The sequence below is a fragment of the Gossypium hirsutum genome, chromosome D11, assembly GCF_007990345.1.
Source record: "Gossypium hirsutum isolate 1008001.06 chromosome D11, Gossypium_hirsutum_v2.1, whole genome shotgun sequence".
NCBI classification, from domain to species: Eukaryota; Viridiplantae; Streptophyta; class Magnoliopsida; order Malvales; family Malvaceae; genus Gossypium; species Gossypium hirsutum.
Window position 1 is genome coordinate 29,266,647 of NC_053447.1, and position 72,089 is coordinate 29,338,735.

The 72,089-nt window shown below is 33.5% G+C and overlaps 3 protein-coding genes across 5 annotated transcripts; 2 read left to right on the forward strand and 1 right to left on the reverse strand.

Annotated features, from left to right (window-relative positions):
• The first annotated feature begins 3,874 nt into the window (after window positions 1–3,874).
• LOC107956219 (chaperone protein DnaJ-like) lies at window positions 3,875–6,850 on the forward strand. Its single transcript, XM_016891941.2, has 7 exons — window positions 3,875–3,929; window positions 4,213–4,284; window positions 4,395–4,448; window positions 4,597–4,638; window positions 5,319–5,545; window positions 6,163–6,323; window positions 6,584–6,850. Exons 1-7 carry the CDS (start codon window positions 3,875–3,877, stop codon window positions 6,732–6,734), a joined length of 762 nt encoding a protein of 253 aa, XP_016747430.1. The 3' UTR covers window positions 6,735–6,850.
• Window positions 6,851–23,020: 16,170 nt separating this feature from the next.
• Window positions 23,021–27,428, reverse strand: LOC107913343 (uncharacterized). Of its 3 annotated transcripts, none has more exons than XR_005920412.1 (7): window positions 27,109–27,418; window positions 26,651–26,920; window positions 26,488–26,566; window positions 26,280–26,376; window positions 26,016–26,067; window positions 24,913–24,998; window positions 23,021–23,262 (listed from the first exon to the last, which is right to left on the reverse strand). XR_005920412.1 is itself a non-coding variant. In XM_041104019.1 (7 exons), the coding sequence occupies exons 2-7, from the start codon at window positions 26,813–26,815 to the stop codon at window positions 23,184–23,186; spliced, it is 402 nt and encodes a 133-aa protein (XP_040959953.1). In that variant the 5' UTR covers window positions 26,816–26,920; window positions 27,109–27,422; the 3' UTR covers window positions 23,021–23,183. The 3 variants fall into 3 exon arrangements, 1 of the variants encoding a protein (XP_040959953.1); XM_041104019.1 differs by having other exon boundaries at window positions 26,807–26,920; window positions 27,109–27,422; XR_001688485.2 differs by having other exon boundaries at window positions 26,016–26,376; window positions 27,109–27,428.
• A 3,786-nt stretch (window positions 27,429–31,214) lies between these two features.
• LOC107913344 (probable pectin methylesterase CGR3) lies at window positions 31,215–35,352 on the forward strand. The gene is made up of 7 exons (XM_016841900.2): window positions 31,215–31,373; window positions 31,528–31,694; window positions 31,800–31,839; window positions 31,954–31,989; window positions 33,642–34,016; window positions 34,541–34,596; window positions 35,054–35,352. The coding sequence occupies exons 2-7, from the start codon at window positions 31,572–31,574 to the stop codon at window positions 35,204–35,206; spliced, it is 783 nt and encodes a 260-aa protein (XP_016697389.1). The 5' UTR covers window positions 31,215–31,373; window positions 31,528–31,571; the 3' UTR covers window positions 35,207–35,352.
• Window positions 35,353–72,089: the final 36,737 nt, after the last annotated feature.

The following is a 72,089-nucleotide window of genomic DNA, read 5'->3' on the forward strand; positions in this document are numbered from 1 at the left end:
CACCCAAATCATTGTTAAATCCAACAATCCACTCTCTGGACTGGTCTCGCACCATACCGCTAGCAGAGGCTAACCTTGTACTCACATTCCTCGCCCCATCAGTATGTAGATAAACAAAGTTACCTGACAATGATTGATCTTGAGTGTCAATACACCTATCAGATGGTTTATCCTTACGTGAAAACAAAAACTGCCCAGCCTAATGTAATGAAACTTTAACAATCTCAGAAGCATTCCAAGACAAACCTTGGAATATGATTAAATTTCTATTTGTTTATAGGCGCCACACAATTAGGCCAAAAAGGCAAGACCAGTTAACATCTGCAGAAATCAAATCCAATCTAGAAGATAAATTAGAAACTAACTATTCAACAAGATTGGTAGAGAAAAAATTGCTACTCTGACTTGCAGGCACCACTTATAACCAAACCTTTTTCGCAGCCGAACAATCTCTAAGGACATGAAGAATGTCTTTTAATTCATAACCGCAAACTGGGCAAAAAGGATCCTATACCACGCCTAACTCGTTCCATGTTAGTGAGCAGACGTTACTTGAAGCCAGGCAACATAAAGAGAGACTCTGTGCGGTCATTGAATTTTCCAAATAGTTTTCCAGAAATCATCACTAGGGATCCAAGAATTCTCCCAGAGCAAGTGATACGCACTTTTAACCAAGAAATATTCGTTAGAATTACGACTCCAAGCTATTCTATCCTGACCCGCAAAAGGCTGAGGAGGCAAGATACTCTCTATGGCCTGAAAAAATCTTCAAACACCTACACACGAAACAAATCTAGATTCCAAACACATTCTTCCGTTACCTTCTCATTAAGTCTGCAATCAAGTTCCAAGAGAGCATGCGAAGGTATGTGTCTTGTCAAAGGGCCTACACTCACAACCTAAGGATTCTTCCAACATCAAATTGATCTACCATCCCCTGCAGAGCACACTAGATTGTCCTTGAGTAATGGCCAAACCTTAGAGAGAGCCATCCAAATAAAAGAGCCCTTACCTCGCGAGATACTTTCCGGCAACTGCTCCTTCATACTAAACTTCGAATGGAGCACACTAACCCATAAGGCATTATCATTCGATACCAAATTGAACCCTAATTTTATCAGGAAAGATTTATTATGATCCTTCAAATAGCGAAACCCAACACCTCCACAAGAACGAGGTTGACAACCTGAATCCCAATTAACTAATGTCAATTTCTTTCTTCCATTCAAAAAACCCAAATAAGCTACCTGACCAAACATTCGATCTCTTCACAGATACCTTCGGGTATCATTAAAGATTGCATAAAATAGTTCGATATGGATAGAAGCACAAATTGTGCTAAGGTGACTCTCCCAGTTAGAGACAACTTCCTGGTATCCTGTTTGAATAACTTACTATGAACCTTATCCACCACAAATCTAAGGGTGTTATTGGTGACTCTCTTGTGAAAAAGAGGAATACCCAGGTAGAACCGATATTTTCCACTCTTTGGAATCCAAGCAAACTATTAATTCCACTCCCTAAAGCTTCATCAACTCCTTTCGAGAAAAAAATATTGGTCTTCAGTGCATTAACATGATGACCAGAAAACTCACAAAAATGATCCAGAATCACCTTAAGAATCTGGGTATGCTTGAAATTCATTTTGCTAAAAATAATCAAATCGTCAATGCAGAAGAGATGTGACAAACCCAGACTTGCTCTAGATAGTTTGATAGGTCACCAATGACCATTCAAAATTGCCGAGTGGAAGCCATGCCCAAGCCAATCCATACACAACAAATAAATATGGGGATAAAGGATATTCTTGACGAATCTCCCTAATCAGCCTAAACTTTTATGTTGGAACACCATTCCAAAGAATCTGCATGGTGGAGTTTGATATTGCAGACATAATAATCTCCATCAGAAAATCTGAAATACCAGTAGCTCTAAGCGAGACATTGATAAAATCCTAGCATATTTGATCATAAGCTTTCTCCAAATTGATTTTAATAGTCGTCCAAGACTTTTTATTATTCTTGCTTCTTATAGAATGAATAACTTCTTATGCAATGAGGATGTTATCCGTTATGTTCCTTTCTGTAATAAAACTCATCTGTTTATACGCAATTATTTTTGGGAAAAATAAACTGGAACCAATTAGAAATAATTTTCATGATCAACTTTTACAACACTGAACATAAGCTGATCGGCTTAAACTGTTAATGACACTCAAGATGTCTAACCTTAAGAATGAGAACAATAAGGGTATTGTTCAACCCTGAATCAATCGAACCACTATTAAACACCCTTTTGACCTATTCACAAATAACGCTTTCTACTACATCCTATTGAATTTGGAAAAATAGAGCATAAAAGTCATCGCTACCTGGGGCCTTCAAAGGGGCCATATCAAAGAAAGCTATATTAATTTCCTCATCCGAAATATCCTTGCCTAGAAAGTCAATATTACTCGAATCAAGGCTTGAAAAAGGATTAGGCGGTAACGATCCCAAGAGACCTGGAATTTCGCCATAAAGGTTTGGAAAAAAACATTATTCCTCGGACTGAAGAACATTTGGATCACAACACCATTCACCTTCTGAAGTCGCAAGTAGAAATGTGGATAAATTTCCTCCTCCAAAGTGTTTGACTATGAAAAAACCTAATAATCTTATCACCCATTTTTAGCCAATCACATTTAGATTTTTACTTCCACAATAACTCTTCATGATACATGGCTGATTCTAACTCATCCCTTACCTCCTTCTCTTGCATAGACAAGTGAATAGAACTAGACCTCTCCATCGCTCTCTGAATGCCAGTCAAACAATTAACAAGATGCCTTTTCCTATAACCAATATGCCTATAAATAACTTTATTCCACTTTTTGATATCTATGGTAAATCTAGAAATAGTATCTGACATGCACCTATCACACCTCCACTCTTTTTTAACAAAGTCCGTGAAATTTGGGTGTTCAGTCCCCCTAGCCAAGAACCAGAAGGGACGCCCCCTATGCGTATTTTAATTTGACCTAAATGAGAGCTAAATAGGTTTATAGTCTGATTTGATCCTCGAAAGATGAGACACCATACAATTAGGGAAAGCAATTGCCCAAGCATCATTACCAATTACAATATCAAGAGTCTCAAAGGTTCGACCTTTTTGCCAGGCGAAAGAAAGGCCCTTAAAACTTATGTCTTGCAAATTTTCTGAGTCAACAAAATCACCAAATATAGGGCACCTTCTACCCTTGGATTTACCACAATTTTTATCATTTTTGGCCAATAATGCATTAAAATCCCCAATAGCTACTCATGGAGTCGAATCATAAAGAATAGATGACTTCAGATCTTCCCAAAGCCTTTTACGCTTCACTTTATTCGGGCTATCATAAACAAAGCCAATAAAAGCACTAGTAGAAAAACTGCTACTAAGAACATGAACCAAAATAAACTGAGGATGGCTTCAAGTAACTTCCACTTGAATCGAATCTTTTTACCCAACTCATATACCTCTAACAAGACCAGTCGCTTACACTCGATAAGAGTACTGCAAACCCAACTTAGCAATAACAACATCTATTTTTGTCCTATATACCTGAGTGTTCCTGATCATTTTGAATCGACTTTCGCAATCATGAATAGTTCTATTGAGATTTCTCCCAAATTTACCATCTCCAACCTTAATCTTAGTAGCCCATCTTTTGGAAACTATAACAGTGTTTCCCCTGACTCTAGAAAGACCAACAACACTTGAAAAAATCGGCGAAGGAATCGAATTCTCTTTGAATGCCACTATCAAATGTTGCCCAAAATCTAGATCTCCCTTCATTAACGGAATTGCTACCTTAATCGCCTCTTCAAAAATCAGATTAAAATGGGAATTTATGCCAGACCGAGTTCTTGTCGGAGAACAAATTCCAGCAGCTACACTGACACTATGTTTGGTTGGGTGTATTGGATATGCCAATACACCCCTAATCGGTGGCCCCACCCAATCCCCCCTCATTCCTATGTTTGGTTCATGGTATTGCTAATATCATTGTAATCTATTACTGATTTAATCGGTGCATTTCACCGATTTGTAATCTGTCCATTTTGCCCAGATTAGGCGCCGCATCGATTTACCATCCCTGTTATACCCTCCCATCGGCTTCCCCTTTGTTTCTCTTTTGTTCCTTCTAGCCTCTGCCGATTTCCTTGTTGGTAAGTTAATCCCCTTCAGATTTCCTTGTTGCTGAAGCCTTAGTTGCAGCTTCTTCAAGCTTTCGAACTGTACTTTCTGATTTCCTTGTTGGTAAGTTAATGGGTTCTTCAAGTTTTATTCTTTTATGATATTATTGGCATAACTGAGTAGTTTTTCCTTATTGGTAAGTTAATCCCCTTTAAATTTCCTTGTTGCTGAAGCCTTAGCTGCAGCCTCTTCAAGCTTTCGAACTGTACTTTCTAATTTCTTTGTTGGTAAGTTAATGGGTTCTTCAAGTTTTCTTCTTTTATGATATTATTGGCATAACTGAGTAGTTTTTCCTTGTTGGTAAGTTAATCTCCTTCAGATTTGTTTCACTCTGCTGATTCTGCATGTAATCGGTTTCTCCTTTTCTGATTACAGGTTCTTCTTCATCGCACTGTGCCTGGATTTGGTCATTTACAGGTTAATTTTCCATAGTTATTTTATTTTTGGGTGAGGAATTGTTTCTTTTAATTCTTTTTCGAGTTGAGAAAATTGATAGTCTCCTTCCTGTTGAAGAGCATTGGGGATTTTTTTCAATTGATTAGTTTTTCTTTATTATTATTACTGGAAATTCCTTTTGAAAATCAAAAGAGTGCAAATATAAGCTCTTTCGTGTTGTGCCTGATCAATATCATAACCATAAAAGTGTATGAATAAAAGGAGAATGAAACAAATAACAAATAATGAGCCCTATAGAGATAAACAAGCATAAAAACATTACTCTTCAACCTTACAACAGTTCAGGGTAGAAAAACATTGTCAACTTGACACAAATAAAATCAATTCAGTGAACGCACTATTTCACATAAAAACCCTACCTTCTTCTATCTATACTTATTTTCCAACATGTTTCAGAACCTAACCAGTACATAACCCTCCTGGTTTCCCATAAAAGGCTAAGCAAGTTTGGCAGTTGGTTCAATTATAAACACTTCAAAATTGAAATTAGAAGATTTAAATCAATCCCAAAGAAAAAGTCAGTAATTATTGTATAATTAAAAGTCAAGGAGTTCACATACAAAAATAAAAATCAAGAACCCCAGAACTAAAGGAGTGATAAAGTCAACAAACATACCCAGAACTTACTGTTGAGTAACTAGGAACTTTTAGCTGCAGAAGTAGGATAAAGGAGGTTGTAGTCTTAGGTCTTAGATATTTTCTTGTTGTTGAGTATAGAAAATGCTCTGGTTTTAACAAGGGCCCTCCAAGAGATCTCTATGCATATCTAGATGTTCAAGAAGTCCCAGAAATTCAAAGAGATGGCATAAATCTTTTGTCAACAGTTTCCATTAGTTACCTTGATGCCATATTGGGGTCTGTTGTCAAGGTAGTTCCTCACTATTTTTTGCGTTATCTTACATTCATGCATTAAATTTTTTATCCTTTAGTTTTCATATTAATTCTTATAAATTTAAGAAATGCATAAAGTTTGAATGAAAAAGCATGTGCATTTTATTACATTACTTGTAAGCCTATTCCTATCTCCCTTATGAAATCACATTCTCAAGGTGTCATCCTAAAATGCACTGCACATAGCTTCAATCAGGGAGACAGCCTGATGCATGCTCAAGTAACTCATTTAGGTTCTGCATCACAGCCATATGCCATTTTATGCCAGAGAGTTTTTGCGAAACACTGCCTTGCACCGTGAAGTGTTTTCTGAGCTATATTTGCTACTTTTTTGTTTTTTAACATGATCCAAATAAAGATACAAATTTGTATTTTTGGTGTCTTATGTTCAATCAACGAGACAGCCATATGGCATTTTATGACCCGCCAAATACATGTAAATTTTTTAAAAATTTTAAACATACCCATGTCGGAGACATGCCTGTATCTGACACACTTGAGTCCCAGGAACATACTTGGTGTAACTTTATTCTTATTTTCCCTTAACCAACATCTCGTACTTCATCAAGTATTTGATTCCTTTCACTTAAACAGGTTAAAACAGTGGAAGGGGTGACTGACCTACAGATCCCACCAGAGACTCAACCAGGGGATGTATTAGTACTTGCAGGGAAAGGCGCACCAAAGCTGAACAAACCATCTATACGTGGTGACCATTTATTCACAATCAAAGTTAACATACCGAATAGAATTAGGTATAAGATAAATTTTTATTAGCATTTAATTATGTGGAAATAGGATAGCTGAACTGCATTCTGAATTAAATATATCATTTGATTCTCTTTTATATTTTCTTTCTAGACCATATGAATTATCTTCAGTTTGGTAAATTAAACTACTTTATAGTGGTGTGGCCTTGCCTGACCTGATCTGTTATTGACCAACCTGTTCCCTCAATGTCTCGGATATTAGTTATTTCAAATAACTTCATACTGTAATTCTTCCTTACATGCAGTGCTAAGGAGCGAGAATTGCTTGAGGAACTTTCCTCTCTAAGTAATACAAATAGCAGTCGCTCTCGAACTCGCCCTAGGACTCAACCCGCAACTGCAAGTAAGCAATTGCTTATGCCTTGTGAAAGTGATGACTTTTTGTTTATTATTTAACTTGCTGAATTCATATGCACTCCACTGTTACATATGGCCTAAACTTTTAGCATTTAATGAGTCAAATATATTGCGATACTAACATATCATCGTCACCATCTGGGCTATATGCAAAAGTTGTATTCTTTCTCGTACGTTCCGCAAGATCATAGTTTATTGCTTGAATTACACAAACTTCTTATAATTTTCCCTCATAGAAAATTATAAATTATTTTTAAATAAAAATATAAAATATAAATAAATATGTATGATTGATACAATCAACTAATTTCGTAAAGTACTATTAAGTGAAAGCATGTTTATAAATAAAATTGGTTCTACTTTCTTTGATAGCAGTGGCACTAATAGTGGTTCAGTTTGTTTTCAAGTGTCGATGTTTTATTGATTGTAGTTTTAGTAATTTTAGTTCTAGTGTTTCCTTTTTCTTTTTTTTAGTTTCATTTTTTAGAAATTTACTGAGGAGATTATGTCATTTAGGGGATTGATTTTGTTAATATAAGGGAGGGCAAGCAGGGATCTAGCTTCCCTTGAATAAAAATTTGTAACAATTAATTTTTATTTGATAATGTGTAATTGCAACTTCAATTCTTTGATAGTGTCTTCTAATTTTAATATGTTGCAGTAATGGCCCGTCTGCCTTTAATTGCACAACGTGAGAGGCGTGAAAGAATTGGTATTGTATTGACACTATGGTTGGAAATCTGTAGAATTGCGATTTGGTTCTTATTTAGAATGGGTGCCAGCCTTAGCCTACAGACTTATAGACCAAGGATTAGGTCCTATACCTTAGATTTTTATGCAAAACGGGATTATGTTAAAAGGCTTGTATATGCTAGTGATGAGACTTGTATTGAACAAGTTAGGATGAATAGAACTGCCTTTTTTAAACTATGTGAGATGTTAGAATCGATAGGGGGATTGAAGTCGTCAAGAAACATGCTTGTTGATGAGCAAGTAGCAATGTTTTTACATATCATATCCCATCACCTGAAAAATCGAGTTTTCAAGCATCACTTTAGAAGGTCCGGGGAAACTGTTAGCAGAGCATTTCATAGTGTTTTAAATGCTGTCATACACTTACAAGATGTGTTATTTAAAAAGCCGGAGCCAATTACACCCGATTCTTCTGACACAAGGTGGAAATGGTTTAAGGTATTATACTGAGTTTTATATATAGCTTGTACAACATTTAGTTGACTTAGATTTAAATTAGTATTCTAAATCAAGGTTTTATATCATGTGATATAGAATTGCTTAGGTGCTCTTGATGGAACCCACATCAAGATTAGGGGGCCAACAGTTGATAAACCTAGATATCGAACGCGAAAAGGTGACATAGCAACAAATATGCTAGGTGTTTGTACACCTGAGATGCAATTTGTTTATGTTCTTCCTGGTTGGGAAGGTTCAGTTGCTGATGGACGGGTGCTTCGAGATGCCATTAGTAGAAAACATGGACTAAAAGTTCCTCATGGTAAAGTGTATAGTTAGAGGAATTTGAATTATTCATTAAGATCAAACTTTGTGTACTGAATTAATCATTTTAAAAAAATTATTTTATAGGTTGTTATTATCTAGTTGATGCTGGATACACAAATTGTGAGGGATTTCTTGCACCATTTAGAGGATAGCGATATCATCTGAACGAGTGGCGTCAGGGTTATCAGCCAAGTTCTCCGCAAGAGTTTTTTAATATGAAACATGCCTTAACACGTAATATTATTGAAAGATGCTTTGGCTTATTAAAACTTAGATGGGGAATACTTAGGAGTCCATCGTTTTATCCTGTAAGGGTGCACAATAGAATTATTATTGCATGTTTCTTACTCCATAATTTTATTCAAACCCATATGAGTATTGATCCCATTGAAGCGGAGGTGGGAGAAGGATTACCTACTAATGTGGTAGATAACGATGAACCGAATATCACAAATATTCATCCATCGGATGCTTGGGCTACTTGGAGGATGGAACTAGCCAACCAAATGTTCGATGAATGGCAAGCATCTAGAAATTAGTTAGGTTTAGGGACAAATTGAGTTTGAATTGATTTGTTGATGTTATTTTATGTATCTAGTTTATGAAACTTTGGTGGTGTTTGATTAAAATTTTGTATTGTACTAAACTTTGTTGAATTATAATTTAATTATCTTTTCATTCAGCATGTGTTATAATTTTAAATTTAGTATTGAGCTTTTGATTCATGATATTGAACTAACGATATAATATTATAAACTGTTCACCTTTTGATTCATGATATTAAAAATAGTAAATAATGTTAATTTGTTTTTTTTCTTAAGATAATTATGTCAGGTGTTCCACAATCACATGCTTCTTCTCAAGCTTCTCGAGGAAGCAAAAGAAAATGGGTTCCAGAAGAAGATGCAGCATTGGTTTCTTGCATGGTGGGTTTGCACAGTGTAGGAACATTTAATGCTGATACCGGGTTCAAAGCTGGTTATTTGAACGAGTTGGAAAAAATGCTAGAAAAGGCTTTACCAAGAGCAATGTTGAAGGCGAAACCAAATATTGAATCTCAGATTAAGTGCCTAAAAAGGGAATGGCCAGTCCTCTATGACACGCTTAATGGCCAAAACAATAGCGGTTTTGGTTGGGACGAGCATAGGCAGCTCATTGTTGCTGAAGATGCAGTTTGGGAATCCTATGTAAAGGTAAAATGTATTTCAAGTATTTATTTGTTTTTTTACAAAACTTATAACTAATATGATTTCCTCATTTTTTTTAGAGTCACAAAGAAGCCGCTCAGTTCAGACATCGTTCTTTCCCTTACTACAACCAGCTTACTGCCATATACGCAAGAGATCGAGCGACTGGGAAAGACGCTCAAACAGCTGCTGATGTTTTTGAAGAAATACATGCTAAGGATGTACCTACTACAGATATGAATGAAGAGAGAACCACATTCTATGACTGCGAAGCTGACGTCTCTTTAGACGACATGGATGTTTCTGGTGTTAGTACAAAACTCCGGTAAGAAAAAAAAACTCGAACACACGATCGGAACTCGAAAAGAAAAAGAAGAAATAGGACAGGCTCCAAGGCGTGTATCAAGCCACTATCTTTAAGGTTATATTCGCCCCCACTTATCTTCAGTGTGCAAACGAGTTCCAAGCAAATTAACCTCGAGGATACAATGAAGCCAATGACTATTTGCGTTTTGCACTGACGAGAATAGTCCACTATGCACTGAGTAATGTATAACAAAAACTCAATTTCTACAAAGGATTTCTGCAGCAATACTTTATAGAATAATCTAATAATATTAGAAAATGAAGGAAGAGAAGAAATAATATTAGAATTTGTTGATATGATTTCCAAATGAAGTCCCATTCCTATTTATAGGAATTTTCATGTCTCTTCATAGAGACATCTTTCAATAGGTGTCTTTATGAATAAATAAATAATAATAATTATTCATTTAATTTTGTAACTATTCAAATAATATTTTTTGAATAGTTATAATTCTTTTTAAAAAAATCAAATGATATAATTTTTGACCAATGATCAAAAGTTTTATCTTTTGATTAATTACACCCATTCATTTATAGTTATTGGGATACTATAAATATTTGAAAATATTCCAACAATCTCCCCCCATTTTCAAAATATTTAGATTTTGATATTCTTGGAAATCAATTTGCATAAATAAAGGTGTCTTACGATTGAACCTTCACTTAGTGAAAACATGTTAAAGTTAATCGAAATTGTATGGTAGACTAAGCTTTGAACCAACTATTCCATTTGATTAACTGAACACATCTCACACAATGATTTCAACATCAGTCAATGCATAGTATCTAGGGACACTATTATAGCCATGTGTCTATGTCCTCTTTTCATGAGTGCTGTCAGAGCCAAGCCCTTAAGCTCCTAGAAGCGGCCACACTTCCACTCACATAGGTAGATCCCATCAAAAGTGTTCCCGTAATTATAACACTCTAACATATTTATGTTATGGGTCCATTAAGAGTACATTACTCATCCTTCCCTTATCATTACGGGTACCTAGCACTTTAATCTTAGGATGGATTTATTTATAGTGCTAACAGTCACATACTAATGATGTACTTTGTCTCATTGAACTCAAGACTTGACGTTATACCAAGCGTTGAGTCGAGTTTCCATCATGGGTGACTCTAATTAATAGGCTTGAGTCCCATCCCTTTTGAGGTCCTTTTTACTGCATCTCTAGCAAGACTTTTTGTCAAAGGATCTGCCAAATTTTCACTTGACCTCACATAATTAATAGTAATCACTCCATCAGAGATTAATTGTCGGACATAACTATGTCTTAATCCAATGTGTCTAGACTTTCCATTATATACTTGGCTATATGCCTTTGCTAGAGTAGCCTCACTATCACAACGGATAGAAATAGGTGAAATTGGCTTAAGCCATAAAGGTACATCATAAAGCAAATTTCTTAACCATTCTGCTTCTTTAGATGCAGCAGCTAATGCAATAAATTCTGCTGCCATGGTGGAATCAGTAATACATGTTTGTTTCTTGGAACCCCAAGAAATGACTCCTCCACCAAGAATGAAGATCCACCCACTAGTAGATGCATGATCTTCCAAACTTGTAATCCAACTAGCATCCGAATACCCTTCTAAAACTGGAGGATATCCATTATAACACAATCCATAGTTAATAGTTTTCTTTAAGTACCTAAGTACTCTATTTAAAGCTTGCCAATGCAAACTACTTGGATTACTTGTGTATCTACTCAATTTTCCAATAGCATATGCAATATTTGGTCTTGTACAAGTCATTATGTACATAAGACAACCAATTAGACTTGCATATTTCAATTGATCAATTTTCCTACCAGCATTAGATACTAATTTTAATTGAGGATCCATGGGTGTAGATGCTGGTATACAGTTGAAAAGATCAAACTTTTTAAGCACATTTTAATGTAATGTGATTGTGATAAAGCTATAGTGCTTTCATCTCGGGTTATTTTAATCCCAAGAATAACATCTGCTACACCCATATCCTTCATAGCAAAGTTGTTTGACAAGAATTTCTTTGTGTTTTCTATTTGTTCCAAATCCGTGCCAAAAATGAGCATGTCATCTACATATAAGCAAATTATAACACCCTTTCCATTATCAAATTTACTATATATGCACTTATCGGATTCATTTATTTTATAGCCATTAGCTAAAACAACCTTGTCAAACTTTTGGTGCCATTGTTTTGGTGCTTGTTTAAGCCCATATAAAGATTTAACAAGCTTACATACCTTATGCTCTTGTCCTGGAACAACAAATCCTTCTGGTTGCTCCATGTACACTTCCTCTTCCAATTCACCATTTAAAAATGCAGTTTTAACATCCATTTGGTGAACAACCAAATTATATATAGAGGTAAGTGATATTAATAGTCTAATTGTAGCAATTCTTGCTACTGGAGCATAGGTATCAAAGTAATCAATACCTTGTCTTTGTGTAAAACCTTTTGCTACCAACCTTGCTTTAAATTTATCAATGGTTCCATCGACCTTCATTTTCTTTTTGAAGATCCATTTACAACCTATTGGTTTGGAACCTGGTGGAAGATCAACTAAGATCCAAGTTTGATTTCCCATTATTGAATCCATTTCATCATTTATTGCTTCTTTCCAAAAAGTAGAGTCTTGAGATTTCACTGCTTCTTCAAATGTAATAGGATCAGATTCGGTATTATAACAATAAGGTATCTTATTGCATATACTTTCACCTTTTCCTTCTACAAGAAACATAATGAAATCTGGTCCAAAATCTTTTACCTTTTTAATCCTCTTACTTCTTCTTAATTCTTGACAAGATTCATCATTATTATCAATTTGTTTCAATGGAATCTCATTCTCATTTGAAGAATGAATCAATTGTTGTGGTTGTAATTGTCTTGATATAGAATTAAATCTATTTTCATCAAAAATAGCATCTCTTGATTCAATAACCGTATTAATTGAAATTGAATCATTTGGTTCAATTACTATGAACCTATATGCCTTGCTATTATGTGCATAACCTATAAATATGCATTCAATTCCTCTTTCACCTAACTTTTTACGTTTAGGTCTTGGAACTTTTACAATAGCTCTACAACCCCAAACCTTTAAATAATTAAGGTTTGGTTTCCTTTTCTTCCATTGTTCATAGGGGGTTATTTTAGTTTCCTTATTAGGAACTCTATTCAATATATGACAAGCTGTTAGAATAACTTCTCCCCAAAAACCCTGTCCAAGCCCTGAATATGATAACATTGAATTTACCATTTCAATCAAGACTCTATTTTTCCTTTCAGCTACACCATTTTGTTGTGGTGTGTAAGGGGCTGAAACTTGATGGACAATTCTAGTGAGTTCAAAATGACTTGGATTATAGTATTCTCCACCTCTATCCGATCTTAAGCACTTGATAAATGATTCACACTGAAGTTCAACTTCAGATTTATAAACTTTAAATTTATCAAGCGCTTCATCTTTTGAATGCAATAAATATACATAACAATATCTAGAACAATCATCAATAAAAGTAACAAAATATTTCTTTCCACCTAATGTAGGAGTATTATGCAAGTCACATAAATCACTATGTATCAAATCAAGCAATTTTGTTTTCCTTTTAACCTTAGGGAAAGGATTTCTTGTAATTTTAGTCAACATACAGGTATTGCATTTTTCAAGATTATTATTAAAAACAGAAATTAAATCTAATTTATACATGTCATTCAATTTTCTATAATTCAAAAGACCTAATCTATAATGCCACAAACAAAATGATTCAACCATATAAGCAGAAATAGTATTTTTATTCTTATTAATAATATTAAGTTTGAACATGCTTTCATACATATACCCTTTTCCCACAAAAATTTCTCCCTTAGACAAAATAAACTTATCTGCCTCAAAAACAAGTTTGAAACCAAACTTATTCAACAGACTTCCAGACACTAAATTTTTCCTAACTTCTGGTACATAATATACATCATTTAAGGTTAAAACCTTTCCAGAAGTGAATTGTAGTTCAACAGACCCTTTGCCTTTAATTGTTGCGGTGGAAGAATTTCCCATGTACAAGACATTGTCATTTTCACATTGTGTGAACTTTGTGAACATGTTTTTGTCTTTGCACACATGTTTGGTTGCTCCGGTATCAATCCACAATGTATTATCATCTTGTGCCATATTAATTTTAAATATCATTGCAACGAACTTTTCGTTATTATCAGCCTTAGAAGATGATTTCTTCTTTAAAAATCGACATTCATTCTTGAAATGTCCCGGCTTTCCACAATGATAGCATCAGCCCTTTTGTTTCTTTTTGAACTTAGGTGCTCTATCAGTCTGATTGAACTTTCTCTTGAATGGTTTAGTAGTCTGTACTTCCTCCGTAACATGTACTTTGGCATTTTCAGAATTTAGGTTCTGATCTTGTTTTCGATACTCTTCTTCAATACGAAGATGATTTGCCAAAGCCTCAAGAGATATTTCCTCTTTCTTATGTTTTAGACTTCTTTTAAAGTCTTTCCAAGATGGAGGAAGTTTGTCTATTATGGAGGATACCACAATCATTTCATCCATTTTCATATCATATTGCTTAAATTGATTCAGCATCTTTTCAATATCACGAAATTGTTCCATAACAGAACGACCATCAACCATTTGATAATTATTGAAACGACTGACAAGAAATTTCTTACTTGTAACATCTTCGGTCATGTATCTTGCCTCCAATTTGTCCCATAATTCTTTAGCGGTGACGTCGTTTTGGTAGGTGTCGAACAAACCATCAGATAAACCATTCAATATGTGGCCCATGCACATGTAATCAGCATTGTCCCATTTTTGTCTTTCTCGGGTTGCAGCAACAGATTCATTTTCATTCTCTTCAGGTCTTGGAGTATCCAAAACATAAGCAATCTTCAAAGTTGATAACAAAAAGTGCATCTTTTTCTGCCATCGTCGAAAATTGCCACCATCAAAACGATCAAGTTTAACAAAGTTGGAAGCTAACTCCCTTAGTGTTCCACTTTCATGTGTTGTGGTAGTCATCATGAAATATAACCTTAAAATTGTTAGTACAAAACTCTGGTAAGAAAAAAAAACTCGAACACACGATCGGAACTCGAAAAGAAAAAGAAGAAATAGGACAGGCTCCAAGGCGTGTATCAAGCCACTATCTTTAAGGTTATATTCGCCCCCACTTATCTTCAGTGTGCAAACGAGTTCCAAGCAAATTAACCTCGAGGATACAATGAAGCCAATGACTATTTGCGTTTTGCACTGACGAGAATAGTCCACTATGCACTGAGTAATGTATAACAAAAACTCAATTTCTACAAAGGATTTCTGCAGCAATACTTTATAGAATAATCTAATAATATTAGAAAATGAAGGAAGAGAAGAAATAATATTAGAATTTGTTGATATGATTTCCAAATGAAATCCTATTCCTATTTATAGGAATTTTCATGTCTCTTCATAGAGACATCTTTCAATAGGTGTCTTTATGAATAAATAAATAATAATAATTATTCATTTAATTTTGTAACTATTCAAATAATATTTTTTGAATAGTTATAATTCTTTTTTTAAAAAATCAAATGATATAACTTTTGACCAATGACCAAAAGTTTTATCTTTTGATTAATTACACCCATTCATTTATAGTTATTGGGATACTATAAATATTTGAAAATATTCCAACATCTGGTACGGATCCGCAAGGAGATAGAGACCAAGGGGGTTCCTCATCTTCAAACAAGAGAAAGAAGAAATCTGATACTCGTGATAATGTGTATTCTTCATTTGATGAGGCTGCCACTTTGTTGGCCGAAAACATCAAGGCCGTTGGCGATCAAATCAGTAGGAGTATTGCCTCCGAGGTGGTAGTTCAGCAGAAGTCAGAAGAATATCAAAAGATGGAAGAGAAAGTTTCAAATTTATATTCAACCTTATGGGAAATTGAAGGTTTATCCGACGATCAGCGGTATGAAGCTTTGTGTAAAATTCCAGATCATCCAACTCAAATGATCGTTTTCTTTAGTTTACCTTCTGTTGCGCGATTAGAATGGGTCAGAAGATTTCTTTCTCACCATTAAAAATCAATGTTTAAACTTTTTGATGTTGTAAAACTATATAACATATGGATTATGATGTAGAATTTCATTTTCATCTAACCCTTTCTTAATATAAGTTAATTATGTTTATGCAGAAAGTAATTCTCAAGTTATATTTTGATTTTAGTAAATTCATATAAGAACATTTTATTATTAAGAATTTTATGAAATTATATATCATTATTAAATTATATTTAATATTAATTATTTTAAATTGTATAAATTCATATAAGAAAAATTATTATCAATAATTTTATGAAATTATATATTATTAAATTATATGTAATAATAATTATTTTAAATTATACAAATTCATATAAGATAATTTATTAGTTATAATTATTTTAAATTTTATTAAATCATATATTTTAATTAAAATATATTTAATATTAATCATTTCAAATTATCTTTTATAGTATCATATATTATGATTTGAGTAAATTCATATAAGAATATTGATTATTAAGAATTTTATTAAATTATATATTTTAATTATAATATATTTAATAATAATTATGTTTAAATATGATTAAATTATTTATTATTGATAATAATAATCTTATTAAAATTTAAATAACAATAACAATAATCATTTACCATTATAAATTTATGCTAAGGGTATTCTAGTCATTTTAGTTTTTTCCATTATGCTATTACACCTATATTCCATTCAACCAAACACAATATTACTATTACGCCTCTATTCCGTTACATTCAACCAAACAGTTGATTTGCTATTACACCTCTATTCCATTACACCTCTAATCCAATACAGCGAACCAAACGTGCCCTGAATGAACATGGAACAACAACAATGTCAAGATTAGGCCCTAGATGCTTTGACCTTGACCCGACCTCTACTAAGCCACCAAAATGTGCACCGAAAACTTTGAGGCCTCTAAAGCCCGATTAGAAGGAGATTCCTTTAACAACCCGTCTGATTTCACTAGATTAATAAAACCCAAATCACTAGGTTGGGCATTTGTCTTTTCTTGGCCCTTTAAGCTAGCTTCCCCCAAATAAAAATGATCCACTGTCACCCGTGCTCCCTTCCTTGACTCTACTAACCCATTCATTCCTTCTTGATCCACCTTATTACACAGCCCAACTCTGTCCCGAGAAGATCCAACACCCACCTTTCCGTTATTCCTCTTAACCCCTTCCAAAAAAGCTTTGTCATTGCTTTTGGTAATTGAAAAATTAGCATTTCCCTCCTCTTTTCTGCCCTCCTTTCCATCTACGAGAGTCAACGCATTAAACCTTGAGTCAAAAATTTTCTCTCCCTGATATCTAATCTATGATTTTTGGGAATTCCTTAATTTCCTCATTGCTTTTCTTTCAACTATCATCCATGGTCCATAAGCTTCAGGCTTTCTGCAATATCATCTTCCACCATCATTGAATCATCTGACGAAACTTTCTCACCAGAAGATAAGACTTTGTTGTATGCTTTTGAACAGGGTACTGATTTTGGAAAAACCTCCTTTGCATGACCATAACGTCTGCAAGAAAAACAAACCACCGGTAAATATTCATACTCAATTCGTTGAAGAGCACCATTAATTAAAACCTGAAAGATTAATGGTTTATCCAGATTTACGTAGACCGCCATTCTAGTAAACCGCTCTCGTGCTCTATTATCAGTATTGAAATATAATTTTGCAACCTTTCCCCCCATCTCACCAATTTCCCATAAAATTTTTTGCTTATACATATACCCCAAGAGTCTTGGAAAACAAATCTAGACCATTACCATGCTCGGGTAAGGTTGAGCAAAATTGAAATCTATTTATCATGGTTGCACTGTCAATTATTTCCTGTAAATGACCCAAGCTTCTTGAAAAAACACCTTCTCAAAATCTTCATTGTTCTAGAACTTAGCCAAGTAATATCCATCAGTTTGAATGGCATAGAGGGCTTTCAAAAATTGTACACCCTATTTTGGAGAGTAGCAAAGCCTATGTTTCGACCTAAGAGTTTAATCATACAGTAGTAGCCATATCTTTTACAAACAACTGATGAACCCTCTCCGAGAAAACCATCAAAGAAATACCATTAACAGTTGATCTCATGATATCCCCTTCCACGAAATCAAAATTATCATCCACTTCCAAATTTGCTGAAATGTTTTCCCTTCTCAATCAAATGGGTCCTTTTCCCACCAATCTTTCTTTCCAAAATAACTAAGGTTCAAGTGTGAAATCTACAACCATAACTATGTCAGAAGCAATGTACTGATCCTTGAGACGCATTTTCTTGGTTGAGTGATCTTCTACATATTATTTTTAATTATCAATATATGTTAGTATGAATAGTAATTAAAATATTTTTTTGATAAAAAGAAAATTTTAATGTAATTCTAAAAAAAAATGTGTCTATCTATTGACACGCTTTGGTCTGTCTCTCTGGCATTTACTTTTCGTTTTATTTTTTATTTTCAAAATTTTTCATATTCACTTTTTTATCTTGTTCTGGTTTTGGAGTGTTACTGGTTTCACCGTGACTTTGTGTGAGTAACTAGTTTCTATGGAAAAGGGGTATGGAGAATTTGCGGATCAAAGATGACGAAGAAGTGAAATGGGATAATAATGGGGAACAGAATACACATGGATCTATCTATGAGTTCTGCCTAGTAGGATGTTGCTTAACTGCTAGTGTAGTTTAATTCCCAGCACTGAGGATGACAATGATGAATCTATGGCATCCTTTTGGGGGGACCAAATCTCAGACTTAGGGTATAAACGCTATTTGTTTAAATTTTTCAACAAAATGGATATTGAATGGGTAGAAAACGGGTCACCGTGGACTTTCAATAACCATTTATTAATTTTACACCGATTACGAGATGATGAAGATCCATTGTTAACCCCATTAATTTTCTCTAATTTTTGGGTTCAAGTGCATGATTTACACCTAGGATTTTTCTCTAAAAGAATGGCAAGGTAGTTCAGGGATTTTATTAGTTTATTTGTTGAATAGATACAAAGTAAGGTTCTGGTGTGGAGAGAAAATTATGCGAATTAGAGTCCAAATTGATATTCGTAAGTCGCTAAAAAGAAAGAAGAAGCTAATAATCTCTCCCAATCGCTCTACTTATGCCATCTTTAAGTATGAAAAACTATCCTTATTTTGTTTTGTTTGTGGCATTTTAGGGCATGGAAACAACTTTTGCCTAGTTCGACTTAGTAATGGGGGAGAAGAGATCCCGTTAGGATGAGATTTGTCTCTTTAGGCGCTACCAAGGAGAGCTTCAGTGGATAATAGCGTTTGGTTACGGAAAGATAGGGATGACAGATTATTTGACACAAATAAGAAAATGAGAGTTTGTGAGTGATTCTAGGAGAGAAGGGTGGAAAGACAACTATCAGTAAATTAATCATATCTTGGGATTTAATTTAGAAGGACTTTCCTTAAAGAATGAGTTGCCGGAAAAAAGATTTGAATATTAGGTTAGGTTTACAAACAGTGAGTCATGACTTAGAGAATGACCCTATTCAAGTAGGGGTAACTTTTCCCAGATTTTTGCTTGAGGTATCTTCCTCACTCATTTTCTGACCATTGCCTATTGCTAATTAGAACTTATCAAGAAGAGTCGGCGCATCGCCGAAGGTCTTGTAAGTTTGAATCTTGGTGGTGTATGGAGGAATCGTGTGAGGTCGAAATTTAAAGATTGTGGACGTTACATGTTGTGCCTTTATCAAAAAAAATTAAGATCTGCTATGATGTGCCTTTAAAAGTGGGCAAATACAATTTGGTATAAATAGAGTGCCTTAACAAAGAGGTTGAGTCAACGTCTTGAGGAATTAAATCAAAAGGATCAAACTGATGAGGTGTTGGCTGAGATTATCAATGCCAAAATAGATTTTAACTTTGAAGTGAAAAAAGAAGAATGCTTTTGGGAGTAGAGAGCTAAGGCCAATTGGTTAAAATCAGGTGACAAAAACACATTTTTTATCCCATAAATTTACTTCTAATAGGCATCATTTCAATAAAATTAGAGGCTTACAAGATGTTGATCGGCGCATTGTTTCTCATTCTGTTGATATAGAGAGAGTGGCCAGGAATTATTTTAATGATTTATTCTCCTCTAAGGGTACCGGTGACACAACCCATTTACTATTTGGTGTTAATAGGCGTGTTACCGTTGAAATGAATAACGGGTTGACAGTAGAGTTCAAAATGGAGGAGGTTCAAAAGGCTCTTAAGTTTATAGGCCCAACAAAGTCTTCGGGGGAGAATGGCTTCCTTGCGCTCTTTTATCAGAATCATTGGCACATTATTAGGGGATAGGTCAACAATTTTTGCTTAGATATTGATCGGTTGTTTAACGTTACAGCAATAATGTGCAAGTGTAAACTGTCGATGCAATTATAATAGACAGATGTGAGTCTGTTGGATATCGATCTCACAGGGATGAGTGTCTTTTGTCTATTAATATCGGTGCAATAACTTGATAATAATGAGATAAATTGTTAGGATAGTTGCCGATGCAATAACTTGAGAACAATGAAATAAAATATGATAATGATAAACTGAGATCCCTAACATGAATCTTCAGTAGAATACTAAGTGCTCACAAGGTATAAAAGTATAGGTGATTGTCGATGTAATAAAATTCAATGTATATCTTACTCAGTGTTACTCTTCTATTTAATCTCAGACTTAACCATGCATATTAACCTCACCTTTCGATGATGGCAGTATGGCACTATTAAGAATAAGTGGACTAAATTCCTCTAATCCTTACTCAACATCCATTGTAATGCTTGTTAGCTTAAACTGTCACTGCACTTTCCAGTGTTAGTGACTACAATAACACTTCCGTGTTAAAAAACATTCAAGCCCCAAGATTAAATAATAAAAGCAAGATTAAATAAGAAAAAAATTCACCAAGAATTCATCAGTAGTTCCATACAATCAGAAATTAGAGAGCAATCACTAGCATTTAGAAAGAAATAAGAAAGAATCGAATGGAGAATACTATCCCTAGACAACTCGAATGAATCTCTTTATTCCATCTTGTCGCGCACTTAGGTCTCCTCGTCAGGAGTTAGTCTGCATCTGGTTTTTACGTTGGCTCACCCGTGAGAGGTTTAAGTTTCCATGGCCGTAAGCTCCAAGGTCAGATGATAGAGAGAAAAAAAATTCAAAAATGCCATTTTTCTTCTCATGTCCACCTTTTATGTCCTCCCCCACAGTACATGTGTCATTTCCTTAAAATTATTCTGTCCTTGTTCGTACAAGTTGGTTGTACCAGACTGGACAGCTCACACAATTTTGGTTCTTATCTAGACAGCTGTCAGGTGCGGCGACAATTTTGAACGCAATCTGGAATTAACCCATGTAGCGACATTGCAAACATTTGTCAGGTGCGGAAATAATTCTGGACGTAATCTGGAATTAACCCATGCAGTGACATTAATGCAATTTACTAAACTAAAAATACTAAAATGTATGCTAAGGATAACTAAATGGGAACAATTTAACCAATAAGTAGGGGGAAAACCTATGTTCTTTCTAGTGCTATCAGATATTCTTAATAAAGGATCATTGATGGAAGTCATTAATAAGATGAATATTGTTTTGATACCGAAGATTGGCAGCCCCACCAACTTGAAAAATTTTAGGCCAATTAGCCTTTGTACGATGCTTTACAAGATTATTGCAAAAACAACAGCAAATCATTTGCAAAAGATGTTGCAATCGTGTATAGATGAGGTGCAAAGTGCCTTTGTACTTGGGCATCTCATTACAGATAATGTTCTTCTAACCTATGAGGTACTTCATATGCTTAAAAACAAGAGAATTGGAAGGAAATGGCAGATGACTTTGAAGCTTGATATGAGCAAAGCCTACGATCTAGTAGAATGGCCTTTCATTGAGCTAATGGTGAGAGTAGTGGGTTTTGCCGATTCTTACGTGAATTTCATAATGAGATGTATTAACTCGATATCCTATTCTGTTATTCTTAATGGGCAGGCTGGTGGAATTTTTAAACCGAAAAAGGGATTGAAACAAGGTGACCTTTTGAGTCCTTATTTATTCTTGTTTTACAGAAAAAAGGCTTTTTATGCTAATGAAACTTGCAAATCAGGAAGGATTGATAGGGTTGTGAAGGTTTGTAGAAGGGGGCCACAGATTACTAACTTAATGTTTGCAGACGATTGCTTACTATTTGGGGAAGTGACACGTGCGGGTGATAATGTTCTAAAATGAATCTTAAGGGAGTATGAAGACATTTCTGGGCAGTGCATCAATTTTGAGAAATTCATAGCTTTTTTTAGCTCAAACACTACAAACGCGAGTAAGAAAGTGGCTTCCTAAATGATAAACATACGGATTTCTACTGTACTAGAGAAGTATTTAGGCCTACCAAACAATGTCAAAGGTGGTAAAAGAAAAGCTTTTCATAGTCTCAAGGACAGGGTGCGAGCAAAAATTTCTGAATGGAGTATTCGACATCTCTCAGAGGAAGGCAAAGAGGTATTTATAAAAATCAGTCCTCCAAGCTCTCCCTACCTATTCTATGTTATGTTTTTTTATTACCAAAAACGTTTTGTTATAAATTAGAAAGCAATATTAGTTAATTTTGGTTGCGTCGAATTAGTAATAAACGTGGTATTCATTGTTGTACATGGAACTGATTATGTGAATTGAAAAGTTACAGTGTCCTAGGTTTTTTCTCTTTATCTCAATTTAATTTAGCCCTACTTGCCAAACAAGGATGGAGGTTGCTTAGTTATCCAGATTCATTATTAGCACGTATTCTAAAAGCAAAATATTTTCCAAATACTAATTTTATGGAGTCTAGTTTAGGACAACTACCTTCCTATACTTGGAGAAGCATATGGGCCACCAAGGGCATTTTGGAGGCTGAAATGTGCTGAAGAATTGGTTTGGGTACTGAAGTCTCGGTGAGGGCAGATGCATGGATACTTGGAAATCAAAATCAATGAATTCAAAATCCTATACAAGATGATTCTATTTAAAAAGTGGAAGTGTAGCACCCCTACCCCGTATCCGTCACTGAATTTGGGGTTAAGAGGCATTACTAATCAAACATAACTCAAAACAGATATCCGGTATAGTTTAATAATATTTAGAAAATTATTATTAAATATAATAAGCAAAGTCTAATATTAAAATAAGTATAATATATAAATTCTACTTTGCTCATTTTAAACATAACATAAGATTTGAATCCAGTTAAACTATAAGAAAATAAGCCATATTCGTATGGCTATTAACTACATATATTGTACATCAAGTACGACTTTCAAAATATTATCCAGTCTATACATGCCATAAGTTAAAAATTTAAACATTTAATACCGAGACTGTAGATAGAGTGATGATCTTGCTGACGATCCCCGAGCCTGAAACTTGCTCTTTAAATCTATAAAACAGAGAGACGTAAACAAACAAAGTAAGCTTTTATAGCTTAGTAAAATTGTTAAGATCACAAATATCCAATATAATTACTGTTCAAACACTAATATCTTAAGTCATTTTGTTGATATCTAAAAGAATTTATATTTAACTAATACATATAAACGAACATATGTATATACGTTATATGCATATAACCATGTTATTAACATTCTCATTAATTTCATATTTTATTACTAGTGTACTTATCACTTGCACTTCTTTGAATGCATATATATATTATTCAAATACATATGCCAAAAGCAAATAATTATACTTATCAACCACATGTGCTGAATGCACATATATATATACTTATAATTCACATATGCCGAATGCATACATATATATATCCAACAATTTCATGATAACCAATATATATATATACTCACCAAACACAAAGATTCGAGCTTTTATATGCTCATCAAAAACATAGAAACAGATGTTCATATATTTATTCAATACAAATAACCAAATCATATACATATATACCCAATGTATATAATCACTTAATTAAAACAGATTCACCGGCACTTAGCCTGCTAGGTTTTAAACCTGAATTGATTCACTGGCAATATACCTGCTGGGCGCTGAGCCTGAATATGCAATTCACATCAGATATAATTCATTTTCGAACTATATTTGTATACAAAGTCCATGCATAAAGATTTAGCTTAAAATTCATAACTTATATCATTGATACACATGGTTATATAAAGTTCAATCACCAATTCCAAACTTGATAATTCAATGATTTAACCGAATACATTTATATATAAATATATCTTTCTACTATAGATTCAACTACTACTATCATAATATTTAACTTCTATTATACTTAAATAATATACATTTCACATTTGAACATATTAAAATAATCTAAGCTAACAATTTCATACTTTTGATTCAATGCAAATCCTAAACATATATATACATATACATTCGACCATATATATCAATATATAATTCCATACCTAATTTCAATACAAGAAATTATACCTGTACTTATATATATATACATATTCGAATTTATCATGTACTTATGTAAATTCATACTTAATTTCATAACAAGAATTTATACATGTATAATGCATAATCAAACCTCACACATTTAAATAATAACATATCTAAATTCAATACAAAAAAAACATACGGATGTATATTTACATGCTTAATCGAATTTATTATATATATTTAAAACATACATATTATAAATCAAATCCAAAAGTTTGCCATGTATATACTTATAATTCATTCGACCCTTTCATATATATTTATTTTATTCAAACTTTTGATTAAATCAATAATTTATACATGAATATACATACATGAACTTGAATCTTGTATATACATACAAAACTCTCATACTTCAATCATGATCAAGAACATTTATAAATATATATGCTTATATATTTTTCATACTTTAACTGTTTGCAAAAATTTATATAAGTATAAACTTATATGTTCAAACATTAGAAATACACACACACACATATATAAATCATTCATTCTTTAAATATATTAAATAGATATACTTTAAATTATAGTTCTGCAAAAATACAATACATATACATGTATATATATTAATTTAATAACATTTAATAGCTAATAGACTTACCTTGGACGGTGAAAAGTCAAAATCGGACTATTAATTGACAACTTTAGCTTTTCCCCGATCCAACTCTGATTTCTTCGGTTCTTGATCTAAATATATTCAAAATGAGCTAGTTTAAATATAATTACATTCAATTTAGTCCAAAAGCACATAAATGGGAAAATTACTATTTTGCCCCTGACATTTACACTTTTTGCAATTTAATCCCTATTGCATAAAACACAAAATACACAAAATTTGCCCACATTATATAAGGGCCGAATATCCCTAATGCTCATACAAGTCCACACATTTAATTTATTTCACATTTTAGTCCCTCAAAAATTTAATTTCACAATTTAGCCCTAATTACTCAATTTCACCAAAAACTCAAAGACAAAACATGTTAATCTTCCACATATCTTCCATATTTCATCATCAAATATTACAAATCTCAAGCATTCATCAATGGCATATCACAGAATCAACATCAAATTCAAAAATTAAAGCATGGGTCTTGTAGTACACAGAGCAACGATCTCAAAAAAGTAAAAATTATCAAAAACCGAAACAAAATCATACCTTAATCAAGTTTGTTTTGTGCTGAAACCTAGCTTGGTTTTTCTTTCTTTTCTTTTGTTAATATTCGACCATGGAAGAAGATGATAGCTAGTTTAAATTTCATGTATTTTTAATTACATATAATGTAATAATAAGCTATTTACCTTACTAACCTTATTTACTAAATAATATATATTTAAACATTAAGGTTAGTCTTGTCCATAACCATCCACTATCTATATAGTAGGTTTATTTCACTTTTAAGCCTCCTAATTAATAAGACATCAACAAATAGATGCTTTTAAATTAGATCCCTAAGTTTTCATTTTACACGATTAAGCCCTTTTTATCAAATTGAGCACTCAAACAATCAAATTTTTATATGAAATTTTCACACACTAAAATTCACATACTATAAACACTAAAAATATTTTTAAAATATTTTTCTGACTCAGATTTGTGGTCCCAAAACCACTTTTTCTGAATAGGGTCAAAATCGAGCTGTTACAGGCAGATTTAATAGATCAGCAAACAAATAATTAGAAGGAGGATTTAATCAATTCTACCTCTGCTGTTGATAATGCTCGATAGATTCTAGCCATTCCTTTACCCCTTGTTCTACAGAAGGATGTTCACGGTTAGAGTGGTGAAGCTATGGGGGAATATACGGTCTGAAGTGCTTATAAATGGTTAATACATAACCATTATGGAATTTCTACTGATGGAAATTTCTACCCCTACTCCAACTTATACAAAAGGCTTTGGAATATTGATCTACCCTCCAAAATAAAAATTACAACATGGAGGATTATGAACAACTTTGTGCCTACTTATGCAAACTTATACTATAGGGGGTTGATGAACTCTGCGAACTGTCCTCGCTGCCACAATGGTGTGGAAATAGTTGAACATGTTTTTCAAGAATGTCTGCACACAAAGGAGATTTGGCAACAGTTAGGGTTCACACAATGTACGCAGATGCATATGACTCAAATGGCAGAATGGGTAAACATTTTTTTTGAAAATAGTTCCATGTACCTTTGTCGATTGTTTTGCTGTGGGTTGTGGGCAATCTAGATTGCACGTAACAAATTGGTACATGAAGGGCAAAGTGCGACTGCAAGGGAGACAATATATTTCATCAAGAAGTATTTGGGTGAAATTATGGAGGATAAGAGCAAAACTGCAGAGCTAATCGTACCTGTTGGTGTGTTGAAGGTGTCTCAGAACCCTTTTGTCAAAATAAATTTTGATACAAGATTTTGCAAGGAAGATAATAGATCTTGTTTTGGGATTATTATTAGAAATGACATAGGTAGTATTCTCTGTTCAAAAACTGTTTTGCATGCCAACATACCTTCACCATTTTGCAGCAGAGGTGATAGCTTGCTTCTAGAAGGTTTTGACAAGAGCTCAAATGGGTTTTCTAAATGTAGAAGTCGAAGGAGATTGCTTGTACGTGATTCGTAATCTGAAAGAAAATAAAAGGGAACAATCAGTAATTGGAGCATATATTCATAATATCCGCAAGTCATGTGTGTTTTTCCAAAAATGTGTTTTCCATCATGTACAAAAGCATATAAACGGTGCTACTCATGCTTTGGCTACAAGGGATCTTAAAAGAAATGAAGTAACTTATCTTGTGGGCGATGTTCCTACCTATGCACTTGATGCTGTTGAAGTAGATCGGCGATAACCACATCGTACAAGCCACATTTGATATTGGTTCCCCGTTTTGGAACAGAGGAAGGAAATAATTAGAAAAGGAATTTTTGGGGCTTTTTAGATGAAAGAGTGCCAAGATTTTAAAAAGGCGCAATGGTTTTTGAAAGAACACCTTCCAGTATATTATTGAAGCAGATTGATAGGATTGATGGGATAATACTCTGATAGGTTGCTGAAAGGTTTTGCTTTTCAGATGCTTTGGAATTGAACAATCTGTTTGGGTGGTTGGGATCATTTATGTTAATTTTAATGCCTTGTCGATTTTCTTTTCTTCTATCAGAACTAATTTCCTTTATGTTTAGTCTATTCATTGGGTTAGTCTTATTTATTTTGGGTTGCAATTTTTGTTATGTTTTGTTGGGCCTATCTTTATACGCTCCTATTTTAATAAAATCCCAACCATTCTATTTCAAAAAAATAAAAATAAAACAACCGAATGCATAATCTTTATTTTAATTGTCAATATGCTCTTTTTTTTCAATCTTATTAGCTACTTATTTCATAAATAATTTAATTAAAATTTAATTGAGTTAGAGAGAAGTTTATATATAAATGTATGTATAATAAATTTTTGTGTTTAAAAAAGGATGATATAGAAATGATTTTTTTTAGGATAATATAAGTGGGCAATTTACCAATAAAAGCCCTTTTTTTCAAAAATTACCGAAATGGGCCCATTTTTTAATTATTTACCGGAATGGTACTTTTTCCGGAAAATCGCGTCCACGACAGCGCGATGTCAGGGCTCGCTCTGAAGTGGACGCGATTTTGGCCCGCGCGTAACAGTATCCAATGATCAAAAAAATAAATACCGGGCCCATTTCGATTAATTTTAAAAATATAGGGCTTTTTTGGTATTTTGAAAAAATAAATTTTGAATCTTTTTGTACTTGTATTTATTTTTTTAATCAATTAACTCTTCAATATTACATCAATAGCAACAAGTACAAAAAAGATTCAAAATTGTTACTGTCGAAACCGCTTTTTTGAAAACAAAAATTTTGGTTATCGACTTTAAAAAACAAAACTGGAGTCGCCACCGATCCTTTATTAAAGTGTGATCGACCCACCTTAAAAATAATTTTGGTCTGCGAAATTTGAGAAAACAGGTTCGGGAGTCAGTTACGCACGAGGAAGGATTAGCACCCTCGTAACGCCCAAAATTGGTACCAAATTGATTTTTTTAATGCCTTGGTGTCGAAAATTTGAAAAAATTTTAAAATGAAACTTTTTTATTTCACGAATGGATTAAAATAATAAGACAATTCTTATTTCAAAGAAATAAAACACCACACCTAGTGAGTTGGGGCACAATGTTTTTAAATCTTCAAAATACCCGAATATTGCCTTTTGTTCTTGAAAATTCTTATTTCGAGAAGTCAAAAATATCAGGACCAGTAAGTTAGGACCCAACATTTTGAATCCCCGAGAATAAGCTTCATTTGAAATTTGTGAATTTATTGCAAAACAAATACTTGGCTCTCTAAATTCATCGAAAAATAATCGTGATCCAGTAAGTTAGGACACGATCTTTCACGAGAATCATGAATGCCAAATATCTTGGAATTTATAAAATAGGATGATTTAAATACTTTGAGAAAATCAAAATATATATTTTTAAAATGGATGCTAAAAAGGGTTAAGGTACAACATGGAACAAACACTTTAATTTAAAATGTATATGTAAATTGTAAAAATAAAATAAAAGTATAAAGATATGCATATGTGTATATATTTTCAGAAATAAAAAATGTATAAGTATATATATGTAGGTAAACCATGAAAATATGTGCACATTTAAATGCTTATGTATATATGTACAATATGTATATATAAAATGATAAAAAATATTTACAATGATTTTAAAGAAAAATGTGTACATAAATATATTATAGAAAATGTATGTGTATTTTAAATGTGGGAGCGGTGAAGATAAAATAATAATAAATAAAATATAAAAAAATATGTACATGTGAATCAATAAAATAAAAATATAAAATTATATATACATATATATTTACAAAATAAAGAATGTGTAAGTATGTATAAAATATGAGCATGTGAAAGAAAAATAAAAACTATAAAAAAGAAATTTTAAAAATGTGCGAACGAAATGCATGCATGCATGCATGTATGTATGTTATACATAAAATATGAGTATGTATGAATGAAATAATAACAATAATAATGTTAATAATAATAACAATAAATAAAATAAAATAAAATAAGGGTATAGCATAATTATGATAAGAAACTAAAATGGATTAAATTGAATTAAAAACGAAAAAATGGGGCAGATTTAGAATAAATTTAAAAAGAAAGGACCCACTTGAACGCGCGCGCGACAACGGAGGACCAAAAGGGGAATTATCCCATCCTTCCAAAACGCAGCGCAACGGGGGACCCAATTGAAACAAAAATAAAATATGCGGCCCAATTTCTAAAATAAGTAAAAAGGATTTAATTGAAAAGCGTTGCAAAAAAGGAAGGGCCAATTGCGCAAATAGACCATGTGACGCCAGAGCGCGCGGATCCTCCCCTTCGGGTTGGGTCACCGCGCGGGTATGGCCACCTAAACGGCGCCGTTTTGCTAATACAATTTAAAACAATTTTTTTTAAAATTTCATTTGTAGCATAAAGGAAAGAAAAAAAAACGAAAAAAAAGAAAGCCAAAAGCTCTGCTAGGGTTTTCAACCCCTTCTCCACGCCGCCGCCGTTCTCAACCAACCTACCGATTCAAATCCCGGCCATTCCAGTCCCGATTCAGGCGAAGCAGGCTCGGGTTTCAACGGCGTATCCTTGAAGGTGATATTACCTTTTTATTTTTTTGTTTAATATACAAAAATTCAGAAAATAAATAAAACAAACAAAGAAATAAAAAAAAAACTAAGATGAAATTCACCTTTTTTGATTTTATTTCACTGTTTTTCCTTCAATTTACAGTATTCTCTCTGTATTTTTTCGATTTTCTTGTGTATTTTTTTTCTCCTTACAGATTTCTAAATGGCCTTTTAAATAGCCGAAAATGGGAAAAAATGAAACCAAAATCTAAAGAAATCCCTTCTGTTTCTCTTTGTTGGCTGGATCTTTTGCTATTCTCTTTCGCTTGTTGCAGGTACGTGCTTGTGAGGAAGGTGCGAGATTCGCGATGGCGCGTTGTGTGAGATTGACGCGCAAAGTGCGGGAGCGAGGGGCGCGGCATTGGTGAGGCCATTGCGGCGCTGAACTTGCTGCTAACAGCCTAGGGTTTCTGCAGTGGTTTCTGCTTTGGGCTAGCGGGCTAGGGTTAGGTGTTGGGCCATTCTAGGTTTAGTTGGGCCCGGGCATTGTTGGGTTTGTACAGTTACCAACAAGATTTGAACCAAGGTACTAAGGGAAAAATGCAAGCATCTTAACCAACTAAGCTAAACTAATTAATTGACATATTATAGAAATACTGTTATTATCTTAATTATATTACTTACGTTCTAACGATTTATCGGACCTATTCCATACACGTGTCAAATCAGAAAAAATAATACAATAATTCTGTAAAAAAAATCCGGTGTTTAATTCAAATAAATAAGGAAAATAATGATTTGAATGTTTCAAAATTCAATTTTAAACCGAAAAAATTGAAATTTAGGGCCAAAAAAGGATCTTTTTCGATGAAAACTGTGGCAAACCGCCTTTGGCTGTTTGTCAGCGCGTAGATCGCGAAAAATTATTCGAAATCAAAAAAAAATTGTCTCAATCGGACAACCGAGCCAAAAGTTATGGCATTTCAAAGTTTTTCAAGCTAAAAAATATGAACTGTTCATCCACGTCAGCAAATCGCGTCCTCGTAGGCGCGATTTGTGTCCACGTAAGCAAAGCGCGCTTACGTGGACGCAATGTTCTGACACGTCCCCTGACATCGCGCTGACGTGGACGCGATTTCGGGAAAAATGACCGATTCCGGTAAATAATAAAATACCGGGCCCATTTCGATAAATTTTAAAAAAATATGATTTTTTTTTGGTATTTTACCCTATATAAGTTATTTAAAAAAATGCAAAAACAAATAAATAGCGAATTTTGAGCTGCTTTCATAATTCCTACTGAGTAGTGTTTGCAAGGGAAAAAGAAGCGAAAAGAAAGGCCAAAAAAAAAACAGGCTGACAATCACAGATCTAAGATCCCAAATCCAAATGCCCCTTTCTCATTTCTTCATATCAAAGGTGAACATTGCCCTCTGTCTTTTCTCTCTTTATCTCATATTCAAAGCTTTCTCATGCTTTGGATCTGATTTTCTCGTTTTGATTGTTTGCCATTGATGTTTCTTCTTCCCATGAAGCTGGAATTTTGTGTAAATATCTTGTTTTCTTGTTACAGTGTAAATAACAGGCAAGATTTAGAACGATAGTAAGCAAGCAACCATGTCAAGGAGGCAAGCTAATCCCATGCGCCGCTTTGTCGACAGCGGAAGCTTTTCTCTCGCTGGTGCCCTACATTCCAAACCCCGATCTTCTCCCATTTTGCCAATCGGTCTTGTCCTTGTGGTATTTCTCTCTCTCTCTTTTTTCTCCCTCTTTATTTAATTTTATTTCTAATTTTGTTGCTTTTAGCGAAGGAAATTAACTTCGGTGGTAAAATTGAACTTTCAGGGCGCTATCCTTCTTATTGGCTATGTATATAGTGGCTCAGGTATCCTTACATTTTTACTGCTATTTCTTGTTTAGATTTACTTGCTTTGTTATTCAATGCGCTAATCTTATTTGTTCAATTAATTAACCGTTACGTCTCTTCGGGGGAATATAGGCAAATTCCGAGGCGAAGCAGTTAGTCGGATCGGAGGTAAATTTTATTTTAGTTTGATTTTCACAATTAAATTAACTTACGATTGTGAAGTTACTGGTTTCCGTGTGAGTGTTTTAGGGTCCGGTTCCCTTTAGTACTTTTTAGTCCATTTCTTTATAGTACATCTTTAATCAACGTTTAACTTTCACAATTAACGAGTGTTTCCTACTAATTTGAATGTTAATGATGAGTGCAGTAATGAACTGGAAACTAATGCTATGTTTCCTTTTTTGGATAGATTTTATTTATTCATCCAAGTAAGCAGTAGTTTGTGATTAATCCCCCATGCTATAGAAATGTGGTTGTTTAACCTATCATTCATATTGACTTTGTTATGTACCAGTTTAATTAAACAACATCCTTAATTTTGGATACTAATGCTATGTTTGTGAGTAGTTTTGAATTTGATATTTTTTCTCATAAATCAAGGATAAAAATAGACATTTAGTTAAAGTTGGTTAAGATTTAGTAAACCTATATTTTCATATGCATTTGAAACTAATTATTAAGCTTATGGTTTCATGTATTTTATTATGCAATTTGTTCTAAATTTGAAATCTGTATCTATTCTCCCAACTTCAAGTTGTATGATGCAACCTTAACGAATTGGAGACCTTAAGTTATTTTAAGGTGCATCTAGATGAGCAGTGAGATTGGCTTTAGTGAGATTAAAAACGACAGTGGAGGTGCGATTGGTTATTGTAGTGGTGAGATTAAATATTGTAGTAATGAGATTAAAATTAGTGGTGAGACATGTGTGACTATTAGTGATATTAAATTAAATTGATATAAAATGGACTTTGTAACATTTTCTGAAAAAGCTAATAGTAATTAAAAATTACTAAAATTAAACTAAATATTTTAAAAATAAAATTAACGATAGTTATGAAAACAAATAAAGAATATATTTAAATTAATAATTCCTTTAATAAATATTATTCAAATAATTTATTAAATAATAAAATTAATATCAAGTTTTAAATGATAAATTATAAATGAAATTTTAATTTTAAAATACCATAAAGATAAAGTAATAAAAATGAAATTACAAAATTATAAATACAAAAGACAAAAGAAAGAGGGATAAAAATGGAAGTAGCTCCCAAGTGGGTTTCACTGAACACTTTTAAACCAGTGAAAATTTGGTTTTGCATTGGATTCCACGTAAGTTAATTGCACCGGAGGTGTGCTATCCAAAGGGATAGCAATTGTGCTATTGCACCAAAAAGGTTCTCAAACTCACTGTCCTGGAGCTATGATGGATTTCCAAAGGAAGCCTTAGCCTGTGTGTAAGATTACTAAATTCAACAGCGATTGTATTTTGGGAACAGATTTGATCTTAGAGGTCTTGTTTCTGAATCTTATTGTATTCAGGCGTTCATTCATTTGGTACTTGTGCCATGACCTTTTTCTTGAGTGATGCTTAGAGGTAACACCCTAAGGCGTAGTTTCTCCATTGTTTCATTCAATTCTGGCCCCAGGAATAAAAAAGTATACCAGTGGCAGTTATATAAAGGAGAAATAGTTTCCATGTGTTCTGATTAGTGTAACATTCATGTGTGATTATAATGGAATTCCCAGGTTTTGAAAAGTGTATTTTCATTAAGAATAACATTCCAAATATCAATTAATTGCTTGTGATTTTGTAGGCGACTATTCATGTTCAGTAGAAGTTCAGAGGGTAATACCTTTTTTAAAGAAGGCATATGGTGACAGCATGCACAAGGTTTTGCATGTAGGCCCTGATACCTGTTCAGTGGTATATAAACTTTTGAAAGAGGAGGAAACTGAAGCCTGGGGTGTGGAACCATATGACATAGAGGATGCTGAGGCAACCTGCAAGAGTCTTGTGCACAAAGGAATTGTACGGGTGGCAGATATCAAGTTTCCTCTTCCATATAGGCCAAAGTCATTTTCGCTTGTAATTGTATCAGATGCCCTTGATTACTTGTCTCCAAGATACCTGAACAAGACTCTACCTGAGTTGACAAGGGTGGCCTCTGATGGTCTAGTTGTTTTTACAGGTAATCTCTTACACTTTCAAGTACAAATTATAAAATATGAGTTAAACAGGCAGAGAAATTGATTCTATAATGATATCTACTTGTAAAGATAATTGTGTCATAGATGAATTGTTCTTTTTTTCTGATGTAACTTCACTAATGACATCTAACGATGAATAATCAAACACCATGGCCTTCCAAAGAAAGTTAATAAGTTAAAAAAATGTTTTTCTTTCTCTGGTCCCTTTTTTTGCCATGCCTGTCGGAGTACTTGTCAGACACCTAAAACCTGCTAGTTCTAAATATGCATGAATTATTATGATAAATAGATGCAGACGGTTACCAGTCTGAAGCAACATTACCATTCAGAATGGTTTCCTAGAGGCTATAGGTGCAGCCATGAGTGATTTTTAGATGGATATGGTGCATATATTCATTGTTTTCTTTGTCATCCTGGGGGATTCTTCAAAGCTTTTCTTGATATATTTGACGCATTGTGGTTTATTTGAGTTAAAAATTTTAATTGATTTCATATTCTTTTTCAGGTTACCCTGGTAATCAGAGAGCTAAAGTGGCAGAATTATCCAAATTTGGGCGACCGGTCAGTCTCTATCTGCTCCTTATTATAACAATGAGATTTGGAATTGAAAGTGGCCATAGCATATCTTATAACTTTCATTGGAAATTGTCATACAGCATTTTTGTTTCAGTTAATCATGTATTTTTTATATTGATATTATCATATTCCTGTTGGTTGTTCATTGGGGCTTTAATCAAGAGTTTAGCAGATCAAGGTATTGATGAGATTTTATTGTCATTAGTCGGAACTTTAAGTGGTCTAAATGTTAAGCAAGAAAAAGGCCCAAAAGTCTGGACTTTGGTTGCATATATCATTCACTAAATTAGCGAGGGATGACGTTTTTGTGTAAAGTCTAGGAGCAAAGATGTCATATTTCACTTAGTTCCAGTTGTGGTCCTTGTTTCTGAATTATCTCTTAGCAGTAACATTATTGTGCCAAGTTGGCTTTAGCATTGATATAGCTGTTTCATTTGTGAAGGCTAAAATGCGGGGTTCATCGTGGTGGGTTCGGTTTTTCCTCCAGAATAGTTTAGAAGAAAACGAAGGTGCCATTAAGAAGTTTGAGCAGGCTGCATCAAAGGGATCATACCATCCAGCTTGTCAAGTGTTCCACCTAAAGCCATATCAGTGATACAAGAGAAATTTCATCAAGATCAAATTTTCATTAATTTCTTCTATCTGTCATTCATGTTGGGTAAAAAGAGATATCACTATTGTTGTGGCCCTTAACATTACAAACTTTATATTTATTAATTTAATTGATGGAAAATTCACAGATACATGAATTCACACATACATTGTTTTTTTTTTTTTTTTTTTATTCTTATTTTGCACTGGGGGTTGCACCTGTTTTAATCTCAATATTTCTTCGTCTTCTCATGCTTTAAAAAAAAAAAAAACTCTGAACTAGAGGTGCTCATGGGTCGGGCCGGGTTTGGGTTAGCCCATAAAAAATTTTGGCCCGAGTCCTAGGCCCGGGCCTGGCCCGGCCTAAAATATGGGCCTAAAATTTTGTTCAAGCCTGGCCCGGAAAAAAATTCCTAAGCCCAGACCCGGCCCATTTTTTAAATAAACACCAAAAAAATTTTAGAAAATTAAAAAAAGTATTTTAAAATATTTTTAAAAATAAAAAATATATATTTATTATATTCGGGCCGGGCCCGGGCCAAAAAAGTGGTGCTCGAGGCTCGGCCTGTTTTCTAAATGGGCCTCATTTTTTTGCCCAAGCTCATATTTTGGGCCTATATTTTTACCCAAACCCTTCCATATTTCGGGAGGGTAGTCGGGCCAGGTCGGGCCGCCCGGCCCATAAACACCTCTACTCTGGACCTGTCTGGTAGGAGCGAGATACGTTGGGTTCAGTTTTTCCATTTTCTGAACAGAAACTGAATCGTTGGACATAAAAAAAATCTCTTATTATCGAACCGTTTTCATATCGTTTCTGGGCTTGGAGCTTTTTAATTTTATTTAGATAATATTTATTTATTTATATTTTTAGACATTATTTGATAATTTAAATTTTTTAAATTATATATAAAATTTTAATTAACATATAAATGTTTATTAAAAATAAAATTAAATCTTGATTTAATGATTCAAAGCTCATCCAACATTATGAAATGCTAAATTATTCATCTACTTTGAAATGTTAATGATGATAAAAAAGCACCAACAAAATTTTAGAAGTTTTAACAACATAATAATAGAAAAAAGAGATGAACACTTAGTTCTTAGAAATTTTAACAAGAATTTGTGAGGGACTGATATTGAAAATAAATTTAGTTTTTATTTAATTATAGAATATGTAAAAGTATAATAAAAATTATATTTAGAATTTAGAAGTAAAGGGCTTTGTTTTGGGTTTTAAATGTCTTTATATGTTTTAAAAAGATATTAGAAAATTTGTTTTGTTTTGAATTTTTAAACAGTTTTTTTGTAGATTTTTTGATGTCCAATAGAATAAACAGAAACAAATTATTCAAATTGAATTTCTGGGTTTTATTGGTATTTTACTCGGCCCACTGTGTGGTGGTCCATACCAGCTCTTTGAATCAAGAGAAAGAAGCTCTTCGCGTTTAATGGGCATCTTTTCTCAACGTTTGGTTTGTGATTTCCACGGTTTATTAGTAACTTTCATATGCATTTGTTGAATTCTGATTTCTTATTGTTGTATGGTTAAGTATCATACTTTGTAAAGGTGAAAAGGCTCATAAAAAAGCATGTTTAGTATCCAAAGAACTGGTCCATCAAAAATTCGGCTAATGCATCAGAAATGTTGAAGTTTCATCTATCCATACTATCTCTGTAATATCTATGAGTTGGTGCCGCAACCAATTCCAGTTGTGAAAAATACTAAAAAAATCAATTTCCTTCTTAAATCAATAATCTTAAAAGGGTTTTTTTTATTTATTTTTTATACAAGTTTTAAAAAAAAATTCCCCATTAAAAATTATCATTCGTTTTTAGAATCTGTCATTTTATTTTACATAATTTACTTATTTCGAGAACAAATAACTATATTCATTAAACAACCATGCTGTCTTTTAAAAATTGCCATTTTATTTTAAAAACATTTTTTATATAATTTTATTTTTCTTTAGTTCATGTAGTGGATGCGGTATTATCTATGCTTAAAATCCATTGATTATCATCTCATTCCAACAAAGCCCCTCAATCTCGATGGACTCCATCCGTTTTTCTACCAACAGTGTTGGGTCAATACTAGTAGCAAGGTCTCACCTATGGTAAGGGAGGCTTTCTAAGGCAGCATAATCCCAGAAGGGGTTAAACGACATTTAGATCATCGTTATCCTGAAGTTAATGGAAGCAAGTTCCATTCAGCAATACGACCAATTAGTTTGTGTAACACCTCCTACAAGATAATCACAGAAATAGTAGTGATAAGACTTCACCCATTACTACAAAAACTCATCTCTCTATTTCGAGGTAGCTTTCTTCCAGGTCATCAGACCTCAAATAATGCCATCATTGTACAAGAGGTTAAACGCTCCCTCAAAAGAATTAAAGGAAAGAAAGTAGCTATGCTTCTGAAGCTAGATTGGAGAAGGCTTATGATAAATTGAAGCGGAGTTTCGTCAGCAAAGTTCTCCACTACCTTGATTTCCCTAGGCCTTAGATTGATCTCATAATGTATTGCAATATTTGGCAAATTTCACGGTCCTCTTGATTGGCTCTAAACTAGTCATGTTTCAACCATCACGAGGATTAGACAAAAGAGATTCATCATTGCCCTATATCTTCATGTTGTTCATGGAATTTCTCTACAGAGGACAAAGTGTGCCTACCCTTACGCGTTGTGAGAGAAAGACCACTTCTTTCTTTTTATAACACCTCTTATTTGACCTGATCGTCTGATTCGAATAACGAAATATCACATTCGTTGCAAAAGCAACCCACATCAAATAGTTTCAAACTTAAATACAATTTATATAATTGCAAATCACATATCATACATCCATAATAAATTGAGATCAATAAGGAACTAATGTAATGGCACATTTCATCTCAATTCCTCATTCAAGTGCTCATTGAACAAATGAAATCAATATTTATAGTTCAATCCACCATTTCATAATTCCATTTCACTTTTCATTTCCATTTTGCAACATTTTTTCCATTTTAATATCAAATATCTCGATTTTACCATTTTTTCCCTATTAAAACAACTTGGACTTAGACGGATACACGGATCCAACCAATACACTAGTTTGGCACCCAGTGCCTCATCGGATAAATTCGAAGTAAATAGTTGCGTCCAGTGCTATGTAAATTGACACTTAGTGTATCATCAGTTAAACTGGAGCAAATTGGCACCCAGTGCCTCATCGACTCGTAGTCGAAGTAACCCTGAACTCTTCCTATCCTATGACATGCCAACTATATCTGACTCTGCCCGAACAGTTAATAGGATATTTAATTCATTTTTCAATATCATTCAATCAAACATATGGAAGCATCAAATATCACATTTTGTATTCAATTTTCATATTTATATAAACATACGTTTGTTTTTCACATGTAATCAATTTAGTTCCTATAATTATCAATAAGTTCAAATCATTTTAATTAAACAAGGAATTTCACCTTACATTCTTACCATGCACAACCAAATCAAATTGTAGCAATTACAAGTTAGTTCGGATTACAAAAACACAAACTGTAAACTCTGAGCTATTCGTTGATGACTTTGTCCTTTCCTTTATTTTTCGAGGAATCGGGTTGATGTTAGTTACGGATTAAAACAAATATAATAATTTTATCAATACACAATCAAATTCACATTCAATTTCTAATTTATGTAACTTTTGCATTTTATTCAATTTAGTCTTTAAAATCGGGACTATCATAACTTTCAATTACCCAAATTGCTTTCTTTTTAGTTTGAATGAAAGGAAAACCTGAGACGAAATCCATGATAATCATGTCCCACTTCTACTCAGGAATTTATAAAGGATGCAACTTTCTTGAAGGAACTTGATGTTATGGTTTCACTTGCTGGCATGTCAAACAACTTGAGACATACTCTGATATCTCCTTCTTCATTCCAGGCCACCAATACAAACTTTTTAAATCACAATACATCTTAAAGCTTCCTGGATGAAGCGAGAAGGGTATTTGGTGAGCCTCTTTTAGCAATACCTGCCTCAAATAATTTCCTGTTGGCACATACATCTTACCCATTATTTGAAGTTCGCCATCCCATCCTAAGGTGAAGTTTATAGTATCGTTAGACGCCATTCACCTATTGTATTCATCACATTTCGTATCTTTTAACTATTCCTCTAAAATCTAAGAGAGAAAAATAAGTCTCACAGTCAATTCTACAAAGAGTGATCCGTCGTTTTCCAAGTGAACACTTACTCGAAAGGATGCCAAAGCTGCCACAGTTTTCCTACTTAAAGCATCCGCCACTACGTTCGCTTTTCCAGGGTGGTACTCGATTGCTAGCTTGTAGTCTTTCAATAGTTCCATCCAACATCGTTGGTGTGGATTTATGTCATTCTGTGTTAACGAGATACTTTAAGCTCTTGTAGTTCGAGAACACATGACACTTACTCCTCATAGAGATAATGTCTCCAGATCCTTAGTGCTAGCACCACAATAGCTAATTCCAAGTCATGTGTTGGATAATTCTTCTTGTGTGGTTTCAGTTGATAAGATGCATACGCTACAACTTTCCCTCTCTGGATGAGTACACATCCCAGCCCATTTAGGGATGAGTTAGTAAACACCGTGTACTCCAAGCTAAACTCTATCTGATCCAGAAAAGAGGCCTCTGTAAGAACTGCTTTTAGCTTGTCAAAGTTCTTCTTACATGTCTTTGTCCACTCGAATTGTTCTTTTTTTCTTAGTAGTCGCATGAGGGGTGTTGCCATAATGGTAAACCCTTATACAAATTGTCTGTAGTAACCTACTAACCCCAGGAAGCTACAAACCTTAGTGTCATTTCTTGGTGGATTCCAATTAAGCATCACTTTAAACTTATCAGGTTTTACCTTGATACTTTCTGTAGAAATAATGTGATCCAGGAAATGAACTTCTCTTAGCCAAAATTCGTACTTACTGAATTTGGCGTATAACTTAGCACAGTTTCTAGGTGTTCATCATAATTTGCTACACTTTTAAACTAGATTAAAATATCATCGATAAAGATGACTACAAGGCGGTCCAAGTAGGGCGAGAAAACTCTACTTATTAGATCCATAAATACTGTTGGGGCATTCATTAATTCAAATGGCATTACTAGAAAATTGTAATGCCCATAATGTGAGAGACACAATTTTTGGAACATTATCACCCTTAATATTCACTTGTTAGTAGCCAGACTGAAAGCCAATTTTGGAGACAATGATAGCTCCACTTAGTTGGTCGAACAAGTTTTTTATTTGAGGTAGTGGGTACTTGTTCTTCATAGTCACCTTGCTTAATTGGCAGTAATAGATGCATAAAAAGAGAGTCTTATCCTTCTTTTTCATGAATAGGATTGGCGCACCACAAGGTGAAACAATTGGTCGAATAATTTTTTATCCTAAAGATCTTGTAGCTACTTTTTTAACTCTAAATCCAATGGCGCCATCCTGTATAGGGTACAAGCTATGGGCATAGTACTAGGGGCTACTTCAATTGAAAACTCTACCTCTCAGTCTGGTGGCATGCTTGGGTGTTCTTCTAGAAACACATTGGAGAACTCCTTTACAATCGGTACTTGGATGATGTCCTTTCTTACGTCACCTGAGTCTATAATATATGCTAGATAGGTGTCTACACCCTTAACTAATAGCATCCTAGTGGATATTGCCAAAATTATGCTACCTGCCATACAGGTCTGCACGCCAGGTAGTAACACTTCTTTACCTTCAGCAGTTACAAGTCGTACGCCTCTAGTTTGGTAGTCTACAATGATGTTATGTATGGTTAGCCAATCCAGCCCAATAATAGGATCGAACTCATGAAAACTTAGTAGTAATAGGTCCTCCAAAAAGATGTGTTCGCCAAAAGTTAGTGGTCAATTTCTAATTATTCTATTGACCACTGTACTTTGACCAAGAGGGTTGGCACGAACACATTTATCTCAAAAGAGACAACTTCTAGACTCTTACCTTCCACAACCTTTGTACAAATGTATGAATAGGTTGATCTAGGGTTTATTAATACATGAATATTATGTCTCAAGAAGGAAAATTTACTCGTAATAACCTCGGGTAGGTCTACATCTTCCTTAGCCTTCATTACATTGGCTCTGGCAGACATCCCTGCGTTAGGCTTGGTGTAGTCTTGCTTTAAAGCTCTTAGAACTGATTTAGATTTTGTAGCTATTCTAGATCTCACCTCTTATTAAGTACTTTGAGCCCTCTGCACAGATTGTTCCAATATGGTATCAAGCTTTGAGGGGCAATCTCTAATATGATGATCCAATAACCCACATACATAATAGACTCCCTATTGTTTCCAATATTTACCTAGTGATTCCTTTCATAGTGTTGGCATATAGGGTCCCTTATCAACTTGGACCCACTAGTGCTTGCTATTTAGGTAGCTTGTCGTGCACCTCTTTTTCATCGAAAACTCGAGGGCTGAAAATCTCTCCTTGGTGGAGGGAAGCTTTTATCTTTCGATTTCTTGAAATTTGTTGGGGGTGGAGGACTAGAGAACCCATGCTTCATTCTTTCTTAAATAATCATTTCCATCTTTTAAGCCTTGGTTGTTATGACTTCTAAATTTTGAACTTCTTATGCTGCCACTAGGGCACGAATTTCATTTCTTATGCCCCACTCAAATTTTTCGCACAAGGCTTTGTCGGTTTGGAACATGTCTCGTACATAATGATTGAGTCTAACGAATTCTCATTTATACTCCATTATTGACATTCGTCCCTACTTGAGATACATAAACTGTTTCTTCACTTATTCAACATGCATCGGATTAACATACTTTCCCCTAAATTTTATTAAAAATAACTCCTAATCAATCTGCTCCTCAGGAGTTACGCTTATCAGCGTCTCCCACCATTGATATGCCTCCCCTTCCAACAAGGATAAAATGCATAAGAGGCTATCTGTCAGCAAACATTTCAACTCTATAATTACTCTACCTATGTAAAACAACCACTATTCTACTGTGGCAAGGTCATCAACCTTATCTCTAAAGAACTCTTTAGCACCACGTTTGCATATCTCTCTCACGGGGTCCCCTTTAAATTGATTAGTAGTAGAGGTATAGGTCGCAGCACTTTGGGCTAAGGTTGTTGAGGTTGCTGAGGTGGAGAAGGCACTTGGGTTGACCTCATGAATTGGTCAAACCATTGACTCGTTATCGTAACAAAGACATTTTGAAAACCATTTCTAGCTGCGGCTGAATCTATTGCAGGACTTTGTTCTTGGCCGGAGGTACATGGCTCTCAATCTCTTCGCCTGTCGCTTTTTTTCAACTTTTAGACATTTTTTTTGGCTATAACAAAACTTAAATAAATCAAACTATATACACTAAGCCAGATATATATCATGCATGGCGGGACGTGAATTAACCATAAACTTTTCAAGAATTGGCTAAACCTAGGTTATGATACCAAAACTTGTAACACCCCTAGCCCATCAGGAAGACTTGGTGCACATCATTCAGCCAGGCATATCGCCCGATACATTGGGGCGTTGTTGACGGGTTCAAAATTCTTTGGTTTTAGTTAAATATTTTAGAAAAAAGTTATGAAGGTATCCTTTTTAGTTACAAACCATTATTCTTTTCTCTAAATTGGTAACGCGTCTTTAAAGGAGAAAACAATGGGGTTATAAAATATTGGCTATTAATCAACCGCTGCCATAAATAGAGAATACATACAAAAGAGTTCATAAACTACAAATAAAGGAAGATTAGCGTACACTTTCATAATAAGGGGTAAATTCTCTTTAAAAGACAAAACAATACAGACGATGAAGTGAATTACAAAAATTGATTACAAAATAGATTTATGCGCCACGCACCAACGTAGCCATGCATGATACAAACATTAACAAGCGAGCCACTTACAGACGCAGCTTTGGCGTAATCCCTTTTAATTAATATTCTTCTACTAATCAAATTTCTTAGAAAGAAAAGTAACGGAGTAAGTTCAATTGAACTTAGTGAGTTCTAAATAGACAAAAAAATGATTATTAGGGTACTGATAATCAACCTAGGAATAAAGACATTTTCGAGACTCAATCTGGAAGACACATTACGCCAAGTTACCAATACAGTCCCTTGGCGACAACACTGCACTGATATAACACACACAAAATCTTTAGTGGACACATATCGCTAACTTATACATCTCTTAATCGTATATGTCTACCTATGACCCAACTTTGTGCCAGCCTTAGACCCATATTTCATAAATCAAAATCGATACTAGATATAATTATATTTATCTTCATATTCCTATTTAAATTAAACATGTGTTCTTCTACAAGGTTGGGTCGTGATCTACTAGTCCAGTTTGCAATAAAGCTACCCTACTAGAGGCATCACAAATAAAGCTTATTTCCACATTATTTACATGTTACAAATAGTTTTCTACTGGACTCGCACACAAAGTGGGTATTTACCTCGACCATGGTCATGCTCACACATACAACACTGGTTCATTACACACACGTCAATTCACAACACATCGACCCATCTTCTGTAGGGACAACTTACCTTACACAATCCACAAATCATAGTATTTTCATAACTTAAAGGAAGTAAGAAAGAACTCACTAGAAGCTTTAGAATAGAATCTACTTTACTGGGTCTTTGCCTTGACCGCTCAGACCTTCATTAGCTTCTTGAGCTAAATAAGAAACAATTAAAATCATTATACCATTCTCTTACTAGAATTTAATCATGCATGCACCAATGCAAGAACGTAAATGCCCTCGACATCAACCTAAGGGTTTTCCAGAAATTACAAGTCAGCTAGTACTTATCAATGGTGTTTTGACAAGTTTTTGCAAACCTTCCTCATCTCCTCTAGCAAAAAGACATAAGGAAGAACACACAGAAAAACAAAGGTGAAACATGTCGGCTATAGGCACTCTTTTATAGCACTGTCAACGGAAAATAAGCTTAGTAAAGAGGTTAGAAATCCCACTATCACCCTTGAAATCTGAGACTAAATTTGCCTAACAAAAATTAAAGTCTAATCTTTTACCAACACAACTACTACCACTAATCAGAGTAGTAAAACATTTCTTGTACACTTAAGTAACCAACTAAACAAGTCATTCGACTACCTAAACTCATCAAGCTGTCATCTATATACTCTAGTTCAATTTCAACTAGGTTTCAACTAAACTTTAATGATACTCATCGAGTTATCGTTTCCATGCTAAAGCACAGAAGAATAAATTTATCATTCTGCAAATTAAGAAGTTTGCCCAAAGTATCTTCGGTTGGCAGGTTGTTCACAAAAAGTCCGCCAAACCTTTAAAGTTCACCAAATGACGAATTCTAGCGAGGTGTTCTTTACATAAGGATCCTCACAACACACCATCCAAGTATTTAACAGATCAGTCATTAGTCTAATCCTTTTACTACCCTTGGCTTATTCGACTATAAGCCAATTAGTATCTATATAGTCTATGCCGAGCGGGCTATTACACCGCTAACTACCTCCCTTACATTAGCAACAATTCAAAAACACATGTGACAGTCTTATTAGCAGGAAAGTCTACCTAATAAGGTTCTTACCACAATAAAGATATTTTAAGTCCACGAAGTGAAACTCCGCAGTTTTGACGAAGTTTAACGAAGTACTTCACCATGAAATTATCATCCTTATCTGGTCTAAGTCTCGCGACTTAGGCGATATTTGCTAGTGTAGTTCCCCAAACCGAACCAGCTTGCCAAATAAGGGTGTGACAACTCCCACCCTTATAAAAATTTAGTCGTTAAAATTTTATACCTACGAAGAGATGCAAATACTTCTCGCTCACTGTGCTTTCCCTCTCACACGTAGCTTTTTCAACTTTGTGGTTCCACTACAACACTTTAACCAAGGGAATTTCTATATTTATGAGCGTCTTGGTTTCTTTGTCCAAGATACAGACAAATTTTTCCTCGTAAGACAAATTTGGATCAGAGCAATATCTTCACAAGATTGACATATGAAACACATTGTGGATCTTAGATAGTTCTGGTGGAAGAGCTAATTAATATTCTACTGGTCCGATGCGCTCCAAAATTTCATAAGGTCCAATGAATCTTGGGCTAAGTTTCCCCTTTAATCCAAAATGAATAATATTTTCCAAGGTGAGACCTTAAAAAACACTTTGTCACCAACTTCATAAGATACATCTTTCCTTTTTTTTTTGCATATGCTTTTTGGTAGTCTTGGGCAATCTTTAAGCGGTTCTTGATGACCATTACTTTCTTTTCTATTTTGCGGGCTAGGTCTAGGCCAACCAGCATTTTCTCACTAAGCTCCATCCAACAAATCGATAATCGACACTTCCTCCCATACAGTGCCTCAAAAGGTGACATGCCCAAACTTGTGTGATAACTGTTGTTATATGCAAACTCTGCCCAAGGTAGGTACTTTTCCCAATTCATTCCAAAATCAATCACGTAACTTCTGAGTAGATATTCTAATGCTTGGATTACCATCTTCATTTGTTCATCAGTTTAAGGATGGAAGGCGGTGCTGAACCGAAACTTGGTTCCAAGAGACATCTACAACTGCTTCTAGAACCTTGATGTGAATCTGAGGTCACAGTCAGATACAATTGATGAAGGAATACCGTACAGACGAACTATTTCTGAAATGTAATGCTATAAAGTGAGTTGACTTTGTTAACCTGTCCATGACCACCCAAACAAAATTCTACTTTGATGTACTGAGCGGCTACCCCAAAATGAATTCCATCGTGATCCTATCCCACTTCCATTTTGGGATCTCTAATGAACATGACTTACCCAAAAGAACCTGATGTTTGATCTTGATACTTTGACAGGTTAAGCACTTAATTACAAATTCTGATATCTTTTTTTCAGCCTTGACTACCAAAATAAATTCTTCAAATCTCGATACATCTTTACACTACTTGGATGAAGGGAGTAGGGTCCTTGGTGAGCTTCCTTCATGGTCTCCTACCTTAGGCCCTCTTCGTTGGGAACATATAACCTTCCCATAAAGCATAGTTTTTCTTCATTTTTTAGGCTAAAATTCCTAGCATCGCTAGACTTCATGTGTTCCCTTATCTCATTACATCATGCATCCTTGAATTGATACTTCATTAGCTAGACACATTCTTGCTCTTAAGGAAGCCAGAGTTGAAATGATTTTCCTACTTAATGCATTAACCACCACATTTTCCTTACCTAGATGATACTTAATGGTTAAGTCATAATTCTTTAACAATTCGATCCATCTTCACTGACGTAGGTTCAATTCCTTTTGGGTGTATAGATACTTCAAGCTCTTGTGGTATGAAAATATGTTACTTTTCCCTGTAGAGGTAGTGTCTCCAAATCTTTAAAGCCAACACCATGACTGTTAATTCTAGATTATGAGTTGGGTAATTCTTCTCATGAGGCTTGACCTGGCAAGGCACATAAGCAATCACTTTTCCCTTTTGCATGAGCACACACCCTAACCCATTCAAAGATGCATCTGTGAACATGACGTATTTTATTCTCGATTCTGGTTTACTCAACATTGTGGCTTCAATCAATGTTTTCTTCAACTCATTGAAATTGTACTAACACTCTTTAAACCAGTAAAATTTCTTATCTTTCCTCAACAATCGCATTAATGTCGTTCCAATTGTAGGGAACCTTTTTACAAGCCTTCCATAATACCCTGCCTAGCCGAGGAAGCTACGTACCTCTGTAAAGCTCTTCTGCAGATTCCATGCAGGTATAGTCTAGATCTTCTCATAATCTATCTTCATTCTCTCCACAGAGATGACATGGCCTAAGAAGCTAACTTCTTTTAGCCAGAACTCACACTTGCTGAATTTTACGTATAGTTTATTTTCTTGGAGAACATTTAAAACTATCCGCAAGTGTTCCTTGTGCTCTGCTTCACTCTTCAAGTAACCAAAAATCATTAATAAAGATAAAAACACAATGATCGAGGTAGATCTAGAATACTCAGTTGATCAAATCTATAAATATCATTGGCTTAGTAGTCAAGCTGAAAGGCATCACTAGAAATTCATAATGCCCATAGCGTGTACAGAATGCAACCTTAGGAATATCATCCCCTTTAATCTTAACTTGATAATACCCCAACCATATACCAACATTTGAGAACACCTTCGCTCCACTTAGTTGATCGAACAAGTCCTCAATTCTAAACAGTGAGTACATATATTTAATAGTTACCTTGTTCAGCTGCCTATAATCAATACACAATCGGAGAGTCCCATCCTTCTTCTTGATAAACAGTATTGACATACCCCAAGGCGAAACACTTGGTCTGATGAACCCCTTTTAGCTCTACTAGAGCCATTATATATGGCGTGCTTGATATAGGAGCAATTCCTGATGTCACATCAATAGATAATTTTATGTTTCAGTTTGGCAAGATCACCGATAGTTCTTCTGGAAAGACATCTTGAAATTCATTCACAATTGGTACTTACTCAAAGTCTTCCCTCACTATCTTAGAGTCTAAGATATACACCAAGTAAGTATCTCCACCGTTTGTAATCATTTTTTTTGATATTAACCACATCTTTTTGGACTTTCACCTTATCGCCTTATTGCCATTTGTGGATATTAACCACAACCCTCTGGACTAACACTCAAATATTGCCCTATATATGTTTCGTTAGCCAATCCAACCTTAATATAGTGTCGAACTCATGGAAACTCAAAAGCATTAAGTCCGTTACGAAAACTTGTCCGCCAAAACTCAACAAATAGTCATTAACCACTCTATTTACTACAATATTTTGGCCTGATGGGTTAATAACTATCATGCTAACCTTGGCGGGGGACAACTCTAAGACTTTTATCATCTAGAAACTTATCATAAATGTAAGAATAAGTAGACTTAGGGTCTATCAATGCATATATGTTGGTGTAAAATAAAGAAAATTTACCCGTAATAATGTTGAGGGCTTCAGTGTCCACTTTTTTCTTACATGACATATACTCTAAATGAGGTTTTCGAGCTAGGCTTAATAATGTTTCTTCTCGAAGCTCTCTAGGTCGATCTTGATTTCGTCATCGTCCTAATTTTCACTTTAGGTTGAAACTCCTTAACTATCTAAATAGAGTGTTTAGTATTTCCTTCTCCTCTCATTGGGTAATCCTTTTTGTAATGGTCATGGGCTCCACAATTATAACATCCCCCGATGGCCCTTTAGTATATACCAGTATGATTCTTCTCACAACTATTACAAACGGGAACCTTCATTCTCCGAAATCCTTCTGTGCTGGCCATGGATGTTGTTTAGTATCCACTTCACTCTTGGTGGAAACCCCCAATCTGTGACTCCTTTGCTGAGGCAGCAGAGTGCCCTTTTACATCCCTAGGCCTTTTGAACCTAGAGTTAGGGATCGCACCGGAAGCTTCGTGCTTGCTCCTTTATTTATCCTTTACCTTATTTCTCTCCTAAATAGTTGTCTTCATTTTTTGAGCCTTCACAAATAAAGAAGAAAATTCTCTGATCTCAAGGGCAGACAACAACACGTTAAGCTCCTAATTTAATCCTCATTCAAACCTAACATAAAAGTCTTCCTCATCTAAAACCAAGTCTTTGGCATACTTACTCAGTTTGAATAGCTTTCTTTCGTATTCAAATACTGATATCCTTCATTGCTTAAGGTCCAAAAAATTTTTCATCTACTCAACGAAGAGTTTGTTGATGAACTTTTCTCTGAACTTTTTTAGGAAGAATTTTCATCTCACTTGCTCTCTTAGGACCATGCTGGTCACTGTGGTCCACCATTGATACACCTCATCTTCAAGCAGGGAGGTGCTGCATCTCAAACTCTCGATTAATGAGCACTATAGGTCCTCTATTACATGTCTGACTCAAGAAAGCCAGTTTTCTGCCACAACTTGGTCGTCTTCTTTAACGCCTCTGAACTTCTTGGCACCTTGCTTACGAATAACCTCTACAAGGTTCCCTCTAGACACTGCCACAACTGGGGCTAGAGGTGTAGGGTTCATCGGTGGTACAACTTCTGTCGTTCGTACCGTCTTCTCAAGTCTCACAGGTTCATCACGACATCTATGGAATAAGGTTGGTGCAGGTCTCGTGTATTTGTTGAACCATTGCCCTATAACATGGTCCATCGTTTCCATCACTACCTCCTCAGCCTCTATTCCTAAAACTCCTTGGCTCGCAGAAGGAGCAGGGCTGTTTACTGGTGGAGGGGCATTACTTTCTATTTCTTTCCCTTTAGCGTCCCTAGAATTTATTGACATTCTTCCTTCTTTCATTCTTTGCTACATTACACAAATTTAGTTAGCAAAACCATGAGGGATCCAGCTAGATATATGTAACATGTATTGTGGGGTTTCTAACTAATAATAGGTTTTGAGAATCAACAAATGAAAGCTTTAATACCAATAAAACTATAACATCCCACGCCCGACCCTATCATCAGATTTGGGTATGGAGCATCATGAGTCAAAATCATTTAAAGCACAGAACCCTTTTTTAAAAAAAACAACTTTCCAGTTTGACGAGTACCCACTTACTTGAGCGGTGTTCTGTTAATTTGAACATGTATATGATTGAAAGAAAAATTAAAATGGTACCACTCTACTTTTAAAGATTGAAGATACATGTAAATAACCTTTGTTAGCAGGATAGAAAATATCCATAAGATCGGATGAAATTTTCCTTTCGAGTTACTGTTCAAGCTATAATTTAAAACTCAACTCAATTTAATCTGATAACACTAATAATCACATTTAATAACTAGCCAACACAACTACCAATAAACATTTAAAAGTACAAAATATCATTTTCAAAATATAGTTTGTTGACTTTTAAATGGCGGCATTCATGTTACCTAAAAAAGAACCTAAGAACCTTGCTATCACAACGTTCAACCTAAGAACCTAAAAAAAAAGAAGCTAGGTAAGTTCGAATAACTTAGGGAGCTTTCGAGAAATGAATCTCACTATAAATACCATCAGACATTAAGAGGTTAGACTCAAACTAACAGGCTATCACACCATACTTGGCGGGTACAACTCTCTCTGATCCAAACTATTCGCTGGCCAATACTACCGCAATCACACTCAGCCTACCGTTGGATACTAACTATTTTTGGAATATCGCATATATGGACACGGGCACAACTACTCCGCGTGTATATCACTTGCGCGGACTACCCTTTTAGAATTGTTAGGCTTACTATTTATATTTCATGCAATGTGCACTCCTTATTTTACACACATGCACATTTTTTCCCCACATACTCCCATCCTTGTGCTAGCTTCTAATTCTAGTTTCGAAAAACCATTTTGTTGTATCTTCATACTACTCATCAAATCTATTTACCAGTCATTACCTTTGTAACCCCTAACACTCTTTTTTGTTTTCGAACACATACGTGTTCCCCTATAAGGCCGGGTTTTAACCAGTCATGGTTTGCACTAGAGTGTTATATCGGAGGCAAACATATTATCTTGTATCTTTTTTTCATCATCATACACATCCCTCAATTGCCTCCTTACTCCAGTCTGGATACGGAGCTTGTGCATAAAGGAAAGAGTATTTACACCATATATATTCTAGATTTCTAGTTCTATTTAACAGATTCTACCCATACATGCACAGACTCTTTAAATGTATGAATAAACTCACCAGAATTCTTTACTCAGAGCTTTATCTACTTTACGGGTTCCTTCCCTTTGGACCTTCTCTTGTTTCTTTGGCCAAAAAAAATTAAATGATTTCTTTAAACATCAAAAACAAAAAAAAAGTTATGAAATAACATTAATATGTAGACATGCAAATAATTTTTGAATAGAAGTTTCCTCCCTATCCAATATCCAAATGAAAATTCTATTGTACCACTTTTACTGCAACTTCCTTCTATATGGTAAAACTTAAATGAAGGTTTAAGAGTTTACCAGCAGACAACTAGGACATAAGCTCTTTTAAGCTTAACGGACAACACCTTCGTTAACAATGAATGACTCTCTTGGTTTTCTTGGATGATAACAAAGGCTAGTAGGAAAGATGAAACATAAGTTTTCTCTCCACTACTAGGTTATCCTATTTAGAAATAAATCACGTCCAAATCTCACTTAGGATTAACTCGGATCAGTCATCATTCTCACACGCTTCCACTAATTAGTCACATCCTACGATTCTCCCTAAGTGTCCTAACTACTGACACGTTACATCTACTAAGATGCTAGATGACTTAAACATGTCCTACTAACTTAATTCTTTACATTAGCAGCGACACAAAAACATAGGTGGCAGTCTTATTCGCGGGAAAGTCCACTTAATAAGGTTCTCACCACAATAAAGAAATTTTAAATCTGCGTAGTGAAACTTCACAAGTTTGACGATTTTCAATGAAGTACTTCACCACGAAGTTACCATCCTTATCCAATCTAAGTCTCATGACTTAGGCGGTTTTCGCTAGCGTAGTCTCCTAAACCGAACCAACTTGTCAAACGAGGATGTGACAACCCACAAGTTCTTCAAGATATTTGTGACAGATCTTTTGATTGTTCGATGGCAAAAACCACATATAATTTGTGCTCTAATAATCGTAAAATTTGTTCCATTACTCTTACGTCAGCAAGAGTTTCATTGTTCATTTTCATTTCATTTACCACTGTTTTCACTCGAGTGACATAATCATCAATATTTTTTCAAACTTTCATTTTCAATGTCTCAAATTCGGCTCTTAGCATTTGTAAATGTACCTTTTTGGCCTTTTCAGCTCATTAAAGGGATTTTTGCAAAATTCGCCATGTGTTATTTGATGTCTTGAAATTTGAATTCTTTTTCCAATGTTGATTCATCAACTCTTTAAAAAATAATCAACAATGCCCTATTATCCTTTTTATGATATTCTTTCAATGCTCTTTTCTCTTTGTTTGTCAAAATTGCTTCGACAACTGCATTTTCGGGGTCAAGATATCCTTCTTCAACAATATACTAACAATCTTAAGAGTTGAGTAAAACCTTCATTTGGGTGCTCCAACTTCTATAATTTGTCTTTATTAATTTTGAGATCTAGGTTGAATCATGTTTGCCATTGTGGCGTCGACACAAAACTAGCTCGAGCAACACTTGTTGGAAGCGTAATGGGCAATTAATAATCGAAAATAATTTTATTACTCACACAAGTATTACACATTACAAATAGAAATATTTTTTTTTCTCAATACACTAACTGCTACTAGTTTTTCTCACTCACATGAATTTAACATTCACACTATCTTTTTTCTCTCAACATTCACTTATATACTTTTCATTACACTAACATATAAAACATATTTATAAGCATATTTAATTGACTTAGAAAACTCTAGCAAACCTTGCTTCCTAAGACTTTTCAAACTATTTTTGCCATAAATATCCATTATTTTTAACCTTTAACATTTCATGAAACTTCCAGCAAGTTTATCATTATCATTATTTTAGTCCTTAAGTAATTATCAGCAAGCTGCCAAGTGTTGGATTTGGTACCCTAAGTGTAGTATTTTCGTTTAAGTACACTTGTAAATTTTCGAACAAATTGGTTAATAAAATTATTCATGAATTACATTAATACTTTGTACATCGTCCTTACATGGTTTTTGCACGCAAAGCAAATGGAAACAAATGTTGCTTATTGGTTGTCTAATGTTTAACTGATACTAAGCGGTATTATGTGATCGGATCATAATACAGAAAGATAGTTGGCATTAGTAGATAAACCTAAACATGTCCTTAGCCTAATAAAAAAATGAGTAAACCTACTGAAAGACTAATATGTTGTCTATCAAGTCTAATTGGGGAGATACCTTGTCTTGGGCATCGGAGCAGACGACTTCTAAAAGATAAAGACATAAATGCAATTGAATGGACTTACAATACATCGAATAAGACCAAAGTAGGATAGTCCTAAATCCGTTTATGGATTTATTTACTTGTGACGTTCATAGTGTGGCATACCTAAATCCTTATTGGATGGCAGACTATGTATGTGTGACTCGACACTTTGATGTAAGTAAAAGCCTGGTTCAAATAGATAAGGAACCGAAAGTTGGTGCATTGGGTGTACGACTTCTACATTACGTAGTGCCATTCACAATAGTGGAATTCAAAGCTTGAGACATCTTGAGACATGGGTAAATGATATCCTCTCATTAGTATTACATGGTTGATGAAAAGTACGACTTGATTACTATTTGATAGCAATTGACTTTTCATGAAAGAAGATGTAATGGTTACCATGAGATAAAATAGGATCATATTGGGAGAACGAATATTATTCCAAAGAGATCAAGGATATCCTATGAAGGTAACACACATATGATAAGGTCATTGGATGAGCAATGAGTAGTTGTTTTCGTAATGGTATGTCGTTAGGGAGAGCTTAGTCACGATACTATAGTGAAATGACTTCTTGATTAAATAAGTTTATAATTAATAGGAAAAAATCTGAAACTTAATTATAAATTATTTGAGCCCTAATTACATATGTTCAATAGGTCCCTTTGCTAGCTTGTTAAAGCAATAAATGAATTGTGTGCTTGAATCAAAATAAACATAATGAATAGAAATAGAGAGATGAAAAACATTCAGAAATGATTATGGTTTTCTTCGAAATAGAGAAATAGAATCATTTGGAAATTAATGTAATTTTCTCAAAAAGGAAATGGAAATGAAAATGAGAATGAGAAATGATTTATTTGCAAATGTAGATGAATTAGTTAAAAATGATCGGAAGAATGAATTTATGTTTTTGAGCTATTTTTAAGTCTAAATTTTTTTGAGTTATTTTTAATTCCGAAAATGAAAATAAATCATTTGATCATAGTGAACATGTTGAGTGGTGAAATATTAAACATATTTTCTCGCAAATTTTACCAGAGGTAAAATCGTCATAATTTTACATTCGGTAAAATTGGGATGAGAAATTTATTTAATGTAAAATATTGAAGTTTATTTTGGAAAATAGAAAAACTGAATCGGGTTGGATCAAATTACAAAGCACTGGGTTGAAAATTTTGGGAAGTAATCATAATTGGACTCAATGTGAGAGAAGCCCAAAACCCCCTTACGGATATGAATGGGGCGGCAATCCTAATAGGAATACTATGGGATGTCATCCACCCTTCTCCTAGTCTAAGTAGGAAGTTGTTTTTTCTATTTGAAATAAACCTTTACAATTCAACGAGGGTTATATCTTCTCTTCCTATATATAGATGACACCACTAGAGCTATTAACACAAATTTGAGAGACAGTTACTCTACTAAAAAATAAAGAGAATTTATTCTCAACTATTAAATATATTTTTCCAGAATAACAATTCTACTGGTTTTTATTAAAGAAAAGAGAATTTTCGTTTTCACCCCAAAAGTAAAGAAAATTATTTCTAGTTCTGTGCTTTGATTCAATTGGTTCAAGCCCACACTCGAAGTAATTCATGGTACGAGAATAGCGGAGAAGATCATTTAGTTGAAATTTGGAAAACATTAAGGATCCGCTTATCTGAAAACATAGGTACGATTTCGCTCTAAGGGTTTATTGCTATAAATATCACAAACTGAGTCGATTTTCAAAATTTTAATTTTCCACTGTACAAGAAAACCATTTTCAAACCAGATTTTTTCCAACACCACGTTACTAATTTTGCCAAGTTGTAGACCAATCTTTCCCAACTCATCATGACCATGTTTAGCCAACCTTGAGAAGGCAATTTCGCTCTTAAAAAAATCAACTCAATCGAATAAACAAAAACTTTCTCTGTAGGGGTAGCGAGGAAGCACGAAAACTTCATTTAGTGAGATAGGAGAAAGCCACTAAACTAAAAGTTGGAGGGGGCTTGGGCTTACAAAAGGCTGAAGGTTGAAATCAAACGCAAAACATGAAATACAATTAGAAGCTCATCCACAAAAGAGATATGTTGGGCTCAGATGCTCTTTACCAAATATCTTTCAAGCTTATGTTAAGAGGCTAGAACTTTAGTCTCGCAATCCGTGCAATTTTAGGTGATTTCTTGGTTTTAAATCTACCTAAGTCAGCCTAACACTCGAAAAGTGAGATTTCATAATAGAAATTCTTCAAATCACTTAAAATAAAATGGAAGCAACTCAAAGACAAATAATCAATGAGAGAATAGAAAAATCATAATAAAGTAACACTCACAAGGTGTTTGAGTAAATGCTTTCAATAGTATTCACTTACTATGAATGAGGATACAATGGGATGATTACAAATGAGGGGGAAATCTCGATTCATAGTTGAACTCCCTCAGATCCAACAATATAGTTTACTTTACATTGACGGTTGAGATTAAGCCAATCTACAATTTGATATTTTTTGACACAATCCTCTAAGATTACAAAATCAAATCTTATACAATTACAAATATTCTAAGATTAGTTTCCATTTTTCGTTGCTTCGGTCTTGAAGCGAGCACCCCATATGATCCCATTGTATTCCATTCAGAGTTAGTGAATGTGTTTTGAGAGCATTTACTCAAACACCTTTTGGGCGTTACTTTCTTGTGATTTTTCTATTTTTGTTTCTCTTTTGTCTTTGAGCTGCTTTAGGTTTATTTTCGGTGCCTTAAAGAGGTTTTATTGAGAACTTTCACTTTGTGAGAGTTAAGCTGACTTAGGCAGATTTAAATCCAAGAAATCACCTAAGGCTACACAGATTGCGAAACTAAAATTTCAGTCTCATGAAAATTACATCAACTTCAATAATATAATCAAAGACACTAAGCTAATTCCAAACAGACAAATTTAATATAACATTCTTTAATTACGTAAAAGTCATATAGGTATAATTCAAATATTTTATTTAAAGCAGTATAGATTTATTCATTCAGAATAATAAAACCTTGACATGATATAAATTATATTTTGAAACATTATCTAACAAAAGAATTTCAATGGAGAAATCATATATTCTTTAATAATACTTTGATATCAAATGTAAATTTTCAAAATCATGATATTATGCATATCAAAGCTTAATTATTGTATAATTAATAATTCTAGTATTTTTAAAGTAATATGATTTTCTCAAATATAAACAATTATTTGATGTGAAATTGAAGTTAACTATTGGATTTAATCAAAAAGAACATCACAGTAAATTGATTTCTCCATCTAAACTTTTTCCCTTTAGTTATACAACCCTTAATGATTGGAGCTACGAACTTTCTATTAATTTTATGTGTGTAAACCTAATAGGTAAAAGATGGATCAATTTATAATAATCAATATTTATTTTAATACGTCCATCAAGTTTTAGGATGAATGGATACCGAGATAAGATTTAATTTCTATTAAAGGAAATAACTTGATTTTAAACTTAATTATGTCCATAAATATGGGCTAATCTTACATAATTAGCAATTCATATAGTAATTTATCATCTATACTTATATTAAGTAACTGAGTTAGTGTCATAAGTCAACTAGACACCAATTTAGTTAAAAAATTACTAGAATACCCTTTTATGTACAAAGTTATATTATTTTTTAACAATTTTTTTTTGTCTTTCTACATTTTATAAATCAATGAAAATTTAATCATAACAAGGTTTGAGCCAGTAATACATAAATTTTAAACATTTAAATTTATCATTTAAACCAAAACACTATTTAATTTTTATATGAAATTTTAATAAGCATATTTGTTACCAGTTTTGTTGTCCCATAATTTAGTATTATTAGTAATTTATATGCAATTCATCAAGTTCTGTTAGCAATTCACACTTAAATTTAGGAAAGTTTAAGAATTTATTATCATTAGCAATTCATATGGTAAATTAATAATATGTTTAGAATCCATTAAGTTAGCAATTCATTAAACCTCATTACCGATTGTACTCCATAAATTAGTAATAAGTTTGACCTAAAAAAATTAAACATGTTACATTGAGATTTTTTCTTAAATACATAATATATATATATCTATATAATATGATTAGTGATAAGCGAAGTAAATAAAATCTCCTAGTCCTAACTAGGGGCAGTTTAGCTTCTCGTTCTGGTTTTTATTTGTGTCCTTAGATTATATGCCCAACAGGCTATGGCGACAAAAGTGTAGGTTTATTACCCACAATTATACAATCACGTGAAAGAAAAAGAAACTCGTTAAACAAAGGATAATGACAAGTGACCCCCAAATGGCCAAGATTAGTAGTCTTAAAAACGACGGAAGGGTTTGAAACAACGACCTCTGGGTCTCCCCAAGTGGTACGCATTTAAGGCCCAGCATGCATGGCATAATGCATATTACGTAGGCCATAATATTGGGGGCTACCAAATTAAAAATCACTTTCAAGCTAGGCTGGAGACCAGTCTATATCGACGGAATCAATCGGGGCAAGCGGCATGGCTTTGTTGGAATTGTTTTGATATTCAATCACTACTGTGAGTCCCAAATTATTAGAAAGCAGGTTCACAGTTGAGACACACCCTTTGTTATACCAGACTAAGCTTACACTCCATGCTCATACCCACACACTATGTTAAGTGTTAACATCTCGACCCACCACTCCCATAATTATAGTGTCTTTGAAAGTAACTCCCCATAACTAAGACTGGAGATTTTAATGGCTCCATGGTCTATATATTCTAATGCAAGTACAGCGAAAACCTGAAAAAATGGTCTACGAACCTTATTTTAATATATAGTTTTATTAAGGGAATATTGTATGTTAGCTAAGTTTGTTTTGCCGTATATGAGTTATGAAATTATACAATTTGAATGAAAGAAAAATGTTGCTTTCTTTTAGTCGTTGCTGGATATATCTTTGTCGTAAAGCTCAACTTAATTGTATTCGATTGGTCAGATTTCATTGTGAGTACTTATTAGGAGAATTTATTTATTTATTTATTTTAGGATGCTTCATGATATATATATATATATGGGTATTTACTGTTCAGATTTTGTAAGGGCATCGAAATGTTATATTCGTTACCGAAGCCGCTTTAAAAAAAATATAATTCAAATATTCTTTTTAGTCAAGTTAACAAAATAATCTACAGTAAATATAAGGTTTTCGTTTCCATTCCAAGTTTTACTCAAGCTTTCTTTAACTCCTTCAATAGCTTATAAACCATTTAGGACTTATTTATAAACTTTTTAAAACTTTAGGGACAAATAAAAATTTGTCTTAAATATTTTATAAGTAGAAAGTTAGTTCGAAAGGAGTCAAGTATAGATACTCTCTATATGGTATCAATACCTTGACTCGGGTATTGATACCCCTGACTAGTATCAATACCAATTTGAGCTTCAATGTTCAAATTTTAATCATAAGTATTGACACCTTGCTTGAAGTATTAATACCTTCCTCAAAGTACTATGCCCCTGGTATCGATACCAAAATATGGTTCAATGTTCAAAATTTAAGAGAAAATTCATTTCAGGATAATTTGCACCTTACACTCTAACTTCTCATAATTATTACATTTAACCCAATATATATATTAAATTTGTTATCAAAATTCGTTACTCATTAACTTATTTTTGGAACATATATTGTCTTAAAGAATCCTATGTACATGTCATTTATATCAAAGTTTATAAAATTATTACAAATAATTGAAGTTTTACAAATAAGTCCATTAGAGGATTCACACTTTACAAAAATAGTTTACTCTTTCTACATACCGTCACTATTGCCAATTTTTATCAATCAATTTATCAATTAGGACTCCCTTAATTTATTTTATAACAATCACTCACTTAATATTTCAACATTTCATTTGAGCTTCTTTTATATATTAATAAATCTGTCATTTGCAACAATTTATTAATGTTATAACTCTTCTATTATTTTCCTCCTCCTCCTCCTCCTCCTCCTCCTCCTCCTCTCCATTCCACATCCTATATGTATATGTATTTATATAAAAATATTTTACATTTAGTATGACATGTTTATATATAATATTAATTATTCTTTCACTATTTACACATATATTTTGACAAAGCTGTCTTCAAGTAACAATTACTAAATTATTTATATTTTGACTTACAGAATTCAAAATTAAGATCTGATTTTTTTAAAACTAGGTTTAATTTTGTTTTAACCATAAAAAATTCAGAATTTCTACATAAGCCAATAAATACAGTTTTTCTTCAAATCTTCTTTTGTTCTACTACTAGGCAGCTCTGACCCTTCTTCACTAAAAATTAATTATCTTTCAGTACAAGACTTGTATTATATTTCCATTTTTTTCCATTAAAAATGGACCTATCAAGATTTTAGTCATATAAATTTAATCACCTAAACAATTTTTTAAAAATTTATAATTATTTTTCAAATTCAAAACAGGAGAATCCGAAATCATTCTGACATTATCTCACAAAAATTCATATATATCATAATCTACAATTCTATTACTTACACCGTTTCTTTTATACTAAACTAGACTAAATAAAATTTAATTACATATTTAATTCACCCTCTAAATCGATTTCTACAATTTTTGATATATCTTACAAGTTAATCTACTGTTGTTGTCCAAGAGTGTTTTAGTGAAAATTTTGCTCTTCCATAATTTCATTATATAAGTTCTTATCACTTCATTATATACAATTCAATTACACTCTTATATTCCATACACTTTTAAGATTACTTGATCTTTGAATTTTCATCTCATGCAATTTATGGATTATTTATGAATTTAGCTCATTTTACGCAAATTAAACATTTCCTCATTAAATTACTCTTAATACTAATTTCATCATTTTAATATTTATATCACTGATATTTAGCAAAAAATCATTTGATTATACATAACATTACACTTTTCATCATTATTCAATTTAGCTCTTAAAACTCACATATTACCAACATATAAAATTGGTCCCTCATACTTTTCTACTTATTCAATTTAGTACTACACACCAATTTCATGTCCTAAGAAATTGAGTTATTTTCACTTTTGGTACTTTAACTTTCTTGTGTTTACACTTCGACCCTTCAAATTTCGAATTATCATATTTGAATCCTAAATCTTCTTATTTCAACTTTCTTTGACATCACCAAATTTTCTTTTTATCATTTTTGGTTTTTTTTATTTCACTTTATTGAGAAGTCAATCGTACACAATTCTCGATTTATTACAGATTTTATAGTATAACAATTTTAGGAGTATTACAGAGTTTGACCTGGGAATTAATATTTGTAGCTCTAGTTTCCATCTAAAGAAATATATAAATCGTTTGTTTCAGCAATTTTGCTTAAAGTAATCTTCAACATCATTTTCTGAAAAAATATGGGAGTGTTAACACTTAACTCATAAATTAAGGGTCTTTTTTAGATTCTTAAATTTCCTATAAACCCTAAGCCGGAGGAGATTAAGTGTTTAAGCGAGTTTCATCTCACAATCCTAAAATTACCTTGACATACTAGGCTAGTAGCTATAGGTAGAGTGGGTATCCATAGTTGTGGTTGACCTAAGTCTTCATTCCAGTATTTAAATGGATAAATACATATGTTACCTACGTCGAGCATCAACGTCAGGAAGAAGAGACAAAGGGGTGATTGATGGAGAGGGGCCAACGTTATTGAAGCAAAGGTTAGCAAATGGTCCATGGTTGTGTCTCCTGGGAAGACTATGAAGAATGGATAAAACATGCAGCCTCATGTTGGTTGTCACCAAAGGTAGAGCTAGCAACTGCCCAAATGGTCCCCGCCCGATCCCAACCCTACCCAATGGGAGGGGGCATGTAAACAAGGGTTTCACATGCCCTATTAACACCCCTTCTACCCCTCTTCTTCAACAAAGCACGTGGCCTTCAATTATTTTCCACATCTCAAATCATTCTAAAACCCAAATGTAAATCCAAAAGGGGATTTCAATTAGGAAAAGTTTTGCTATCACTTCCTGTAATATACGTGAGTTATAGATTTAGTGCTTATGTTTTAATTTAGTCTGTTTTAGTCTATGTAATTTTTTACTTTTGAAATTTTAGTCTTAACGGTTGAATCTGCTAGGTCATATTATACTATTATTCATGTACTACTATGTGTAAGCTCTAGATTGAGTCAATGTTCTCCTTTTTAATCATTGTTAGTCCCTATACTTTTTAAATTTTAAATTTTGAATCCTACCTCAAGCGATAATGGCTAAAAATGACGTGATTTTTTAATAAATATTATGTAAAAATAACAAGTTAACGTGATATTATACATGTAATAATATGTTTGCAAAAAAATTAAAAATAACAAATTTTAAATCAAGCGAATTTAACACTCGTATTTAAATCAAAACTAAAATTTTAAATTAAAAAAAAAAACTAAAAACCTTCGAATTAAAATATAGGGGTTAAATAAGCAACATATGCATGGTAAGCATGATAAGAGCCAAAATTGAATTTCCCTTGTGCCCTTGTCAAGGGGGTTACTTGCAGGTCGGGTTCATCTCTAGCAAACTAATAAATTTATTGCCGTCCAAAAGATCATCATTACTAATGATAATGCTGTATATAAATAAGTTGATGATCTAAGGCGAGTACTGTGAATATATAAAACCACATTACATTATTAAATTCAGGATTTCGCGTCATGCTTTGGCTTGTCGTTCAATGGCCATGTTTATGTCTCTCAAACCTAAGGCTTATGAAATCGTATCAATCAGGTCAATGTAAGCATTTCCAGGTCCCATTTGCTGCATCGGAACAAGGATTGAGGGACCTTTTATTCATACACCATTATCAATGATGTATGCTCATCAATACTTGGATTTTTATACACTTGCCATTCTCCACATACAATATACTATTTTGTGGACGTTGGGTAATTATGGATTTTATTATTGTCATTATAAAAAATATATATTAACGTCATTGTAAAGTAGTTTAGCCAATTTCTCTGCCATAAGGAAGTTGTTTGTCACTTTCCTCAAAGCTTGACAATTTCATTTCACATTATTTCACATGATCTATATCGGTGAAGAGAATTAATTATATTGTTTACTTGTTTACTTACATATAACATTAATGACCCGAACCCTATCTGTCCCTAATTCCCTTTCTTTCTTCGCTTGTTTGACTTCAATATCAACCCTCCACAGCATGGAGCTGTATCTCATGATTGACTTTCATATTGCCCAAACCAAGCCACCTTTTTTCGGTTTGCCTTTTCTTTGAATGATAAAATGAATTTCTATTTTTGTTTTTTAATAAAAGAAATTTAATTACGTGTTGTGTCAGCGTATAATTTTTATAGGTCGATTATGAATTACACTATGTCACATTTTAAAAAAATCTTAATTATTATATTTATTTTTAATAATTTTAAAAATAATGTTTTATTATTAATTACTTTTGACCAAACACATTTGAGTATAAATTCTGCTGATATCTAGAATTTAATTAAACAGGAACTCCAACATTGAACCTATTGGTTAATATTATTTATTTTATCCCAAAACATGACATCAATCTGTAACTTTAACTTTGTGTTTGTAGGAGTTGTATTGAATGGTATTAAAAAATTCATTAAATAAGAGAGAAGAAATTTTCACGTAAAGAAATGGTCCACACTAAGGTTACTTCAAAGTGGGATCTTAAACGAAGGACCCCCGCCCTCCCCTTCAAATCTCATCCAACTTCTGTAATTAAACTCGTGAAAGACTACGTGATTATGAGCTGTCCCTCACTTTATTTCTATTGATCCATTTATTATTAGATTTCCCTCTTTCGTTTTACTTCACCTTCCCCATGTGATCATACAGACAGACAGACAAAACACACTTTGAAATCAGGTAGCCAAAACATTCAAAACAAAGGGCGGATGGAACGATTGGTTACTCACGACTTAGAAGGTTGTTAAGCAATAATTGCTTGGGTTGGAATATCTATCTCATCGTGTTTTCTCACCCTATCCTCATTTAATTTTCCTTTTGTCATTGACAAAGATTTTTAGTTTAGTAATGGTTAATAACTTCGATATATGACCAAAGTTGGTATATAAAATAAAACCATGGCATTGCATTTAATATTAATAGGCTCTAGATTTCTTAATTTTCATTACTAAATTATTTTGATTTAATTAATTCAAACTCAAAATTGATGTAACTTGATTTAATAACAAGGTAGTCAACAAAATGAAAATTGACTTAAATTGAAAACTTGTTTGAACGGTTAGTGTTGCTAGTTATACAGTCAGTTGAAACTCACTTTGCAACTAGATTGATTGCAATTGGTGTATTCTATTGGCATATTTTTACCTAATTATATTGGCTATTTTTGTGCATCTTTTTAAAGGATTTCAAGCATAATTGGTAAAGATATTTAGTCGATATTTTTAAAGAGTTCCAATATATTCACTTGCATTGTTTAAAGATATTCAGGATTGGAAAAAAGTTTATTTGGCGAAGAAACCTTTTTATTTCATGCCATATCAAGAGCTTAACTGGGAAAGTAATTAGTGGCTTAATTGGATCATACTAATTGAGGTTCACATGTTGAAGACTTGTTTACTGTTTTATGTATGAGTTAGAGAGAGTAATAAAATGTTAATTAGAGGAACTTACTAAAGTGCAAATTGTATAGTAAACAAATTCACTTCATCAATTTTTGACTAAGTATTCAAGGGGAAAGATATAGTGGAAAAGTAGATCTAAATAATTGTATAGGAATGAGGCTACAAAATTGTGAATGAGTTGGCTTAATTCACAGGTTCTACTTTTGAATTATAGTGGATTACTATCTAAGAAAGGTCATGTAGAAGTAGGATAAAGTTTCAAACTGCACAACCAAATTGTGTGTTCATTGTTTTACTTTTTCAAATATAAATGTATCTTTAGTTACAACTCACTATACAACTAGTAGCAATTCAAAATTAACAATTGTAGTAAAGCTTGATACGGGACAAAATTTGTGAAGACCCTTCTATTGAATTACTAAGACATAGAAGGAAGCTCAACTTCTAACTCTTTATTATTGATGGCTCCAATGTATTCAAAGACACTAGTGAGGGCGTTTATTCAACACATATATGAGAATATTTAAAGAGCAATGTTTATTGGTTAGGATCTGTTCAGAAATGTGTCCATATTATAGCAAACTTGTAATTGTTTTCTATGTATTTGAACAATGAATAAATAAATAAAGTTGATTTCACATTTCACTATTTAGTATTTTGTGTTTCTGCTTCATGTTTTGCATGCATAGCGAAATTGTGAACATTTGATAATCTAAACGAGTTCGTGATCCCGAAAAAGAATCAAAGCGAGGATTTGATTCAAATACTTAGAAGGATTATTATGTCGTTTAAAATTCAAATTGGGGAGATGGCTAGTCTTGGCTCTTGGAGCATTTGACTCCACATAGATGAATTCATTGGAAGAATGATGCATTGGATTGGACCCAAGATGAATTACTTTTCAATCCATTTGTGAATTAATTCACTTGTGACGTATACGGTGTGATTTACCAAAATCTTGAGTTAGTCACTGACCATACGTATGCAACTCATGTGCTTTGATATAAGTGGAGGCTTATGCTCTAAACATGATCGAATCCATAGCCGATATGTTGGGTACATGCCTTGTGTATGACATTGTTTTACTAGTAACAATAAAATTCATAGCTCAATTAAAGAGTTAATGATATCCTCTCATTGGCATTGTGTAGATTGATAAATATGAAACGTGGCCACGGGTTACTTGTTCTCAAACAAGGAATTTATTACAGTCATTTATTGATAATGATCTCATTAATCATTAAGAAGACATAATAGTGACAATGAGATAAAATAGGATTGTATTGAGTGTACGAATTTAACTTAAAGGAATCAAGGATATCATATGAGGGTAACACACACATGACGAGGTCATTGAAAAAAGTAGTTGGATAAATTGTTTTCGTAAAAAATATACAATAAAGAGTTTTCAACCATGGTACTTCTTGTAGAATGACTCTATGATTAAGTAAATTGCGAATTATCGAAATGATACTTCTAAATATAATTGCAATTACTAGAGCCTAATTGTATATGTCTGATTAGTCCCTCTGCTAGCTCAACAAAAGCTCGATTGTTTTGCATTTGAATTAGAAAAATTTTACGAATTTGGAAATAATTTAATTGAGTTAATTTATTCGATGTGGAATTAAATTGGACAGTCATCAGAATAGAAAATTTGTTTAACGAATTTTCTTGAAAATTTAATTTTGGAAAATCTTAGTGAATTTCGAAAAATTAATTTTGATCAAGTAAAATTAAATTAATCAAATTAATTAAAATAAATACGATGTTTTTGAAAACTAATTTTCAAGTTAGACAATTGGCTCAATGGGTAATTGAACTTAAAAATTGGACTTGAGATCAAAAATTGTAACAAAGAACCAAAAACCAAGACTGAGACCCAAAACTAGTCGAACCGAGCCCAAATTGGACTGACAGTCCAACTGGTGGCTAGACCAGACCAATCGGGCCATCATTGGCCTGGACCGAATCGACTCAGGGTGCCATGAGGGTGTCGTGCTTGCGATGACACCACCAGGCATGGGGGTGCCAACAGCTGCGACAGTGGCATTCTAGTGGTCAGTGGATGCTGGGCGGCGGTGGTTCTTCGATGGTCTAGCAGTGGAAGAATCATACTCATATTAGGACTCTAACGGATAATTTGATTTCAGATTAACTATTCCAAAAATAATAATATTTTAATAAATTTAATATTGAATTTAGTTTAATACTTATCTTAATAGTATTTTATTAATTTAATATTAAAGTAATTATCTTAATATTAAATTTAATTTAATATTTATCTTGTAGATAGATATTCTATTAATTTAATAGATTTAATATTAAATTTAATCTAATATTTATCTTGATAAATATTATATTAATTTAATATTAAAGTGATTAAGTTTAATTATAATTGAACTCTCTAAAGTCTTCCTATATAAATAATCATAGTAATTATTTTTCACACTTGAATTCAAGAAAAAGTTGTAGAGAGAAACTTCTCTAAAGAAATTATTTTAGAAAATTTCTAGAGATATTCTTTTATATTTATAATTTGACCCCAAATTTTAGATAAATTGAAAAATTGTCCCACTAATATTTTTTGTTAAATTTTTTTGATACAAAGTGAACCCACACTTGGCAGACATGAGCTTGAGAATAGTGGAGAAGACTACTCGGTTGAAACGTTCATCCTAGATGAATTAGAAAGGTACAATTTTGATTAAGTGTTTATTACTTTCGATATCACAACTAAGTTCTTGTTTTTGGAAAAGAATTCAAAACTCTAGTTTTTCCCTTAAACTTATTTTCCGCTACGTTTTCCAAACATGATTTTCCAACAAGATCCACTAGCAACTGAAGTTAATGATGTGAGGACACCCAAGCCAGAGACTATTTAGACTACTAAGGAAGATAATGCAACCAACTTTAACTCTAAGGCCTTGAACGCCATACCTCAACAATTTAGAAGAATTTTTAAGTACACTACTACTTGAAAGGCATGGATCATTCTTCAGATTTCATGTAAAAGGACTTTAGCAGTGAAACAATTCAAACTCCAAATATTTTCATCCTTGTTTGAGAATATCAAAATGTTACAAGATGAAACCTTGTCTAAGTTTTATGCAAAATTATGTGACATCTTTAACGAAGAATTTACCTTTGGAAAGGAGTATTCTAATGAAAAGTTCATGCGAATGATCCTTAGATCACTCACAAAACATTGCTCCGTCAACGTGACTATGTAAAAGAGTATAACAACATCAGTACAATGAAGATTGATGAATTGATTGGGTCCCTATAAACATTCAAGATGAATTTGAGATAAACCAAGAATAGAAAAATCAATATAGAATTGAACATTGCTCTACAAGTTTTTTTTAGCTGCAATTGATGATCAAACTACCATTGGGACTTGTAGGAGCAATAACCCTTCTAACTAAGAAATTCAATAAGGTATTCAAGAATTTGTCCAATAAGAGTAAGGGATTTGAAAGAGGTCATAGGTTCATTAAAGGAAAATGGAAGATAATAGGTATTAATGAAGAAAGTCCTAAAGAGAAAAAGAAAGGCATTTAGTGTCTCGAGTGTTAGGGATATAGTCACATGCAAGTTGAGTATACTAATACACTAAAGAAAAAAAATCATTATCATACATAAAGTGATGAGAGCTCTTCTAGTGAACAAGATAAATATGAATAGCATTTAAGTTATTATGTAGATTTCACATCCAAAGTTGTAATTGTAGTTGTAATTGACTCAGATAAATATAGCGATAATGACACTAAATTCATTGAAAACTTCAATGACATTTCCAAGACTATGCTTGATAAGTGAGACCAGGTTTGTAAGATCAATATATCCCTTATTGATGAAATTCTATGTTGAAACAATAAATTGGAAGTTGATGAAAAATCTTAAGGAAAATGACTCTTTGTTGACTAAAAAAAAGCTAGACTTAGTGAAGTTATAAATGAAACGATAATATCCTAACTCATTCTAAAGACTTGCAGTTCTACGAACGGAAAGTTTAATGAAATACTTGCTGATACAAGAAGAACTTTTGGTCAAGGAAGCTTGAGGTATAGACACCAAAGACAAAAAAAGTGACCACAATTATTTTCATAAAAGCTTAAGGGATTATTGAAAAATCTGAAAGCTCCAAGAAGGTTGAAGTTATTCATATAGAGACGCACTAAAAGAAAATTGGAATAGTGGTGTTTCATTACTTTGGTGTCTCATAACATATAATGCCCAAATATTACATACTACTAAAAGATCTAAAAAAAAATGCGGTTAGTCTAATATTAGTTGCAACTTGAGTTACAACTAATAGAAGGAAGAAGCAAAACATTGTTTGGAAGAAAAAGATCAAAAATGTTTTTTGGTTACTCATCGATCTTTAACGACTTCCACTTAGCATATTTAATATTTTGACAAAGGATGTTCTAGACATATCACTAGAGTAGAAAATGTAACACCTTATACCTGACCTGATCGCTGGGTCCAAACTATAAGGTGCCACATTTGTTGTCAGAGCAATTGTGATCAAATTTAATAAGAATTCATATCATCAAGCATACAACCGTAAGAAATATAAGAAATCAATACAATAATCATTATTGAGTCTTATATGAGCTTACAAAAGCTCTAAAGTTAACCCGAATTGAATCAAGACTAAAATGTAAAATTTTCAAAATACAAGGTTGACGTCGTGATGTCATCATTTTCACATCGTGACGTCGCTAAATTGTGACATTCCGCTTAGCGAAGCCTTAATGCTCGAGTGTTGTTGTAGGAGTAAAAATTTTGGAGTAGGTTTCTGGTAAGTAAGGTGTTGGATTTAACAAAGAGGTTGAAGTCTATAGGCACACCTTTGGGCGAAGTCTTGGTTAGATGAATAAGTCAGAGGGAAGCAAGGGTGTGGTTCTAACCGCCTAAACGATACTTTGGTGAATAGATTGGGCTAACTGTTAACATTAGGATATTGAGTGAAAATGCCTCAAAGAGTAAGACATCTCTAGGAGTGGAACTTGGTAGAATTTTAAGGAATTTCGAGTAATGGGGATATCACCAAAAGATGTTGTATGCCAAGTTTGGCTAGTTAAGGTGCTAGTTATATTCTAATGAGATGTTTAAGAGCGAACGATAGATTTGACCCGAAAATATTTATTTATACATGTAACTATGGATTGTTGTACACGCTCCCTTACAGTTGTAAACCACCCATATGGTAGATAAAGTAAGATTGTGACGTGTGTCAAGTTTTCATAGGGACAAAGGTTGTATATCTAGATAGTTAGAAATTCAAAAAGAGTGTTTCTCTTCCACCTTCTTCAAGAAGTATTTCCCTAGTCTAGATTTAAAACAATATGAAGTATTTCCTTCCTTCGCGAAAGCTGAAGGTTGATCTGGATTTCCACCTATGAGTGTTTCATGTCAAGGTAAGGTTTATAATCTTTTAAGCTAAGTTGTAAAAGAGCAAGTCTGTTTCTAATGGGTAACGCTAAGAACCTAAAGCTTTGTTTAGGGGATTTTAGCAATTGAAATGACGAAAATAGGGGATATATGAGTGGGTCTTGATGAGTTTCCATGTTCTAAAGCAGTAATTGCTGCTAGCCGTTCGATGGAAGTCTGGATCTAGAGTTTGGAGCTGAAAAACGGGTAAAAGTTAGGTGAGTCCCTAAATTGACTCATACATACGTAATATGCCTTCTCTAAAATTCTATACTAAGTAGCCAAAGCATGAGAGTGAAATCAGTGGAGCATGATGTAATGAATTTGAATGACTATGGTGTGCTTATGTCTAAAAATGAGAACAAGTCTAATAGAAAGTGCATGTTTGTTTGGTAAGCATAAGAATGACTGTTATGAGTGAGTCAATGCATAATGAGTCTGTGTTTGTCTTCGGAGTTGTTAAAGGGGTCCATTAGGACTAAAAACACGAATCTCTAAAAGGACAAGTCAATGGTCATAGCACTAAAGGACCATATCATGTAAAATCATAATTGGTGGGTTATGACATCATATGGAATGAAGACCATATCGTGTAAGACCATAACTGGTGAGTTATGGTATCATATGGAAAGAAAAACATATCATGTAAGACCATAACTGGTGGGTTAAGGCATCATATGGAAAGAAGATCATATTGTGTAAGACCGTAACTGATGGGTTATAGCATATTATATAAAGAAGACCATATCGTGTAAGACCGTAACTAGTGGGTTATCATATCATATGGAAGAACTTAAGAAAGGTTATTACCTAATGTGATCCCTTGTATGTCTCAGGACAATGAGGTGAAAACCTCACTAAGTCTGAGTCTAGGCAAATCCCAATCGCCTAAATCACAAGGAAAGGAAAAGCCTTTTTGATAATCTCTATCAAAAGAAAGCCTCTATGGAAAAACTCTAGACGGGAAAACCTTGATGGCAAGTAGTGGATATTAAGGAAATGCCTTTGTGGCACAACTCTGGACAAGAAAGCTTTTGTGGTGAGTACTAGATGTAAATATGCATTTATGGCAAAACTTTGAAACGGTAAGTCTTCATGGTGAACCTCTTAAAGGATGCCTTTATGGCGAGGCTCTGAAAGGAAAGCCTTTGTGGCGAGTACTTAATGAAGGATGCCTTTATGGCAATTTTTGGATATGAAAGACTTTTTGGCTATCTTTGAAAAAGAACGTCTTTGTAGCGGATTTTGAACAAAAAGAAGGGAACCTCTGGCAAACTCTAATAAATGACGTACGAAGTCTTCTGAAGGAACGATAATATGGTGAATTCTAAAAGAAAGGCTCCATAATAAGTGTTATGGCGAACCTAGTATAGTAACATGGTTAGAACAACAAGACTAGAGTGCATCAGCATGAGTGACGAACCAAAGGTATTCTATTTGTAAATATCTCTATAACAGGAATGGTTAAGTAATCACAAAAGAACAAAATCAAGAATGTGAATGAGGTAACGATGATAGGAACAACAAGTTATGATCTTGGACCGAAGAGTGACACAAACGACATAATGAATGGAATATTAAGGATGTAACCACTTGAGTCAAGGAAAGGATAAGAGCAAAGAAGATGAATATGTAATTCTCAAGTATCAATCAGGTAAAGGAGGATTTTCTCGCTAAGTTCTCATGAACTTACCTTTGTGTCTTTTTATCACAGGTAAGCAGATTTGAGGCTATGCTAGGAAAGACAACGTTAAGGCTATGCCAGAGGAATGAAAAGATAGGTTGTTATGCATATAAAGCAAGGGAAGTGGCATATTCAAGTATGATAGAAATATTGTGAATAAAAAATGTTTATAAGCCTTGTGACGCATATAGAATGTGTTAATATCATAAATGTTGTCAGTAATATTGCTTAGAGGCAAAACAAGTGGAGTAATGTAAATAAGTGGGATATATGTAATTGTAAGTCCTCGTCAAGTGAGAGGTCTTATTAAATGGTTATAAGTACACGTTGTATGCCCAAAGGTAAATTAGTTGCGCAATGTTACTAAATAAGATGTACTGTTGAAATTTGTATGTTTTGGTTAATTATAAGTTTGTGTTAGAGTGGTAACACCCGAGATCTGGATCCGACGAATTGGATCGAGTTGAAGGCATACACAAGCAGTTTGTCATGTCACAACGTCAAGTCACGACTTGACATCGTGACGTCACTTACTATATTGGCTTCGTTGAGACAAAAGGGTTCCTTGTTTCGCCGTGACATTATAAGTCTTTTCTGGTCATGACAATATTCAAATGACGTCACGACATCATATACTGTTTCTGCAATTTCTTCTTGCTAAACAACCTGCAAATTTACCATTCATTTACCAACCAATTCAACTAACACAAAGACCATTACAACCAACGCCTAAGCAACAATTCATGATATCATTATACGATATATAACCATTTACTAATGTCATAACACCTATAAATCAATTAGTTAACTTAATTTATCTAAGTTCTAAACATGCATACTCAATATACCCTATCACTAGAATTATATCACTTAAGTACAACATGTCAATCATTTGCTTAATTCATACATGCATTGCATTCAAGGCACCATCTCATTTTTCATACATGAATCAAACTATGGTAATTCTAAGTTGCATATATGTATAAACTTATCAAACCTAACAAATTTATGTATATACCATCTTTTTGGCATCAAATTTAACATGACTCAATCAATTAGGTACATGCCAAGTTAAAAACAAAAATGGAAACAAACAAATTTTGCTGAGTTTGGGATCGTTGATTGGATGTTTAAGTCGATGCTTGGGATCTTAAATTGAACCTAACCTGCGCACGGAGATAACAAATAGTATGCTAAGCATAATGCCCAGTGGTAAATATATTATTCAAGATAAAGTAAATACACT

Coding starts and splice junctions, on each gene's coding strand:
- LOC107956219 (XM_016891941.2), top strand. CDS start 3,875: ATGCCAGACCGAGTTCTTGTCGGAGAACAAATTCCAGCAGCTACACTG. Junction 4,639..5,318: donor CTGGATTTGGTCATTTACAG/GTTAATTTTCCA, acceptor TTGAGTAACTAG/GAACTTTTAGCTGCAGAAGT. Junction 6,324..6,583: donor AACATACCGAATAGAATTAG/GTATAAGATAAA, acceptor CCTTACATGCAG/TGCTAAGGAGCGAGAATTGC.
- LOC107913343 (XM_041104019.1), bottom strand. Junction 24,999..26,015: donor GAGCATTATCAACAGCAGAG/GTAGAATTGATT, acceptor GAATATATTTAG/ATCAAGAACCGAAGAAATCA. Junction 23,263..24,912: donor TTGACTTTTCACCGTCCAAG/GTAAGTCTATTA, acceptor TCTGTTTTATAG/ATTTAAAGAGCAAGTTTCAG.
- LOC107913344 (XM_016841900.2), top strand. CDS start 31,572: ATGTCAAGGAGGCAAGCTAATCCCATGCGCCGCTTTGTCGACAGCGGA. Junction 31,840..31,953: donor CTATGTATATAGTGGCTCAG/GTATCCTTACAT, acceptor GGGGGAATATAG/GCAAATTCCGAGGCGAAGCA. Junction 34,597..35,053: donor TATCCAAATTTGGGCGACCG/GTCAGTCTCTAT, acceptor TCATTTGTGAAG/GCTAAAATGCGGGGTTCATC.